General features: G+C 41.5%; 1 protein-coding gene across 1 annotated transcript; it reads right to left on the minus strand.

The window, feature by feature from the left end:
• Nucleotides 1-8,274: 8,274 nt before the first annotated feature.
• Nucleotides 8,275-40,210, minus strand: TNFSF11 (TNF superfamily member 11). The gene is made up of 5 exons (XM_044250680.1): nt 39,974-40,210; nt 32,912-33,079; nt 13,991-14,033; nt 13,812-13,910; nt 8,275-9,825 (listed from the first exon to the last, which is right to left on the minus strand). Exons 1-5 carry the CDS (start codon nt 40,208-40,210, stop codon nt 9,404-9,406), a joined length of 969 nt encoding a protein of 322 aa, XP_044106615.1. The 3' UTR covers nt 8,275-9,403.
• Nucleotides 40,211-72,089: the final 31,879 nt, after the last annotated feature.

Consider the following 72,089-nt stretch of genomic DNA (forward strand, 5'->3'; position numbering starts at 1 on the left):
TGACAATTTGATGTAATACAGTCCATCATTATTAACTGTGGGAAGACTAAAGACTACAGTGCTGTGTTTTACAGAGCCAGATTGGTTAGGCTGGAGAAAGTTGAAATGTAAGAAGACAGAGATGGAAGGAATATATTTACTTCTCTGTATGCCAGGAAGGAACTCATTTTGGCCCCAATGTGCAGGTTCTTCTAACAAAAAAGAGATGATCAGCTATTTGGGAGGGATTGTGATGAGCTTGAAGAATCCTTTTATGCAAGTTTGGGCCAGATCAGAACTGTTCAGGATGGCCCAGAGAAGGCTTAATGCTGCCACCAGCAGCCCCTCCTCTGCCCAGTCACATACGTCATTCTCCTTTCCTAAACAAAACTTAAACAGATGTTTTTAAATATTCTTTTAAAGTGGGGTAAAATTGTCTAACCCCTGTGGTGTGGGACATACAATCTAGTAAAACCAAGGTATTGAATGACTCATTCCTTGCAGGTGCACTAATGATCCCACAGATCTCTCTAAGTCCCCTATAAAAACAAGATTATGTCATATAGGACTTTTAAAAAATAATTTAAAGGCTATAGACATTAATATTAACCATGCACAATAAATTCTGAGCGATTTGATTGTAAAGTACACATAAGAAATGTTTTCTAGCCATGTTTCCCTGTTTTCCTCCCTTTAGCCATGGTGTTGGGCCAGAAGCCTACTCCTCTTTTCAGTCCAGGAGATGCTGTTGCCATTATAACTTGTATAAATGGATTTCTATGGGCCAGTATCTGAGACTTAAATAAGAATTCCTAGGAGTGCCTGGGTGGCTCTGTCGGTTAAGTGTCTGACTCTTGATTTCAGCTCAGGCATTGATCTCAGAGTCATGAGATGGAGCCCTGTGTCGGGCTCCCTGCTCAGCCAGGAGCCTGTTTGTCCCCCGTCCCTCTGCCCCTCCCACTGCTCTTCCTCTCTCTTAAATAAATAAATATTTAGAAAAATAGAATTCCGGGGCACCTGGGTAGCTCAGTAGGTTAAAGCTTCTGCCTTTGGCTCAGGTCATGATCCCAGGGTCCTGGGATCGAGCCCCGCATCAAGCCCCGCATCAGGCTCTCTGCTCAGCAGGGAACCTGCTTCCTCCTCTCTCTCTGCCTGCCTCTCTGCCTACTTGTGATCTCTGTCTGTCAAATAAATAAATAAAATCTTTAAAAAAAAATAGAATTCCTAGGATTCAAAACAATACTGTTTATTCTAAAAGAGAACCTTTATAACCAGCCCGTATATCAAAAATAAGAACATTCAGCTTTGAGTTCCTTTTGACAGTGGAGGAAAACAAAAAAAAAAACAACAACACAAAACTTACTAAACCACCCTGTGGTTTATAAGGATACCATCTTTGCCCAAGCAGCTTGCAGGCTGAGGGAACATTTCAATTAACCTGTCTCTGTCTGTCAAGTTGACTTCCTTGTTGAGGGCAGAAACCAAGGTGAACAAGTTGTCAAGTCATCTTTAAAAAAATTAGCTCTGAACCTCTGGGGTTTAAGGCATTCAGGAAAACATTCTCCTTCTTTGAAACTGTCCTGATTCCTCATCTTGTCTTCTGAAAACAGGAACTCACAGAGCCATCAGAGGCTAGAAAAGGCAAGGAAGGATTCTTCCTTAGAGCCCTGCTTGTGCCTAGATTTTAGATTTTTTTTTTAAGATTATTTATTTATTTGAGAGAGAGAGAGAGTGAAAGAGAGAGTACAAGCAGGAGGGGCATCAGGCAGAGAGAGGGGGAAGCAGGCTCCCCACTGGGCAAAGAGCCCAACACATGGCTCCATCCCAGGACCCTGAGATCATGCCCTGAGCTGAAGGCAGATGCTTAACTGACTGAACCACCCAGCCACCCCTAGATTTTAGATATTTGATTCCAGAAATAAGTAAGAATAAGTTTTTGTTGTTTTAAGCCATCAAGTTTGTGGTAATTTGTTACAGCACCTACATGACATCAGTTCAGTATATCGGTCTTTCGTACTGTCAGGGACAGGATGTCAGGGGAAGATGGCAGCTTCCCAACTCTTCCCCGCAAAGGGAGCCCATCTGCCTGTCAGATCCATGCTGCCTGGGAAACGTGGGCATTTGGGGCTTCTTCCCATCCTAGGGCTTCCCAGTGCCTTGGCACTGCCTACCTCCCCTCCCAGGCAACTGGGATCTGACCCTCTTCTGGGGGTCCTGCCAGTTTTCTTTCAGAGCTGAATCCCTGCTTGAGCCCCTGGTCACACACTAAATCCCATCCCTGAACTGACTTGGAGTCTGACCCCAGAGTGCATTACCCTTTCATTCCCATGGGCCAGATACTCCTCACCCCTCATGCATCACTGACCTGTGCCTGAACTTGGATGGGATTTGTCTTTTGGATCATGGGCCACTTGTGTTGGTGATTTTGTAGGAGAGAAGGGGATGGAAGGTGTGACCTCTGTCCCCAGGGTATAGCTGATGCTCTATGGTTATCTCCTTTTTCGCTGTTAGAGATAATGTCTCCCTGAACTTGGGGATTTAGGTAAACTCCTCTAGAGACCCCTCCCCTATTTCATGACTTATCCTCATTTAGGCATTTTTGTTAAGTCTCACTCATTATTTGTCCTTCCCCTAGAGTTATATGTAAGCTTGTCTTTCTTACCTATTAGGGTCTAGGATGTTTTCCTTCTAAATTTGAACACACTACTTTTTTTTTTTTTTGAAGATTCCAAGTTATTTTTTATTTTTTTAGAGAATGAGAGACACGGTTGGGGGGGGCGAAGGGCAGAGGGATTGATGGGGGGTGGATCTCAAGCAGACTCCCTACCCAGCACAGGGCTCAAACTCACAACCTTGAGATCATGACCTGAGCCGAAATCAGGAGTCAGACACTTAACCAACTGAGCCATCCAGGTGCCCCCCAAGTTATTTATCTTTTATTTTTTTTAACAAATCTTTTCACCCTTTAAAAAAAATATAGTTGGCATACAATATCACAATGTTACCTTAGTTTCAGCTGTGTAAGATAGTGCTTTGACCAATATATACCGTTCTGCTGTGCTCCCTCCTGTCGCCATATGGCACTATCACAGTATCATTGACTATATTCCCTGTGCTGTGCCTCTTCTTCTAGTAACTTATTCATTCCAGAGCTGGAAGCCTGTGTCTCCCACTCCCTTTCACACATTTTGCTCATCCCCTATCTCCCTTGCCTCTGGCAACCATCAGTTTGTTCTCTGCCTCTATAGATCTGAGCCTGTTTTTTGTTGAGTAATATACTACTTTAAACCTGACCTCTGTGTCCTCAGTGCAGGCTTCCCTGCCCAGAGAAGTTTTAAGGATGCCAGCTCCTAGTATCAGCACCTTCACCTTGAGATCGTGACTGAGGCCCCATGCCTACCTCTGCTCCTGCTTTTTGTAGGCTCCTCCATTCTGTATCTCACTGTGTTTGGGCAGATACTGCCTTTCCACTGGCTTCCAGCAGAAAGGCAATAAAAATAGACTCCTAAGGATGCTGGTCATTTTAGCAAAGAATTCAGGGTCATGGATATGGTTCTGATCTCTCATCCCTGCTGCCCTTCCTGCCATCACCCATGTGACTGCCCACAGCACAATCCGCCCACCCCCAGCATGCAGGCAGATCTTCTTACGAAACATCAGCCCTGCATGCTTCCCTGAGCAAGGCTCCATGAAGCTGGGCTGCCTCCCTCTGAGCTCTGAAACACTGGGAAAATAATATTTTCTCTATCTGGTTCCATGTCCCATTTAATTCCTAATCCCTAAACAAAACCATATTTTCCACTGGAAGGAAGAAGTAAATGCAAATCCTGTTGTGGCTGTCAGCAGAACCAGGATGCTCTGGTGCAGGGTCGGGAGCAGAGAGGGACAGACATCATAGGAAGGAGAGGTGCAAGAAGGCACAGAGCACCCTGTTCCAATCCCAACATGGTCTCGTAAAAAATCAACAGCCAATACAAACACTTCATACTTACTCGAATCCAAGTATGATTTCCTTCCTGTTTCAAAGAAACAACCCCTCACTGTGTTAGATACATTCAACACCACCATTGCTCATGCTTCTATTATGGCATTCATTTACTCCAGTTTAGTTATGGTTTGGTTTCCAGATATTATTTCATTTGAACTCTATGTCCCTCGATAATGTATGGGTTGAATACGTTTGCCTAAAATCTCATGTTCTCCCAGAAACTGTGAATGTGACCTTATATGGAAACAAGAGTATTTGCGCATGTCGTCAAGGTAAGATGAGGTCACACTGTCTTAGGGTACCATCTGAATCCAATGACTGGGGTCCTTATGAAGAGAGGATGATTTGGAGACACACAGGCACATGGGTAAGTAGGTTCATATGACAATAGAAACAGAGAATGTACCCACACGTCAAGGAACAAGACTGCTGAACCCATCAGAATCCTTGGGAAGGATTCTTCCCTAAAACCTTCAGGAAGAGCATGATCTTATCAACTCCTTGATTTCAGATATCCAGCCCTCTGAACTGTGAGAGAGCAAATTTCTGTTGTTCAAAGCCACTCAGTCTGTATAATTGTTGCAAATCCAGCCCTAGGAAATTAATTTAATATCCATCCTAGTTCTCTTATAATATGAGTGCCTTGCTCAGTGTAATGTAATGTAAGTGCCTTGTTCAAGATGACCGTGCATGGCAGATATAGACAAAAAGATAAAAATATGTGATTGACTCTGGGGAGTTAGGGTGTAGCAAATGGGATGGGGAGATAATAGTGGCTCCAATTTGTCGAGCCCCTCCCATGTGCCATCTTCACAACCTGTCAGTGCAGGTAATTGACTCCTGCTTCACAAGGTAGGAAACCAAAATCCAAATAGGGGCCACCTGCCCAAGGTTACCAGGCAGCAGAGCTCAAACTCCAATCCCGGATCTAGCTGACACCCAGATTTTAATCTGTCTTTCAAAAGGTGTATACATTTCATGAGGAGATTTCATCCCACCAATAGAAGATTTTTTTTTTAAGTGAAGCCCAATGTGGGGCTTGAACTCATGACCCTGAGATCGAGACCTGAGCTAAGATCAGGAGTTGGCTGCTTAACCAACTGAGCCATCCAGGCAACCCCTGCCCCACCAACATAAGATAATTAAGATCAGATCTTTGAGAAAATGAAGCTTTGCAGAATTCATAGAAAAAGGGGAAAAATGGGTTTTCCCAAGATGGTGACATACCATGATTTTAGGACCCTCATAATAAAGCTTAAAATATGTTTGTTTTTTGTTTTTTGTTCTTTTTGTTTTTGAAAAAGAAATTACTGTCTCTGAAGCCAGCCCTGATCTCCAGGTTCTTAGTTCTGGATGCTACCAATGGAGTAAGTAACTTGTAGCTCATTCCTTTGGCAAAAGGAGGGGGCACCTTCAAATTTTCAAAACAGAAGATTCTACAGGATTTCTCTATAATCATTGAAAGCCAGGAGCAATATAAATAATGAATACCTGGTCCATATCCGATAATATCAAAGAGATTGTCACCACAATGGCTGGAGTACTGGTCAAGAAGCTCCTGAAAAGAAAGCAATCAGTCAGCAAAGGAGAGGGGAGGTGAGAGTAAATGATTAGGAAATAGAATTTTTCAATTATAAGAGTAGAAGAGTAGAGGTATCATAAAAGTGTTACTAATCAAAAGGATAGATTTCTGTTTTATAGCTAAAATCTAACACGCACAGTGTACAAATTTTTTTATTGTAAAAAATGACACAAGCCTAAATCATCATAATGTGAATCAATAACTAATTAGCATTTATAAATGCAGCTTCTGGGAAACATATTTCAATTTCATAGCAAGGACATTAGAGAATCGATTCACAAAGCCAAAAGTGAAGCTAGCACATGCTTGGCATGCCCCGAATGACTCCACGGGCTAAATGTGCAACTGCAAGCTGAGTCAGAGGTGTGTCCCCAAAATGTACAGGTGGAACCCCATGCCACCTTTCCAAGTCAAATCAACAAGTAGACACAGAGAGAGAGAATGGGATACGAGGTGCTCAGGTTTCCACTAGGGTCCCTGGGGAAATGGGTCATCTTCCCTGGGAACTTTTCTACAATGGCCTGGTGGAAACAAATGAGACAAAAGGAAGCAGGAGAGGGAGGAAAAAACCTCTACCGAACAGGAATTGCTGTACATGTAGTGTTTTGGAAAGATGCCAGTGTGCATGAATCTGATGTATTTGTAAAACCTCGGGAAGACGGAGGACCTCAAATTTTGCATGCTTTCCTTCCTTCAGATTTGGCATGTGGTGGGAAGATGGAAAGGGGATGTTTACAAGGAGCAGACAATTCCATTTGCCAGAGCAACCAGTATGTGTTGGTTTCCTGACATGATCTAGTCACTCCTTTGCACATTCACTTAGTTGTTGCTGAGTGTTGACATATCTGGTTCTGTCTCAGTCAGATGCAGCAGCCTCCTTCTTCTTCAAAGGCCACCAGGAAAACAAAATGGTCCTCTTGAGACAAGGGCCAGGGATTCGGGGCGCGGGGGGGGGGTGGAGGTGGGGAGAAGGAAAAGAAAAAAGAAAAAGACTAAAACCCATAAGAGTAGAAGTGGGAAAAGGGATGAATGAGAAGTAAAAGTAGTGTGTGTGTAGTAATGTGTGAATGGGAAAGTCGGGTATTGAATCCTGCTTTTTCGATCCTTCTACTCAGATCCTGGAAAGCCTTGAGCATCACTAGAAAAGCAGCTTTTTCCATACCTCCATACCCTCGGCACGTCCACTTGTCACAGTTGACTCCTTCAAGGCATAGCCCAGTTCATACCAACATTTCATTAAGTCATAGATTCATTCCGGCAAAGCTCTAAAAATGCCTCATCTACCAGGTTGTTAACTTATGCAAATTCAGTCAGGCTGAATTTTCAAGGTTTTCTATGGAGGGTTGCCCTTAGCATGGCAGACCAACCACCATGGTAACTCCTGGGTCTGGCTGGTGCCACCATGTATTGTCTCACAAGGTCCTGGGTTCTTTCCATCCCTAGACTTTGGATTTTAGCTCATCTTTGAGACATTGCAAATTAGTTGCCTCTAAGTTGAAAAATAGTGATGGATATTCTACTCTATATCCACTTTGGGAGTCTTACACCCAACTCATATTCAGCCCAATTTAATTTCTAGAACTTCTGTGAGTCCCAAGGTTGGGTTCGATGACCCTCTCTCTGATGTCACAGCGTACTCTATGTACCTTGGAGCTTACCTACCACACTCTTAGGATGCTCCTCCCCACAAGAATGGAAACTCTTCAAGGTCAGGAAGAGTGCCCTAGGATCCCCAGGGCCTGATACGGTGCCTAGCACATAGTTGGTATTCAGTGAATAATGTGGAACAAATGAATGAATATCATTCACCTGTGGAAATGACAGAATCACATTATAGGAGCCAGGGCAGCTAATAAGTTTCTTTATATAACAAGATTTCGTGTCACACACATGAAATCTTGTTTTTTTTGTTTTTTTGTTTTTAAGTTCTTTATATAACAAGATTTCGTGTCAATGGAGAGTGGAGAAATTCTGATTGCATATAAAAATTCATTTTTCCTTAAGCCAAGGCTCAGCAATTGGAACATACAATCATATTTTGTGCCAGTCTACCTCAGACTTACTTATAGGTTTAAAACAATAGGTGTATTTTGGACAATGATTGAGTCCTACAATCATAGCTTTGCTGTTTAAAATGTATACTTTCTTCTTTAACATTTGCTGTTTCTTTCCTCCTTCCATTCTTCACAACCATCAAGAAACATTTATCCACAAATGTGAAGTGCCTTAAATTATGGCTTCCTGTGTCTTTGCAAGTTGCTTGTTTTCTGCTTTCTCCCTCACGTGAGTAACCAGTGTGGGTTGGGACAGCTCCCCCACATACATTCCCATGAGGTCAAGCATCTAGTCCGTTGTTAATGCTTCCTCACCATGGCAAGCTCTCAAAAGTTCAAGGGCTCCCACAGTTCAGTTGTCCCACAGGACATTAGGAACTAGTGTACAGCACCGATAATTTCTCAAGAAAGATGCATAACATAAACTGTCTTTTTTGGAGTGAAGAAGCCTTTATTTCCTATCTGGCTCCATTCTTGCATACATATCCTTTGTAAATTATTTTTCAAATTTGGAGGTTCATTAATTTAATTGAATCTCTTCCTAATTTTTAATTAAATCTGCAGTTCTCCCAGTAACCTTTGGAAAGATGGAAGCCACAACAGCATATTGGAGAGAATGGGATCACAGAATAAGACAGACATGAAAGAGAAGCACAACATCACAAGGCAGGTCTTCATATAAATTTATTTTTGTACCAAAAAAATTAACATTCAAAGGCAATGTTTTTACTGTACAGTATAAAATATCATCTACCACATTAAAAATGGGATTTTTTTTTTGCTAGTAAGCCACTGATAACTTTTCCATTAAAAAAAAAAACCAACACAAAATTTACAATTTGCAGCACTTGTAGAAAAAAAACACCTGTTCAATAATTATATAAATACTCTTGACAGATTCCAGTAGCCCATTATGTATACTTTTTGGCAATGTCAGCTTTCTAAAGTCAATTAGCTTCTAGATTTGAAAGGCACCTGGTGGCCAACATCCTGCTTATTATTCAAGGCAGCCATTTTAATTTTTTTTTGTACAGACTTGACAAGTCTGAAAAATCTATTAAGTTAAAAAGAGTAAAGAAGTATAATACAGTTGATATTACCAAACAACATTTTTTTTCCCCTTAGCTGCAAGTTTTCCCCAGGGGATTTACAAAGTGCACCAGTTAAATATGTATGTACATTTAAAACATTAAATATGTCAACAGCAAGACATTTTTAAATATTTTGAATCAAATACTATGGCACAAATATAATTTACAATACTTTGCACAGAAAACATTACATCTGAAATATAACTTTAGATATTATATAAAAATACATATATTTTCTCTCCTCGTTAGAAAAAGTATTTATTTGAAGGTTCCAGCATGATGTAACCATTCAAAGGAACTTAACCCTTCAGATGGTCATCAGTTGGCAATTAGACGACCCCATCCCCACATGAAGCACATAACCACAGGCTAGATCCAGAGAATTAACCCCCTTCCATAGCCCAAATGCAGTTTCATATAAAGGCAACCATAATTGTTCTAATCTGGTATAATTTTAGGAACTCATTACAAAATTTAAAAGCCATTATGTAAGAAAGTCTTTAGACTGTAACAATCTTTACTCCAACGTCTCCCATTGGTGGTAGATACACATGCTCGTGACAGAGTCAAAAGCATGGAAGAGTCTCCTTGTACCATTGTGGGTCATACCCCTTAGTAGTCTCACATCTATATACATCTTTCTCGGCTTGTTTAGAACTTTTCCCCATACATCCTAGGAAATGCAGAATAATGCTCCACAATATGGGACTCAATCTATATCTAGAACTTTAAAAGCCCCAAAGTATGTTGCATCTTGATCTGGATCCAATAGTGAAGGGTTGGATACCTCGATGCTTATTTCCTCACCAGATCGTAGCTTAAAAAATCCTCCAACATTTATGGAATAAAAATGGAATTCCGAGTTCCCTGACCAGTATTTGGTGCTACCTCCTTTCATCAGGGTATGAGAACTTGGGATTTTGATGCTGGTTTTAGTGACATACACCATCAACTGAAGATACTCTGTGGCGAGGTCTCCTGAAGTTTCATGATGTCGAAAGCAAATGTTGGCATACAGGAAATAGAAGCCATCTTGGTTGACTATTAGTTTTCCATTGCTGAAAGTCATGTTAGAGATCTTGGCCCAACCTCGGTCATGGTACCAGGAGGACAAACTCACTTTGTGGGAACCTGAGGACAGGAAAGGCATATGATTTAAAATCTACCCCCTTCAATGAGAAGGACATCCTCACGATTCCATGAGGCTGAAGAAAAGCGTAACTGTTATCGTTCCAAAGGTAGAATACTTTCTCAGAATTTATTTTCTAAAAGGGCAGAAATACATTAAGATGGCTTAGTGCTCTCTGCTAGGCACCTGAGAGAGTAAAAAGACAAAAACTCAGTTTTCCTTCCCTAAAGGTGCCTACAGTACATGACAAATGGGTATGGTATGTGTTCAGTTAAGAAGAAAGGCATAAACCTTGAAAATAAAGGTGCAAATAATTGCTATGAGTATTCAAAGGAAAGAGAGTTCTTCCCAGAAAAAATCAAGAATCACCTTGTTGGATTGTTACTGAGCCTGAGAACTTGAAATGGAAATAGATACAGGATTCAGCCAACAGATCAGAAAGATCATTTAAGGTTGAAGACAGAGAATAAGCCGAAGGCGGTTGGTACAGAAAGGCAAGAGACAAGCATAGGAAGAGAACTTCCAGACTTTGCTTGATTCAAATGTTCCCAAATCCTGTCCAAGGACGGTTTACTTCCTGAAGTCCGGAGGAGGTCACTAGAGCGAACCTGAGAAGCCATTAAAGATACTGCAGCCTCCACGACCCACTTTTGCACACTTCTTTCTTTTTCATTGGAGGTCCCACCTCAGGTCATCCAGATGAAACCATCCAGAGTGTAAATATCCCCCCAAATGTAAATATCATTCCAAATGTAAATATCATCTAAGGGTTTCAAGTGAATCAAGAGGCGACTGCAAAATTATTCATCACAGTCCCACAAACACTAGTGAAGTAATTCCTCCAGACTGGTAAATAGCCACCTAATCCATTCACAGACCAAACAAAATTCAAGATGTTTCCCATCTAAAATTATCCCATGTTTCTCTTTTCTTACCTTCTTCCTGTATTCAGTCCTTCTCTCAACTCGTGACTTGTCTTAGAGTTTATCTCCAATGATGACTCTTAACAGAGAGAAGCAGAATGACTAAGGTAAAGTCTGCCCTCTCAGTGGGTTGGATCTGTTAGTGTTAGACCAAGGGCTAAAAGGTGCAGACTGGACAGGCCAGAAAAGAATAGGAAACGGGGAGAGGAGAAAAGACAGGAACCTTGACCACATACCACTTCCACTATTAGCTAGTCAATTGGAAGGAGTGTCCATATTTCCTACTAAACATGTCTTTATTTTTATTCATCCACTCATCCATTCACCAATTCATTTAGTTGATCAGTCATTCAGTAAATATCTGTGTGGGGGTTTCTATGGGGATTCACTCTACCCATAATTAAGAATTTTATCAAGCAGTATACCCTCAAGGCACTTAGCACTAATAGTGGAGAAAATAAGAAATAGGCATATAAATTGGAAAACATAGTATCTTCATTGCTGCATGTCCCACAGCACTTGGTTGAAGTTCAATTAGGCAACAGCTAAGTGAGCGCTGCAGAAATGAATGGAGACCAGGAGCACTGAGCCCAATGGGGGGACACAGGAGCCAGAGGATGGGGAGGACTTCAATTAAATGTGGATGAGCTGAGAAAAGGGAGAGAGGGTAGTGTCAGAGAGTGAAACAGTTGGAGCAAAGAATGGAATGCACACGGCATGCAGAGGGTTAAAGGGAGGAAAGCTATCAGTGCGAATGAATGTGAAAACTCAAGAATAGAGAAGAGTGGGAGACAAGGAAAGAGAAATACACTGTGATCCAGTTGAGTTTCCATGACTCAAGCCTGGGTGTCCGTGACTAACAAGGTATGCTGACAACCTTGTACCCCAGCCCCTCATCCCCTACGATCAGTGTAATTAGGCGCTAGGGAAGAGGCGTGTCCAAATTTTTAGCCTGAGCCGTCCCCTTAAGAAAGCCTTGTAGTCTGGCTTTGCAAAATACTTCCCAATGCATTTTATTCAGGAAGATTTGCAAATCCATAAGCTAACAGTCAATAGAAGGCAGGCTCTGACTTTTTTCTTGTGTGTAAATAAATAAAAAACAGAGGCCAAAAGAACATGCAAAATTAAAGCCACCTTCTTCTGAATAATCCAGTACTGGCCAGAAACTGGGAAATACATGGACTCGAGGAGCTGTTGGCTCAGCCAGACAAGCAAACGTTATTTTCTTAAATGGAGCATACATGACTTCATTTCACTCACAAACTCAATAACCGTCGGAAAATAACTGGGAGTTTTGCCTTGTTTTTTGGCAATGACTTGATGCTAGGTGCCTGAAGAGAGAGCTTTATAACTAAAACACGCTTGCTATTGCCAAACAGACTTTGGCACACGGTGTAATGTAATATTTATCATATGCCATTTAAAATGAACTGAAAAGATAAATGCAGAGTACGTTCATAGCACAAACAGCTGATCGGTATTAATTTGATTGCATTTGCTAATATGCAAAACAGTTTTCACTCAGAAAATTAGTGTCACTTCAATGGACGGCACACATCCACATGTGCAGAGAGAAAGTCTGTTTATGAAGCAGATCTCTGGGGCAGGATAGAGGGTGGAGGCAAATGTGCTACCAACCGAGTCGCTGGCTTCTCAATCTCCACGTCTGCAGTCAGGGAATATGGCTCCGCGACCCACACTATGTGATGGCGAAATCACTATGAAAACTTGGGTCTTTTTTTTTTTTTTTTAACTCCAAGAAAAACTAGCCTTAAATCGTTTTTGCAACAGAGTGGAATATGCATAACCATTTAATAAAACTCAAATAATAATAAGTGGCATTCATGGAGTGCTTACTAGAGGCCAGCCTCCCCGTGAGCATGCTCTGACCTAGCCTCGTTGAATCTCCACGGCTACCCAGTGAATCTCCATCCCCGTCAAGAAACTGACACACAAATGATACTTGGAATCTGTAAGAGGTCACACAGCCAGTATGTGGTGCGATGGGGCCCCATACCCAGGCCGTCAGACTGCAAGTCCCTTCTATTAAGACTGCAGGAATTTACTTCTTACAAGAAAATAGGAACATAAGGGCTCTGAATGTTTTTCCCTCTGACAAAGCCAGCTGGCTACAGGGTAGGAATATGATGGCCTGTAGTGTAAAAACTATGGACTTAGGAATCAACTGGAGTGGAACTCAATTTCTAAACCTACCACCCCTGCGATCTTGAGTAGATAAATTATGTGGAACTCAGTTTCCTTGTCCACAACTCTGAATGATAATCACTTACGTTGCAGGGTTGTGGTAAGAGCCGAGGTAAGGAATACAGTGAAATGCCTGGTACATATTTTATGTTGAACAAATGGCACCATAATAATAATGATGATGTCAACTGACACTCTATTAAATAATGTTCTTTTAACCTTTTGGATGTTCACCTATCCCCCCTATCTGGTCGAGAGTCCCAGTGGGGATTACATGGTGGGCTAGCTGGGACATTGGTTAGGACACAGCTGGACATCTGTAGGCACAGAGCTCTGGGTTTCCTCATTTCTAAAAGATATTCAGCTCTCCAGTGCATTGAGCTAAATTCTTATCCAGAGAAAATAATAAGCCCTTGGGGAAGGAGCGTGTCTCCTTTTCTAGAGGGCTACTGCCTCTTAAACATTACTCTGTTAAGACCCTACCTGGAATTCTGCAGGACATAAATCACATACTTCATAGGCTGAGGGTGGGGATGTACCAATTTTAGTTTGGAGAAATACAGATGAACATAACAAGGGACTGCCCTTCCCAGTTCTGCAATCTCAACCGGCAGTCATTAAAAATAAGCACCCATTTTGATGATCTGAAAATGAAAAGCGATGACGTCCTTCCTGGCAGAGTTGACAATAACTGTTTCCGCAATAGAGATCATCAACTCAGTACCAAACGATCCTTCTTCTGGTCTATAAGTTAAGGGCTCTCAAAATTTTATAACCAGCTAATAATAGTTTTGAGTATTTAATTGGACTGGTAAAGGACTCTTGAAATCTTTTTCAGGCTGAATGCAAACGGAACTTACCTGATGGGATGTCAGTGGCATTAATAGTGAGATGAGCAAAAGGCTGACTATGAGGCTTGCCCCTCCTGGCCAGTTCTAACCATGAACCTTCCATCATAGCTGGAGAGGAGAGAAACCATATTAGCCCCAAGAACACTGACCCTATATGATTTCAAATATTCATGCAGAACCATGCTTACCTTTCTCTGCTCTGATGTGCTGTGATCTAATATGTTGTAACTCCTGAAATGAAAAGACAAAAATCTTTTTTATATATTCACTCCTCTAGTCAAGACATAAGAATTTAGGACTGTTGGACGTAATGATAAATTCATCTCTTTTCCTTCAATGCCAGACACGTGTAGGCAGTGAAATTCTTTGGTGTTCTAGATAACTATCAAGAAAAATTCAACCTGGGGTGCCTGGGTGTCCAACTCTTGGTTTCGGCTTAGGTCACGGTCCCAGGGTGGTGAGAAGACCTGTGTCAGGCTCCATACTCAGTGGGAAGTCTGCTTGAGTTTCTCTCCCTCTGCCCCTCCCCCCACCTGTAGGCTCTCTCTCTCTAAAATAAATTTAAAAATCTTAAGAAAGAGATGTTCATCCCAAAGAGTTATGTCCGTATGCTTCACACACATACCATCTAACAAAAAACTTTGGACAAAGAGGAAATAAAAGACAATGTACATGATAAAACCTATAATAATTAAACATACTTAAGAATTTGTAGCAGATACATAAATGAAGATGAAGTTAACTAGGAAAATAACAATTACCACAAAATATATGACCCTCTTAAATCTTTAGGGAAGCTCTTTTTATGTCTATTTCATTAGTGAATTCCTGCTACCACAATGAAGTTCAGTTCACAGGAAAGTGAATAATGCCTAGCTCCCAATGGTTAATTTTTTATTTAAAAAAAAAAAATCAGTGTATTTAAAGTACTACACGGGAGACTAAGAGCTTTTACAGTATCAATAATTAAGTCAAAATACTTCCACCAATAGAGGTTTAGAAACTCAAACCAGGATGGGGTGTCTGGGTGGCTCAATCTGTTAAGCGTCTGCCTTTGGCTCAGGTCATGGTCCCAGTGTCTTGAGCCCGGGATTGAGCCCGGCCTCGGCTCCCTACTCAGCAGGAAGCCTGCTTCTCCCTCTCCCTCTGCTCCACTACTTGGCTCCTGCTCTCTCTCTCAAATAAATAAATAAAATCTGAAAGAAAGAAAGAGAGAAATTAAGAAAGAAAGAAAAAGAAAGAAAGAGAAAAGAAAAAGAAAAATAGAAAGAAATAAAGGAGGGAAGGAAAGAGGGAGGGAGGGAGAGAGGAAGGAAGAAAAGAGGGAAAGAAACTCAAACCAGAAAAAGAAAGAGCCCAAGTTTGAAAAGAGCACAGGTAATTGCATATCTCTATTTGAGCCCTGAGAATGAAGGGTCTGATAGGTAAGTAAATGCATACCCGTTTGAATCCTGACCCCACCTACCACTAACTATTAAGATGGAGTGGGTGAAACGTCAGATCTAACGTCAGTTCAAATCCCTATCAGCCACCTACCTGCACTAAATATATTAATAGAACCTCTATCATAAGGCAGGAGGTTAAGATTAAATGCATGTAGGCACTTAGCAGAGTGTCTGGTACTTCAAACACTTAGATACTAGAAACACTCTTGGGAGATTCCTAATTTCTCTGTTATTGGGATGGCCATCCATACTAACCATTTCCCATACCCCTGCCCCCAGCCCCATCCTGTGATGTTTAAAAGATTAGCCATATAACCTAAGTTCTTTGAGTATCTCAAGAGAAGGGCTTTGAGGTACATGATAGATAGATTGATAGATAATAGGTGAATAGATAGATGATGATAGATAGGGGCAAACACAACTTCAACTGTTAACAGTTGGAAGGATTCTAAAAACACCATTGATTTTTCTCTCTGCCTTCAGGACTCCCAAGAGAGCTAAGAACCTATTCTATTTTTTAAAAATTAAAAAAAAATTTTTATAAACATATAGTATATTATTAACCTCATGGGTACAGGTCTGTGAATCACCAGGTTTACACACTCCACAGCACTCACCATAGCACACACCCTCCCCAATGTTCATAACCCCACCATCCTCTCCTTACACCCCTCCCCCTGTCCCCCCAAATCTATTCTATTTTTAAAGATCCTTGGAGGAGATAGCACAACTGTTTTCTGTTACCTAAAGAAGTCACAGTGTGACTACCTTTTACAAAGAAACCTTAGGTGCTCATCTAGGGCTGCCTTCTGCCCTTGCCTTGGCCCAGGGTACTGCCCTACCGAACGCTGGAACATTGCTTGTAGGAAATTCTAGGCAAATTGTGGCAGCCCTTTTTGACTGGTGTCATGCAATGGCCCTTTCCAGGCCTTATTCTTCCCTCTCCATCCAAGATTTATTTTTCTCCGTAGCTGATCTCCAATCTCCCAACTCTCTTCTCGTGACTTCTAGATTCCCAGTGGTACTCTGATTTCTGGAAATTTCCTGGTTTAGTCTCCCCTGTATTTATAACAGAGATTGGTAGATGCACAGTGTGTATTTATACATTGTGTGTATCCTTACATATTTGTATATACAGTATATCTTTATATACGTGTATATCTTTACAGCTTTATATAAGTGTATGTATGTACATGTACAATGTATCTTTATTCATTATATATACATTTATAATAGAGATACAAATTGTATATATATTTATACATTTACAGAATGTCTTTTTTTAAAAGATTTTATTTATTTATTCGACAGAGAGAGACACAGTGAGAGAGGGAACAGAAGCAGGGGGAGTGGAAGAGGGAAAGGCAGGTTCCCCCATAGAGCAGGGAGCCCCATGCAGGGCTTGATCCCAGAACCCTGGGATCATAACCTGAGCCAAAGGCAGACGCTTAACTACTGAGCCACCCAGGTGCACCTACAATATAATGTCTTTATACATACTGACTCTCTTATATATACAATGTTTCTTTACCTGATTATTATCTTTTAAAATATTGAAATAGGATCCTTGATGACAGATTAATTCAGGAATATAAAGCTGCCCTTCATTTTTCCCTCTAGGCCTGATTTGTCTCATCAAAGGGGAGAGGGAGGAGGGGGGGAAGAAGCAAAGCTAAGTATGGTTTATGTCTCCAAATGTCTGCTTTGTGCTTTTCTATGGAGAAAAACACACCTTTTATTGAGAAACACAATGGGAAAGCTTATGTGCCAGCTCAGGAGTCCTCAGATTCGCATGCATCACAGTCTACCAGAGGGCAGGTTGAAACCGAGTTGCTAACTCAGTAGGTCTTGGGTAGGGCCTGAGATTCTGCATTTCTAGCAGGTGAGCTAGTGCTGGTGGCTTAGGTCCTCAATATGAGAACTGCAAAGCCTCTGACATCCCAGAAGATTTCAGAGATAGGCCAGTCTGGCTCTGTGTGAAGGCTGAGACCCAGGCAAAAGCAGCAGCTGATTAAAGTCACTGACTAAATAAAACGGGCAGGGAAAGTTTGTTCTTTCCCAGCTGATAAAAATCTTCCCCTGCCCACTTAAGGAGTGGCTCCGAGGTCAGAACTGTCACAGAAACTTTTCATTACAAGAAAATTCAATAACCAGGACCATTCAGAAGTACTTTCAATGACTGCTAAGAAAGAAAACAAAACAAACAAAACACAACACAACAAAAAACCCAACTACCAAAAACAAAACAAAACAAACAAACAAAAGAAACCCTAATGTGTCCTGATCAGGACAAATTAGAACTCTAGCTAGAGACCCCATCATGTAATGCTGCTTTTGTGTTATACCCATTCTTAGGTACCCCAAAGTTGCAATCCCTCTCAAACCCTATAGAGAAGTTTCCTTGTGCAAAGGCAGTACATGGTATGTCTACAACCTGAGGCTACCAAAAATTGTACTCTTATTATCTGTTCCTGTATCCCTACCTCACTCCCAATTTTTTGAACTCAAAATGATATGCATAGATGTCAACCATAAACAGAACATTTTTCTAGGACTACATCTTGGGCGCCCAGGCCCCAACTCCACTTAGTCCAAAAGTGACTTGGTTTTTTTTTTTTTTTAAGGAATCTCTCCAGGTGGTTCTAATATAGGGCCGGCATTGACAAACATTATTACTAATTGAGTTCTCTCATAAATGGCTGTTTGGTGATGTCTGTATTTGGCCATAGATTTATTATATTCTCCCAACTTATATATATATTCCACATATTCATGCTGAAAATTAAATAATCCCTTACATGCAGAGCTAACAGAGTATTTTCCCTTATATTAGCATATTTGATTCTTATTAGAATCAGAGGCTGGGTAATTATCACTATGCTGATTTTTCAGACTGGGAAATAGAGGCTCAGAGAATAAGGGCTCTCCCCATAAAGCTGGGACTTCAACCTCTGCCCCTGACTCCTCTTTCAGAGCTGTACATCCCTGTCCCTTTACAAATGTCACCAAGCACATGCCTGAAAGCTGACAGAAAAGTTTCAATGGTCCATCATGGGGCTCAGAACGTGCTACCCCAAAATATAAGGTCTTAGCCTATTGAATACTTAAAGCTGAAGGAATTTGAGGAATGGCAGGTGCAGGAAGGACCCTCTGACTCATCTTTCTCCTCTGAAGCAGGTCATAAGACCCTCACACGAGAGGCGCTCTTCTCCTAACTAGCGGAAATGAGTGTCCTTAGCTCCAAGATGGAAGGACACTAAGAAGAACTGGGAGAAAAAGGCCTTGTTAAGATTTCCCCAGTTTATAACCATAGCTCAGACTCTTCTGTCGTGTCACATTTTTCCCTGCACCTCTCCACTGTCCATCAAACCTAGTATAAAAACCAGTCAGGCTAACCATTTCCTCAGGTCTTCGTTTCTTTGGGAAACATACATTCAATACATGCATATGCTTTTCTTTCTTTTTTTTTTTTAAGATTTTATTTATGTATTTGACATAGAGATAGAGATTACAAGTAAGTAGATGGAGGGAGAGGGAGAAGCAGGCTCCCTGCTGAGCAAGGAGCCCAATGCGGGTTTGATCCCAGGACCCTGAGACCGAAGGCAGAGGCTTAACCCACTGAGCCACACAGGTGTCCCTATGCTTTTCTTTTATTCATCTCTCTCTTATCAGTCTAATTTATAAAGCTCCAACTGGAGAACCTAAGTGGGGAAAGGGGAAAAGATCTTTTTCCCCCTGGATGGCACCTGGATGGTTTAGTAGGTTAAGCGTCTGCCTTTGGCTCAGGTCATGATCCCAGGGTTCTGGGATCAAGTTCCGCACTGAGCACCCTGCTCAGGGTAAGAGTCTGCTTCTCCCTCTATCTCGCACCCCTGGTTGTGATCTCTCTCATACTCTTTCTCTCTCTCTCTCTCAAAAAAGTTATAAATAAAATCTTAAAAAAAAAAAAAAGATCTTTTTTTTTCTTCCCCTATGCCTGCCAAGAAATCCTTAGGGGGTTTTTTTCCTCCCTGAAATAAAAAGTCTGAAAGGAGGCTTATCTTCACTGGAGATCTGACTGCCAAGTCCCTGCAGGTTGTCTGGAAAATCTGACAAAAAAGAGCCTTGACATCAGGAAATATGGTCTCAGAATTTCCAGGGTCTTCAGAAAACAGGATCAGAGCCCATGTTCAGGGCTTGGCTGCTGAAGTGCCCAAACCAGGGGCCTGCAGACCCCATGACGGGTGTCGATCTCCAACTGTGACTCTGCTGAGTCCACACCACAAGGCAGGAGCTACTCTGGTTTGTCATTTTCCTCAAAGAACAGATACTTGGCTATGTATATGCCAAGCATGGATCTTTCTTGAATGCCCCCCTAATATTTTTAATTTTCAAAATTATAGGAATACCCTTCTAAAGGAGAATTGCAACTTCACCCCAATTGACAGTCCCATTTATTTTCTAAGCAGCACATTTGCATTTATTTTCATCCACTCTAGTCCTCCACTTCTGTCACACTAATTAGAGTGTCTTAAAATGTACGGTTCTTTATTCCCAGATCTTATCATTCAGACATTGCTTCTGGTTTCTTTGAATTCAAAAAGTTCTGATCATCTAATCTGCGGAAAACACTACAAAGAATGTCCCAACTTCTCTCCTCTGAATGAATTATTCAGATGAAAGAGATCTTTTTTTAGAATATTATGTGTGTTTATCTTATTTTAAATCCTGTTGTAAGTTAAAAAAAAGTTCATCTTGTGCATATGTGGTCTACATGATCATAAGGAAGAACAGGTAGCTTTGCACACCTCCCAGCAAACAGCCTTTAGCAGGAGCCAGAAACAGTTTCCAAGGTGAAAAGCTGGGGAGAGTCCTCCTTGCAATTCTCTCAAAGGTCTTTGCTAAGAGCCACAAAAGAGAACCCGATAGTTGCTCCTCAGGAAGACCAGCGATCTGCCTTCTCAGAATACAGCATGCTTAGCAACTGTTACATGCAGGGGACAAAAAGAATTGCCACCCCCCCCACCCCCCGGTTTCTACAACCTACCCCTGACAACTAGGATCATTACCTAGAAGTTACTAAGAAAACTCACATGAATGAATGAATTCATTTTATGGTCACACTGTAACAAGTAGTCTTCTCATCAAAATTGTGCATTTTCAGCAAAATTAAGCATAATTTGGACCTCAATTATGATGGCTTCATTTAACCCTTCAAAACAAAAAGGAAAAGCTAACTACTGGTAGGCAGCCAAAGAAAATGCGGTCAATAAAATGGAAAAAGAAACCCTCTGACATACTGCCACCTAGTGGACACCGTCCAGCATTGACTAGCCTGGGATACCAAAGCCCTCCTTTGCAGATTGGAAATTGCGATAGCCCCCACTCCAAAGTCTAAAAACAATAGAGCTGAGGAAATTTCACAACATTTAAAAGATCTTCTTATTGTGGTATTTTCCTATTTAAACTGCACTAACTTTTCATCTTTGCTGTCAGAGTACATCTGAATAGACAAGAAAACAACCGATATAATTTTGTTTTTTATTTCGACTTTTATTTCACCCATAGAAAAATGTTGCGATTTCACAATTTCTCCGCCAAGAAAGAAAGCACACAAAAGATCGATGTGATTGTGTAACTGTGGTCTCTAGGATTGCTTCTTTTCAACTTCTCCTGAACTCAACATCCAAGAAGCCCAATGCCCAGAGTGTGGTTGGGTGAATTTGAAGAGTGCAGACCAGGTCTTCAGGCTATCCGCACAGGCTCTTTCGAACATCTTCTACAATGTTTTAGGGTCTTTCACCAAACATAGGGGGGTGGGAGACATCTCAGAACTGGCTCAATCTTGATAAATCAAAGGCACTTAGGAGAGATTGTACTCTATAAGAATAAATACAAACACCTATGAGTATTTTCAGCTCCTCTGGGGAGTTACGAAAATTTTGCTCTGGTAACTTCAACATTGACAGCAAATGTTAAGCCTGCTTTTGCAAATTCAGTTGGACCACTGCCCCAAAACCAGACTTCACTAGCATCCCGATTCAAGAGCAAATGTTATTAAAATGGCCTTATTTGCTTGATTGCTATGTTTTATAATCTTACGAAATGACAGGAGTGGATTGAAGCTCCCACTGAGGACACTCCTGGCTGTAAAAATTCCCCAAAAAGGTCAAGTTGCTGGAGGTTGAGCTTCTGAGACTGAAAATCCCACCTGGGTGTGGTGACATGAATTGTGCGATCCAGGAGGTGCCTGTCAGTCGGAGCCTGTCAGTCGGAGCCTGTCAGTCAGAGCCTGGAAGAAGCAATTTGTACAGCCAGATGCTTCGGAAACCACTGGCACCCGCTCATGGCTGAGGTCTCAGGTGGCTGCCTCCCTCTGTGGATAGGCAGCTGCAGGGACATCTGGCTGGTTGAACAAGGATTTAACACCCCTTTTGCCGCATATAATACAGGGTTCATACACTTGTTAACATATGTAATGCATTCGTTTTAACATCTTAATGATACCCTTCATGTAATTCTTCTCCAACCAAGTTACAAGAATAGTGTATTCATCAGCCGAGTTAGCACATGAATGCCTCACATGGGTTGATGCTGAAAATGAATAGCCAGTTTCGCATTCTTGCAGAGAAGTCCTGCGGACTTGCAGCACGTAAACAGTAGTGCAGAGAGCCTCCCCCGACCCTCCACCAAGTGCAACTGCCTTCCTTCAAGCTATCAGCGTTTCTCATTAGTATCATGATAATAGCCTCCTCCCTCCTCTCCCAGTCTCTTGCTGGCCTCAAACGGACCCATTACTACTGGGGCACACGGAGGACATGGTCCTTCTCTGAAAATTCTGCAGGAGCTGCCCACAGGCCTCAGGAGCAAGTCCACATTTCTCCCTTGGGCTTCGAAGGCTCTGCAAGGTGTCTTGCTTTCTGCTTCAGGATCCCTTGCTATCCCTCCCCGAGCCCCCAAGCCCGACTCCTGAGGCCACTGTGGGGCACCCCATGTGCCGGCCACCCAGAGCTACTTATAGTCAGCCCCCATTGCAAGTATCCTGCCCTCCTCTTCATACCGACACGGTCTCCAAGTGCTCTCTCGGAGACACGTCTTACTGTCTTCTCGGTTGCGCGTCTTTATTTATCAAGTTTTTTATTTGCCTGGTATTCTTGGTTTGCAAGGGACAGAAAGCCTACCTACTCACAGAAAGGATACCTAGGTGTTGTGCAGTAGTTAAAGGGACAGCATTAATATAGATGTCTCGGCCCCTTACTTTTCTCCCTCCTTGTAATCCACAGGATATGGGGGGACAGTTTATAGGCACCTGGATGAAGAGGGGACCCTGTAGTTCCTCATGAACTGTCCGTGGTAACGGTTTAAAATAACCTCAAAGTGAGGAACTTCAAGAAGGGGATCCACTGAGCATGCTGTCAGCTGAACACATGTCAGGAAGGGTAGAGCAGAGCCTGCAACACTGTCCTCCAGGGCACCAGGACAGTAGAGGAGCAGTGGTGAGGTGGGGCGGAGCCTGAACATCACCCCCCCCCAGGGGGCCAGGGAGAGGTGAAAGGCAAGGGGAGAAGGACTGGCTCCAGGGGCCCACCTAGCAGCAGGGGGAGGAGCCCACAGATAGGGCATTGGGTCCACTAATCCTGAAAGGAAGAGCCATCTTTGATTCATTTGCAACTCTACATTTTGATCCCTAAAATTCTTTATTTCTTAATATAAACTACTGATTCACAGAATTCACCCAGATCCAAAGTTTTCTCAACACAGATTCTATCCACAGCCCATACCCCCAGCACCTCACCTCTTAACCTCTTAATTTGTTTTCCTTCTTAACTAAATCAGCCACCACCAACCCATGACCACTTCTGGAAATTTCTCAGTGAAGAACTTTACCGAGACGTGCATTGGTCTCCTTCCACCCAAGCACAGTCAGCATGGGCTCGTTTCTCCCAGAAGAAGTCCACTGATTGGAAAAGACACACTTTTGCAAACAGAGAATGTACTCTTCCCTCCAAAGGGCTGAAGAAGAGCATGCCCTTGTTTTCCTAGAACCGAGTGATGCTTTCCTGGCAGTGTGCTGGCTATGCTGGGAAGAGAAAATTAGTTTTTATTGTTTAACCTTCATGGTTTAAAAGAGAAACCTTCTGCCACAGTTAAGAGTCTCCTAGAGTTTTCGTAAAGTAGCCTTATGACAGCAGTATTAGTCTTCATAAAGAGCCCAATCTTAGAATGTCTTGCACTACAGTACTCGGTTACAAAGTTTAATCTAAGGGCCCGGTGGAGTGACTGCGGCGTGCGTCCTGCGTGAGGTGTGCTATTTACCCTGTCTCTGATTTCTTCTGCCACTTGAAACAGTAATGCCCCCTTACACTGGCAGAGCTCTGACATTCACAGAGCCTTGTAGGCTCTGAAAAATGCTCACAAACCCTCACAAACCCTCCCCAAAGTATTGAATTGCTGGGAATATGATGCTAAGGGGAACAGAGGTACCAGGCCAGCCTCTATGGACAAATGAGGCCAGGGAGGAAGGGACAGGGTGGCCAGTTAGGGTCCTCTAACCTTAAGATCCTTTAATGTGTTCATGCCCCAAAGGCAGAAACTCTCCCCTCCAAGAAGCAGGATAAGCATCACACTTGGGAGTGACCTCCAGCCCTCTGGGAATCTTTCTGGCAGTAGCAAACAGATAGCCATCGGAGGGCACCAAGAGCAGGCATGAGCAGAGCTCACTACTCATTAAACCGGTTCTTCAAAGTTGCACTGAGCACCTACTGCATGCTTGTCACAGGAGAGAAAAACTAAACATCACCCAGTCCTGGAAGGCTCACATTTGAGTGCATCAGCCCCACACCAGGCTCCTGCCATGGATGCCCTGCATGATAAAACTGAATAAAGAAGCTCTGAGCACACACAGGAGAAGCTTTTAACCCAAAGGTAGACAGGCAGGCAGGTATGGGGGGGGGGCACTCCTTTAAGAAGTAATGCCTGAGCTGAATTTTGAAAGACAGAGAATCAATGACACGGGAAAGGCCTGGAATAACATATAAAGGACCGCACGCAAATGCCCATCTTTCATTCACTCATCCATCCATTCCACAAAGTTTACTGATGGCTGTTGGGCGGGGGAGGGCAGGCATCCTACGGGGGTGCTAAAGATGCTGTGTTTCCAGGAGAGATACCATCTTTGCCTTCACTGTGCTTTGGGTCCCAGCAGGGAAGCAGAGTGGGGAAGGGCGTTAGACCGGTTAGAGAACTTCTAGCATTTTACCATGGTAGGGCCACTGGGCACAAGCTTGTTGTGTGATGGAATGGCACACAAGGAAATGAGCCTGGAGAGGCAGAGAGGCTGGAATGAGGGCTTCCAGAGCACCAAAGACTCTGCATTATATGTTCAGCAGCTCAGACTTTATCCTGTTGGTTACAGGATTATTTTTAAGTAGGAAAGTAAGGGACATGTTCAGATTTGCATTTTAGAAGTCACTCAGCTGTGCAGAGAATGGACTAGAGGCAGTGAGACCATAAATGGGGTGGCCATCTGTAGTGACCCAGGCAACAAATGGTGCTAGCGACTCCTGCATTAAGATGACAACAGTAGGGACTAGGTAGCAAGAGCTGGAGGTTCTGTAAGGAGGCAGAGTTCACAGGATGGGAGCCAAGTCAAGAGTTAGTGATGGAGAGTGTGAGATGATCTTCTGGCTTCTGGTTGGGGTGATGGAGATGATGGTATGGTCCTTCACCATGAAAGGGTTCAAGCAGGTAAGAAGCAGGCATAGGCACCAGGAGAAAGAGGTTCCAACCCCACCAAAACTTTGGATGAATATGAGTCCCCTGATTTATAGTCATCATTATCATATTTACCACCACCACCACCTAGTGTCCTCGAAGGGCAAAGACTGGGGACTAGGGCAGCAGCCTTATGATGAGAGATTGCGGACTAGGGCAGCAGCCTTATGATGAGGAAGTGACATGAGATCAGAACTCTCTCAGACCCTGAATCTCAAAAGGTTCAAACAAACATCTGTCTCATCATCTGAGCTGTAGACAGCTCTCTGCAACTTTCAAAACCCACTTTTCTATACCACAGCCTTGTTCCTACTCTTCCCATCCACCATGAAATTCACCAAAGTCTTCCCTGTACCCTGCTGGCTCTCACATCTTCTTAGGATGCTTCGTACACCTCCTTGGTCCCAGGGGCTCTCTCCTTCGCACCCTGAAGCATTCCTTTAAAGACAGACTAGTCCTTCTCAGAGAGGGTTTCTGAAATCACAAAGTCTACTCCTGAATTACCAAAATTTTTGTGACCAATCTGGTTTATTTGCTTATTTTTTTAAGCAAGGTCCCCAAGGGATTCTTAAGATCAAGCAGGTTTGGGAAACACCATTCTAGGGAATATCACTCTCCAGTTCCACACATTCTAACTCCCCTAAGATGAGCCACTCTGTGGGGAGCAATCCAATCTCACCTTTGCTACCTTCCCTTCTAGCCAAGGACCCGGAGTTTTATCCACTCCTAAAACTGTAGGTCAAGATTCCCAACCACACAATTAGATGCTCTCTTCCAGGTATGTCTTTACTTATCTCTGTCTCTTTAAGAATGTTGATCCAAAATATCTTTTCTTCCATCCTGGGATACTTCTTACAGATAAGCCCACCTCTGATGATGCCAGTCACTGTTACTTCCCTCTTGCCAACCCTTCTGCCTTTTGCCCTCGGTCTTCCTAAGATTGAGCATATCACAGCCAACAGCCTATTATTGGGCCAAAGGCAGTAGTAGATGGCCTTGGTTTTGTAGGAAAATTCTGTGGGTCTTACTTCAGCTTTCCCATAAAGACAGTTTTCATAAATGCTAAATATGATTGGGGTTGATTGAATTGCAGTTTCCAAAACTGTTACGGCGCAGAAGAAATCCCATTGGAAAACCACTACATGACTAACATCTTGATTTGGGAACACCAGTGTCCCCAAACCCCAAGTTTCCTTGTGGGTTTACAAGAAACTTGCTTGGGCTACATATGCATATACAAAGGAAAAGTGATAATGAATGGGGTTTAATTTTTCCCCTTGTGTTTGTTATGTGTATATATAACTAAATAGCAAGTGAGAGATAATGGTATATAACAACTCTAGAGAAATGACGCTAATGATTACAATTCCATAAGCAGTTAAGATCTACTCAAATTTTAATTGATTTCTTATGTACTTCAGTTTTTAAAATGGGAATAGTGTCCTTGTAATAACTGACATGAGAATTCTAAAGGATCAGCTCTCTGTATGGAGAACACAAGCACTTCATCGGATAAACATTTTGGCTTTAAATTAATGTTCTTGAATCCATAAAACCTACTAAAAACTGGGTAGGTTACAATCAAGTTTCATTCAGAGGTCCCATATGTGGATCTAAACAAACCCTTGAAAGCTCCTTCATAAAATGCATGCCGTTAAATCCACTTTTAAACTTCCCTCTCTCTCTCCTGGAATCCAAATAATCCTGAAGCACTTTAACCCTTAGAAAACAAAATCTTAGCCGGCCCAATTATTCATAGACTTATGTATTCATGGAGTTAACTCTGCTCGTATAGTGAGCCTGCTTTCCTGCCTAAACAGGGTTTAGTGAGTATTGGAGACTGGCCACTGTCCTCCAGAATGCAGCCTCTCCTCTTCCAGTGAGTGATGGGCAAGCCCCTTCCTCAAGCCTTGGTGCAAATGGCTCCTCAGCCCAGAGATAACATTTTGTTGCCTCCCTTACAGCCAGAAGTGGTCTTATGAGTTACTTCCAGCCAAGAGGATGCTACTAGTGGTATCTCAGCACCCAGGTACCCCTCTTGGCCTTTTCTATCCCTTGTCTCTGTCTGGAAACGGCAACAAATGGAAAAGCCAACTTGGGCCAAGAGATGGAAGGTAGGAAGGTACCAGCTGATAATGGAGGAGCCTCCCTGTTAGCCCTGGCCAGTTCACCCCGGATTCTTGCACAGGAGAGGAAAAAACTCTGCCTAACTTAATTCATGAATCAGGGTTCTCTTGTTACAGCAGGTAGACTGTGACTAATTCCTAAGGGATCAAAGCATTGACTATCTTTGGGCACACCATTCTTCATAGAAGGAGAGAGTTCTAATTTACACTGTCAATCCTGTAGGAGATGGGATCAAATATTTACTGGTCCCCAGGGATTAAAACGAGAATTCCAGGTAAGAATTAATTGTTCAATAATGATGGCTTTGGTTTTACTCCCTATTTTCCAGTAAGCCTTTGGAGGCTCGGAGGCTTCCTGAGTCCAGAAAATGATGAGTCAAGAATATGCCAACAAAAGATAGCTATTTGTAGTCATTATCATCTTTGGCTTTTCATATTCTGTAGTGAAACTGCAGAGACCAGAGGAAAACATGCCTAAAGGGAGAAGTCTGGATGGAGAAAACTTTCAACAAAAATCATCTGTACTTTTGTATCTATACTGAGACCTAAGTGCCTCATGTTATAATATTAATTATTATCAATATAACATTGGTGAAGGCATCGATGAATGAGAACCAGGCTACTGGTTGATTGACCCAGTCTTCTTTAAAACTAGTAGTTCACAGAGCTCCATAAGCCATCAATCATTTATTTGTTCTTTTCCTTCATTCTTGAGACTATGTTACATGTGACATATTCAAGTGTGAACACAATAGCTGTAGTTCTTGTCCTGATGGGAGTTTGCAGATTCATTCTGTGACCTCTGTGATTGTATGGTTCTTTCAGGAAAAAGTTGTAATGCTCCCAAGCATTTGTTACCACTAGATGGGTTTTGATCCTTCAATAATGATTGCGACCTCACATGTAATTTTGTTTTACGGGTTCACTCGATATCTATATTAACTGAAGTATTAAATAAGATATTCCTGTATATTAAGTACGTTATAGAAGAGTCACAAAAATATTTTAAAAGCTAATATTAAAAAATCCACACATATGTAAATCTTTATGCTGCCTTCCCACATCCTGGGGGGCGATCTTGGGTATCCCCCACTAATCTCTCTCCTCCACATCATTCTTCGAAATACTTTTTTTTTTTTTTTTAAGATTTTATTTATTTATTTGAGAGAGAGACAGTGAGAGAGAGCATGAGCAAGGAGGTCAGAGGGAGAAACAGACTCCCCATGGAGCTGGGAGCCCGATGCGGGACTCGATCCCAGGACTCTGGGATCATGACCTGAGTTGAAGGCAGTCGTCCAACCAACTGAGCCACCCAGGTGTCCCCGAAATACTTTTCATAGTAAGTTTCAGGAAGTTTTTCACCGACAGGTACTCCATGTGAAATCAACAAAAGGGCATCATAAAATCACGCCGAGTCACAGCAAGGAGTGCTCAGAATGTATATTTAGTGCCTAAACACATGGTTTTTCACCGAGACTGGCCGAGAGATCTAAGGGTCAAGTGCCCCTAGCTTGGGCCTGAGCTCACCACTCCACTCCTCAGGCTAGCAGAGGCCAGAGAGGCTGCCAAAGCTGGAAACAAGAATCGCTTTATAAATTGGACACCATATTTGTGCTAGTGTTTTCTTTATTGTCATAGACTGTTATGATAGACTTTGTAAATTGTGGTTGGTAGGGCTGGATCACTAAGAGGCTTTCAGAGTTCTGTGCTAAAGGGGAAAAAAAAACCAAGAAAGCCTAGCCACAAACAAAAAAAAGGGGGAAACACAGCATTACTTGTCTGACCAAAGACAGGCTGGGTAAACAGCACTTTTGCACACATATAATGTAGTATTGTGCTTATGTCTAGCATTTGTTACCACTAGATGGGTTTGATCCTTCAATAATGATTGCGAACTCACATGTAATTTTGTTTTACGGGTTCACTCAATATCTATATTAGAACTAAAACTAAGATACAGATCTACTTATGAATGCCGGATACATCCATTCTATTTTCAGCATTGGCAAGAGAAATGTGAAATCTGATTATTTTGGCAAGATGTAGAGAATGTCATATTAACCGATAATTCTCATCAAAGGACAACACAGCTGGCAAATCACTATTTGGCGAGAGTAAGAGAAGAATAAGTCCTTGGATATAGGAGAAGTTATGGCAACAGGCCTAGCACAGTAAGTGTGCTTAATAAACACGGCTTGATTCTAATGATAAGGTATGGGTAATGTTCGTCTCCTTCCTAAAGATCCTCTTGTCTGGGGGAAGAAGTGACATCTTCTACCTCCAAAGACACATGGGTATATCATGACAACTCCTTACTCCTGGAAAAGGATTGCCTGTATGTAATGTTATTACCAATGAATAATGGGTAAAATCTTACAGCTCAACAACAAAACAATGTGCTATTAGCAAAATAAAGTTCTCCTCATCCTATGAGTCATACTAATCTGTAAATAAATAATACGAATTATTATTAATAAACAATGCTAATCTGTAATTATACTGTAATAATACTAATCTGTAATTAAAACTGTGTGTCTTTGGGGCACCTCAGTGGGTTAAAGCCTCTGCCTTCGGCTCAGGTCATGATCCCAGGTTCCTGGGATCAAGCCCCACATCAGGCTCTCTGCTCAGCAGGGAGTCTGTTTCCCTCTCTGCCTGTCTCTCTGCCTACTTGTGATTTCTGCCTATCAAATAAATAAATAAAAATTTAAAACAAAAACAAAAACTGTATGCCTTTAATGAGAAGAGTTGATTATTCTTGTCTGCCCACAGATCTTTCTCCTTAGTCTGGCCAGGTACTGAATCTCTTATAACGGTGTTGCTTATTTGGAACGAGGCACCAAATCTGCAACATGCTCCTAAAATAGTGAAAATTCTGCCGTTATTGCTCATTTTAAAGGCAAACTGGTCTGTCATCCTATCTAGACAGTCACTTAGAAAGTGCATAGGAAATGGGACAAAGACCAGGTGTTAAGTTCTGATCAGGCAGGGAGGGGCAGAAACTGAGGCAAGAGAAGTGGCCCCAAATACTCTCTCTAGCTGGGCTTTGTCTTCACTTAGGACATGAGATATGTCTGTTACTTCTTAAAAATGGTAAACAAATCCTTCCAGTGCCATATTTGAATCATTCAGACTATGCCCACTGATTTAACATAAGGTTATACACTGTACTAAATTACATGCACACACACATTCACACCCATCCCATAATATCTACTCTATGGGGTTTGGTCTCCCACAGATCAGGGCTTTGCATAGGTACATCTTTACTTTGTAAATGTCTCTGTAGAGTTTTTTAGTATTATCTCCATAAGCTTTTGCCTGTGCCTTGTTCAGTTTATTTTTAGGGCTGTTTAAAAAATATGAATGGAATTTTTCATTTGTTTTCTGCTTGTTTGGAATGGGGACAGCTAGTGATTATTACTTACTAATTTTTACAAATGGATTGATGTTGCTTCCAGTCTTTTAGTTCTTTCGAGTTTACCCCAGTGTACAACGCAATCTTTGTATGCAAATCTTGTCTTCTCCACATATGTGTATGTATATATATACACATATTTTCTTATTTTATTTCCTTGTGTGATTACATTAGCTAGTATATTCTGAACAATGTTAATGTGGGGGAACTAGGCATCTTTGTTGTGTCCCGGCTTTAAGAAAATGTTTCTGTTTTTCATCATTAGCTAACTTTTTGTTTGGGATGTTTAGAAAAACATCAAGAATACATCCGGTTCTGTTTTCTAATGGATTTTAAACATCAGAAATAAATATGAAATCTTGTCATTCTCTTCTTTGGTATCTACGAGATGCTAATGTTTTTCTCTCTTGACCTGTTCAGATGAATTACTTTTGCATCCCCCTAAATAAAAGTTAATGATATCTGTTTTTCTTAATATTTTTTTTATTTTCAAATTATTTTGGCTGATTCTGCTTATACAGAAGAAAACCCGAAGGATAATTTTTAAGAATGTGGACACCGGTGAAATTAACAACTTATCTCTTTATTGTAAGGAGGTACAATGTGAGACACAGAAAATTAGGGGACGGTCATTTACTTAACCAGAATTACCGGAGTTAGGGGTTCAGTTTTTAACTAATAGATTATCTCTAGTATATCTGAATCATTGTTTATAGATAGATTACCCAGTATTTGGGAGATAGGATAAGAAAGTAGACCAATGAAAATGAAACATAAAAGAGTAAAAATGAATAGATTAGCAGAGTTGCTGTTTATATAGCTCAAAAATTAAATAAATATATTAAATAAATAAAAATATCAAATTAAGCCCACACCTTAAAATATGTATTTCCTGCATAAAGCTAAGCACCTATATACTAAATTATAACAAAAATGTAATATTTATAACCAGTATGCTCTTATAGATATTAGAGCAATATATATTTCATTGATTCTCTGATGCATTTTTTTATATTTTAGTAACTCTGAAATTAAGATGCAAACAGAATCTATGATGATCATGTTTAATATATTTTTTAAGATTTTATTTACTTATTCATTAGAGACAGAGAGACAGGGAGAGGGCGAGGGAGAAACAGACTCCCCGCTAAGCAGGGAGCTTGATGAGGGACTAGATTCCAGAACCCCAGGATCATGACCTGAGGCAAAGGCAGTTGCTTAACCCACTAAGTCACCCAGGCACTGCTGTGTTTAATATTTTTGTTAACATTTCTTTCTTTTTTGTGATGCATGAAATACTAATGTAAGTTGAAAATTGGTGGTATCTTAGATTTGACAAAATACAGCAAATATCAACTTCATATACAAAACAGCTTCATCTCCCAACCTCTACCTCTGGCACATACCCTTTAAAAAAAAAAAAATGCTATTATTATCTGCAGATTTAAAAAAAATAAACTGAATTAACATGTAATTTAGATTTAACGAGTTTGACAACTTTAGGATTTACCCTAAGATGATCAGAGATAGCCCAGAGAGTTGCAAACTAGAGGCTGGGATAAAGGAATCGATACAAGAATTCACACACAATGTGTGTGAGCAGACATGCACTGGAGTCACTGGGTTCTACCCAGCTTTTGGTGGAGTCAGTAAGGAAAATAATTCCACAGCTGCCAAATTCTCAAGTGATGTTATTCAGAAAAGCAGAACACATAGTTATTAATTGCAGTGTTTCTCACTTGGAGCTGTTGGTGTAAGAGAAGTCACAAGTGTCCCTCATCCCCACCTCCTCCTTTCTCACTCAGCTCCCATGGAAAATGAGAAGACGGACACAGAATCTCCACCTTGCCCACCACATCACTTCCTGCTCTGCTTGCTTACATCCTCACCACGGGCGATAACAACGGACCAGTTACAATTACTCTGAACAGGGTCCTGGACCAACACATGTGGAATAGGAGATCCCACCTTTACAAAACCAAATGTCAAGGAAATAGCTATGAGTCCTATAAAACTCATAGGGAATGGTTTCTAGGGCAGGCAATTCACACCAGCAAACTGACCCAGTGAATACCACAAACTATCTTTGTCCTCCTTCACTGTATGAATTTAAATGTCTCCTCTTAACAAAAAAGAAAAAGAAAAAAAATCTTCTGCCAAGAATATGTGCATGAAAGTCCCCGGTCCCCATAATAAGCCATTACCAACTTCAAAAGAATTCTACTAATCTCTTACAAAAATTCTCTGTAGCTCTCTTACAAATTATTGAAATGAAAAAGAACAGAGTCAACAACACTCAGCCAGTATTAATTTTCGTTATTAGCAGGGTCACTGCGGCCCTTGACTTATATTCCCATGTGGACTCACCTTTTGTACAGCTGCTCGGAAGGCCTGTTTAATGCTCTTACACGAATCAGGTATTAATTTTGTGTCTTGACTCTCCAGAGTTGTGTCTTGCAAATCTGGGTTTTCGTGGAGTTTGAAAATTCTATTAATGCAGTGAGTGTCATCTTCGGATATTCTATTAGGATCCATCTGAGGGAAAAAAAAAGTCATAGCGTAGAGTAATTATCATTGATCATTCTGCTCTTTAATAAAGCGTGACTGACTTAAGGACAAAAAAATTCATTCTTGCAAGAGTCTTTATGTCCTCAACAATTAATAGTGAGTACAATTACCCTCACGTTGGTGAAATATTGACTTCTAATTCATTTTGATGAAGAGCGATGATTCACAACACAAGTGTATACGTGTGAATTGTGAGGAAATGATCAAAATTGTCTGCCAATGTGTAATTCTCATTGGGGGAGGGTTGAGGATAATCACATGGGGCCAGTGCAGGTAGAGAAAACTTTTTCTCTTTAAGTCATACCCAGCATGCTAGATAGGGTGATGAAAATCACTTGGATACTCAAAGCATGAAGCCTACAAAACCAAGTGAAATAAACATCATCGTTAGCCACCATGTTTGTCTGGCCTTTTTTTTTTTTTAAATTAAATATTTTATTTATTTATTTGACAGAGAGAGAGAGAGATCACAAGTAAGCAGAGAAGCAGGCAGAGAGAGAGGAGAAGCAGGCTCCCCACTGAGCAGAGACCCCTGATGTGGGGCTCGGTCCCAGGACCCTGAGACCATGACCTGAGCTGAAGGCAGAGGCTTAACCCTCTGAACCACCCAGGCGCCCCTCACCTTTTTTTCTTAATCAATGCATATTTTAATTAGCCAAAGAAGGGAGGGAGAAATCCATTTCCTAGGGAGCCCCAAAAACCTAAATCTAGAAGCATAACTTCCCTTTTTGTTGAAACTCTCATCTGTGTTTCTTAACCTGGTGTGGGACGTCTATCAGAGGTGATAGTTAGTGTTACACGGGGTGAAGAGGACTGTATGGGGTGAGCAGGTATGGGGTGAGCAGGCTGTATGGACAGATACTGGTGGTGGTGGGGTGAAAATTCCTCTAATGTCAGGGATTGTTCCACCCAAAATATCCCCATTGAGTTGTTAGCTAGTTGTCTGCATACACATTTTTTTTCTTTTTTTTTAAAGATTTTATTTATTTATTTGACAGAGATCACAAGTAGGCAGAGAGGCAGGCAGAGAGGGGGAAGCAGACTCCCTGCTGAGCAGAGAGCCCGATGAGGGGGCTCCATCCCAAGACCCTGGGATCATGACCTGAGCCAAAGGCAGAGGCTTATTAAACCACTAAGCCACCCAGGCGCCCATGCATACACATCTTTTTAAGTATTACTCTTGAAATTGTCTTCCCCCTCCTCCCAGGGTTCTGACAAACCCTTGTAGCAGTTTTAACTGCCAAGTAAAGGGTAGAGATAATTAACTATCAATTGTCTTAATAATAATTGTTTAACTGATTGTCATCTTCTTTCAAAAATTCAAGGTATCTCATGTGTGTTAGCTCATTATTAGGTACAAACCAGATGAAGAAAGGAACAATTGTAGAAGTTTATAAGTTCAGTGAATTAATACCAGCTCTCTCAGTGCCTGGTTTATCTTAGTGAAAGTAATCAAAAAGATGCACAGGTTTATTAACCAACCATCAGAAATAAACTTGTAAGTACTCTACCTATATCTGAGATTCTCGAAATGAATGATAACCTTTCAACATATGTGCGCCCACTAATACAGATTCTCTTATTTCAGTCTTGCATATGGGAGAGGTGTCCTTCACAAAGCAAAACTATCTGCAATCCGTATTTATTTCTCATATTTTCTTTAAAATAATCAGCATAATTCAGAACATGTGAGTTTTTATATTAGGAAAGATTTTCGATCACACTTTTTTTTTTTAAATCTCACTTAAGCCACTAACTTTCCCACAAAATCAGAGCAGCCTGGGCAGCTGATATGAAGGGTCACTGGGTTCAGACCTCAAGAAGGAAGAATCATGCCAAGGCCTCAGTTGGCTCACCACCAGAAATTTCTGAGCTACAGGAACAATGCAGAGATTGGAGGGAAATGCCTGGGGACCCTGAAATTGGTTGAACTCCAGGCCTGCTGACAGACTAAGGGCCATTAACCAGAAGCAGTGTTGTCCACCATGTTGTCGCTACTCGAAGTACAGTCTGAGTACTTGTAGCTTCACAGGCTCACCTGGAGCTCCTTGGAAATTCAGACTCTGCACCAGAGTCTTGGAAAGGCAGGTCCCTGGCATGCTGCTTGGGAATCTGCATCCTAACTACATCCCTAGTCCTCTCTATGTACATGAAAGTTTGAGAAGAAATGCTTTCAAATATCAAAGGTACAAATAGAGATTTTCTGCTCGCAAAATGTCTCGAAATTTCCTTGGAAAACAATTTTAATTTTTTTTTTTTCATAAGCAATAGCAGTTAGTACAAAAATCTTGTGACAATCATGATGACTAATGATCTGATGCAAAGAAATGTAACAAAAGATTTTGTCCCCTCTCTCTTAAAAAGTCTCCATACCCAGATGCCACCTCCGGCCAACAGAACCCACATCCCTGAGGGCAGGCGCCAACTAAATCTCTCTAGCCAAGGGCTTCAAATGTGCACTGGAGAACCATTGTTTAGGAAGGTAACATGAGAACTAAAACATATATAAAAATCATCAATTGTTTTCCCAAAAGAAATCATGAAAGCATGGCATCATTAATTTCAATAAAGTAATTTATTTTGTTTACTTAAAAGCCATTTGTTAGAAATGTCTTGTTAAGTTGCAACCAAACATCTTTCTTGCTCCAGTGTTTATAGCTCCCCCTTCCCAAAAATGGAGACCAGGAGAAAAGAGAGGAGTTGAGTGGAAACCAGCAGACCACACACAGCAGTGGGAGTGGGGTGGGGTGAGGGGACTCTGCTCTGCTCTTGTCTCCATAATGGGAAGACCTCAGGGCAAGGTGTGGGGCATTCCATAGTGCTGGTCCTGTGGCTGAACCAAGGACTCTCCTGTCCCACACCCTCTCTCCAGACACCAGAGCCCAGAAAGGGAATTTGCATGACTGAAAAATATGCTACTTTTTAGTCTAGTTTAGCTACTCATTAGATAACTTCCACATTGCAAATTTCTAGTGTTGTAAATCATTTGAAAAGTTTCTTCAGTAAATTGAACATGCCAGGCCCTGGGCTTGATGCTGCCAATGATATAGTGAGCAAAACAGGCAATTCTTCCATCCTTGAACTTACGGTACTCAACAGAGAAACGAAGAAGCTCATCAAAAAAAAAAAAAAAATTTCACTGTAAACTTAGTTACAAATGAATTCATTTTACCTAGAAATGTCTGAACATCTATAAACCTTGAATATCTGATTTTAAAGACTTTAAAAATGCATTTATCAGATGATGCAGTTCATACAAAATGAAAGTCTTTAAAACAAAAAAACTTCCTTCAAATGTAATCATGTGTAGGGTTAAATGAGGCAGGATGCTTGACATTTGTGTACTTGGTTATCTGTTTTCTCAAACAGGCAGCGTGCACATCAGAGTCGAAGTAGTGACTGCTCTCTGGTTGGGGGAACAAACAGCCAGGGAGGTTGGTGTGCATACTTGGGGTTTAGGGGAAGGAGTTCAAAGGGCAACAGAGATTGAGTTTTCTGAAAACCTTATCATGTAGCTAAACTCCAAACTTTGAATATGGTTATATGGATGTTAAAAAGAAAAGAAAGAAAGAATACTACACGCATACATTTTACAAGCAACTTTTTGGAAGGTTTTTTTCCCTCCTTCTTCTTTGCAAACCAAAGTATGAATACTATGTGGTAAATATATAGCACAAACCACATGCTATTTTTTTCTTTGGCAAGGTTGGTGGAGGAAAAGCCAATCTACTTTAGATCTAGTCCTTTTTTTTCTTTTCAGTCTGGGCATAGGCGATCTGCAAACATTCAGGAGGCTGATTCATTTTTAACTACTCAAACAGGAGTTGAGAAGGGGAAACATTTTTTAAAGTCACTGAAATTTTTACACTATCCTGGACATTCTTCTAAATGCATATAAAACTAAATAAACTGGTTTTTTTTTCCTTGAAGAATTATATAGCACCCCCCCAACAAAAACAATAAAATAGGCTCCTTTTTCTCGTTTGTTTACTATAAACTGCAAACATATTACTTGGTCTTAAATGATTTTACTCTAATCTAGATGCATTTAGAAACCCCAAGTAGTTGATACAACATTAGTGGAACTAAAAAAAAAAAATTAAAAAAAAAAATCTCTTATTTGGTACCAAGTTCTAATCTAAAGGAGTTGATATGAGTAAAAATGAAAAATGTTACATTAGTGATGGCTCAAAATGAGTTTATTCTCTTAGGTAGAAGAACTTTGAAAGGCATACATAAAACTAGAAAGAACTGTAGAATGAACTCCCACAAACCTATCACCAAGCTTCAACAACTATCAACCCATGGCCAATCCTATTTCATCTATAAGCAAGAACTTCCCTACCCTGGACCCTCCCCACCTATTATTTTGAAACAAATTCCAGACATCCTAGCATTTCACTTGTACCTACTTCGGAAGGTATCTGTAAAGGATTAGGACTCCTTTAAGTATCAAAGGTAGATACTATATACTCAGTAAAATGCAGCCTCATTATGTGTCTTCCAATGAACACACTGCTTCTGATATTACTTCTTCCCTAAAGAAGACACCCCTTTTAAAATGCAATACAAAAACGGGTTCCAGGAGTCATGGCTAATATATTTGGCACAAGCCTTAGAGAAACCCATGACTGTATCTGTAAAATCTGATGACATTAAATCTGTAAATGAGGGCGCCTGGGTGGCTCAGTGGGTTAAAGCCTCTGCCTTCGCTCAGGTCATGATCCCAGAGTCCTGGGATGGAGCCCCGCAGTGGGCTCTCTGCTCAGCAGGGAGCCTGCTTCCCTTCCTCTCTCTCTGCCTGCCTCTCTGCCTACTTGTGATCTCTGTCAAATAAATAAATAAATACATTTTTAAAAAATCTGTAAATGAGAATTTTCCAGGTAGGCTCACTAATTGGCCCGTTTAGTTTGGAAAGAAATGTTGAGCACTTCACTACTACTCATATAACGTCAAAATGGCTAAATTATGGTAAGTGATCATCAGACAGCCCCCTTGAGCCTACCAAACCATGAATAATGCCCTGGAGAAGCAGAACGTCTGTCCGAAGTGCCCAGCACACCACTCTTTTTCTACATGGCCACACCCGTTTCCATGGTTCCCACCAATCTAAGCTGTTTATCTTCCCTAGAGCTCATTCATTTCCCCACTGCTCTTTCGTGGCCGAACACTTACTTCACTATCACTGCTACGAAATGTCATATCCCTAAGGTGTTAAAACAGAAAAAAGGAGTAGAGAACACTTACATCTTCTGTCCTTTTTTTGAATGCTGCTCTCCTGTTTGACTAAGAATTTTACGTCGTTTGTTATAGGTCCCTCCATTACCTACCACTGTGCGATGCACATAGTAGGTGAACATTGTATGTTGAGTTCGTGATCCTTAACTCACATCCCATAGCACTTAATAGTCTCATCTGCAGTGTAGACCCTCAGTATATACAGACTGTACATGGGAGGAGAAAACTGGGTGTGAACATGGGTGAACCACTCATTCCTGACGGAAGCAACCTCTGATGAAAGAAAAACATTTCATCACTTTCATATAGATGTGTGTAGTCTTTGTTACAAAAGTTTTTTTTTTAAAGAAAAATATCTCAATAAATAGAGATTATTTTAAATAAGATGCAAATACAAGTGTCCTAAAGTATTGCTCATAGTATTTCTACCTTTTTAAGAAGTAGGTAATCAGACTTGCTCTATAAAACACAAAACAGTGGATAATGAATATTTAACAAAAAGCCCATGATTACAAGTAATGGAGTTCAAGACTCTGGCCCATGTCAAAAACCCATACAATCCAAGCAATGCCATGTTTTGATGCATCCAATTTGGTTTAGTAATCACCTTTGAATCTGAAAACCAATGGAGCCCAAACCCAACTCTCTTTTCCCATAAAAAAAAAAAAAAATTTTTTTTTTTGCACAGTCAGCCCTCCACTTCCTCTGAGAAAGAGTTCACAGCACCAGACAAGAACATTTGAATGAATCCAACCAACTGCACTGCAATTTCCAAGAAAACACAAGAGCATAAACCACCAGAAAGCATAATATTACAGATTTACCCCTTCCTTTCTACTATCTTTCCCTGCAGTTTCCCAGTCCTCTTTCTCATCTCTTAGCAGTTTACTTACTTGCTAGATGGCAGCGAGGCTGTGTCAAGGGTGAGAACTTCACCACCATCACACACACCTTGCTTCCTTTTTCCGCCCACCTCAGTGGGACGGCACAGGGTCCTTCCCTCTTCTTTCACCCCGAGCCACAACCAGGCTGCTCTGGCCGCGCTGTGTCACTCGGCCCATCTGGCGCCCTGGGCATCACCACCGGTTGCTTCAGGGGCTGCCTGCGCACGCGATCTTCCCTCCAGCGCCGCTGCCGGGAGCACCCCCCGCTACCGCCACCACCACCACACACACCCCTGCAAAGCAGCCAGCCCCAGGACCAAACCCTCTCCAGGTGGTGGGCGGAAAGGGAAAGGGTCGCCGCCCAAGCTCTCGATTTTTTCCCTAAGTGGATGTTCAGTTCATTCTTAGCTCCAAATTAGAAATGGAAGGGTCTGTAGGGAGACCGTGTAATCATCCATTAGAGGTGAGCGGCCAATGCTGCATCGCGGGGGAAATTCAAACGCAACAGGCCAGGCGAGCCCAGCCTCCGCCCGCTGCGGGGCAGGGGCGGGAGCGGACGGCGGAGGCGAGCGCGCCGGGCCCCGCGCCGGGCTGTCCCCGAGTCGGACGCACCCTCTTCGGAGTCACTTTCCCCTCGGGCATATGCAAGACTGGGGGAGCCGAGCCGGCGTCCAGACTCAGTTTCCCACAGGCGCGGGAGGGATGAGGTGGGCGGACCTCCGGGGAGGCCGGCACTCACCTGAGCTCTGAAGTAGAGGAACAGGGCGACGCTGCAGACCACCTGACCCAGCCCCAGTCCCAGGAAGGCCACGAACATGGAGCGGGAGGCGGCGGCGGCGGCGGGCTGGTGCGGCGCGGGCGGCGCGGGCGGCGGGGGCGCGTGCAGGGGGCCCTCGTGCGGGGCGCCCGAGCCGCCGCTGCCCATCTCCTCCGAGCCGCGCAGGTACTTGGTGTAGTCTCGGCTGGCGCGGCGCATGGCGCTCGGCCGGCTGGCTGCGGCGCTCGCCTCCCTGGCTGGCGCCCTCCCTTGCCTCTGCCCGCCACCAACTCCAAAGACGGCGCGGAGCCGGCGCGGGGCCAGACGGGCCTCGACGTGGGGCGCTCGGAGCCGGGCGCAGCTCAGGGGGCGCGCGGGCGAGCGGGCAGGGCGCCCTGCTACCCCAACTCTTATAAACCGCTGGCGAGGGCTGGCCTCGGGAGCCAATCAGCCCCGGGCGAGGCTGCCTCTTCCACTCCCACCTCTGGCTTCCCTTCCTTCCTTTCTCCTCCCTCGCGTTCTCTCACTGAATGGCCTCCTCCCCATCAGCGCTCTCAAAGGAGAGGGAGTTGGGTTGTTCTCGCGGAGCCAGACTCCACTAGCTAGCTCATCCTGAGCTGCCAAGAGATGGGCCGGGGGTGTGTGTGTGGGGGGGGAGAGATGCAGAGGGGCCTCGGAATAAGGATAAAGGTTATCCTTATCCTTATCCTTATCCTAAGGATTAGGATACAGGCATTGCGCCAGGCAGTCAGCCTCCCAAAGCTTCAGTTTCTCCTATAGAATTAAGAAAGCTGGACTTGGTGATCTCTTGGGGGATCTCTTCCTACTCTCCATCACCCCAAAAGAAATTCAGCCAGGAATATCCTTGGGGATCCTGAGAATGCAGCCTCTATCATGACTCTAAATATAGGTTCCAAATTATCTTGGCAACCTTAGAAAACCAGAACTCCTGCACCAAATCCCTTTTCTGCACCCTCGTAGTGGCTTTGAGTAGGGCAGTTTTGAATGTGGGAGCAGAGAACCTGTAGGCGCCAACTCTGAGCTAGGAAAAGGAAGCAGTACAGAGAGCAGGGTAGGCTCCAGTAGCTTCCTATATAGGACCGTATATTACATTCCGACAGGGTTTGTCACATGCCATTCCTACTGCTTGACGGTTGTTTTCCTTCAGTGTCCTAAAGATAAGAGGGGTGTACACCAAGATGTAGGGAGCCCCAGGAGAGCTCATAACTGTGAATGGAGAAAGAGGAATGTTCCACAAGTTTGAAAGTGTAAGTGACATGTTCATCCCTGAAGAAAACTTTCACCGGTTTTTAGAAACCCTCTTTTCTCTTTCCGCATCCTTCTCTAGTGGGCCATTCTCCAGGCAAGATTTCTCACAAGTGACACAACCCTGGGTTAGTAAAGCTCGTGTGCTCAGGTGAACACTTAGAACACAGCACATGTTGAAGAAGAGAAACTGGGTTGGAATTTAAAAAGCATCTGTACAAATGAAATGGTTTGTTCAAATTTTTTAGAAAATGCTTTTAGCATTTATAGGTGTATGTATAACAAATTTGGTAGGAAAAGAAGGGAAAAAAATTTTTCAAACTCCAGTGTAGAATGATTAGCATGATTCCTCTACTCCGTGCAGACCTGGGCCTCTTCGCTGCTTTTTGTTTGTTAACTTTGAGGATAAGATGTTATTTTTCCTCCTCTTTTTCCTTTTTATTCTTCTTTTAGAAAACAATTCTGTATTACAACTTTTTGGTAAATCTTTATTAAGATCAGTGAAATATAAAGTGCATTATAACAACTAAACCCCGGGGCTTATGGGTGGCTCCTTAATTTCAGTTCAGGTCATGATCTCAGGGCCCTGAGACTGAGCCTTGTGTCAGACTTTGCATTCAGAGTGGAGCCTGCTTGGGATTCTCTCCCTCTCCCTCTATCTCTGCTCCTCCTCCTTCCTCGGGCAAGTGCATGCACACACGCTCTCTCTCAAATAATAGTAATAGTAATAACAACAACTAAACCCACACGACCTCTCTGTAATCCCTTCGATTTTTTCCAGTGTTTTATACGTTTTTATTCCTTGCCATCATGATCCTCAGATTACAAGAGGGACCCTCAATCTCTGAATCATGTTCGGGTATGTTTGACACAGTAGCTTCATATATTAGACCCATGTTACATTTGTACAGAATTCTTCATGTGATATTCCTACTGCTTGGGACGTATGTTCCTTTAGTAACCTAAAGATTCCATCTCATTGTATTCTGGCATGCATAGGTTGGATTGGAAATTAATGACATTCCCTTTGTTGCTTCTTTGAAGGTAATGAACCTTTCCAACCTCTTTATTTGCTTGTTCATTTGTCAGCATTCCACATCTTAATCAATACATAAACCCCACATGCTCAAGAACTTTATCTGTACTATTCATCTCTATATCCCCATGTCCTAGAATGTTGCCTGGTCTATAGTAGGTGCACAGTAAATATGTGTCAAGTAAAAATATTATTGATGGAGACTCTGCCACCACCCTAGTCTAAGCCACATTGTTCTGTTTTGTTTGTTTTCCTAATTAATCATGCTACCTAACTGGTCTCACTTCCTCCAGACTTGCTTGCCTCTCAGCGTATCTGCACACACTGAATGGGATTCCCTTTTAAAGCAAAAAATAAATATAATTTCCCTACTTCCAACCCTCTAATAGCTTCCAAGTGTCTTTGGTATAAAGTTAAACTCTTGAGATACACACCTCCAATGGTCCTTCACAATCTGGCTCAAGACTCCTGTTCTATATCAGCTTCGAATATTACCCTTCACTGTGGTGTGTCTCCCTTCTCTCCATGACTGGGTGATTCTCCTACTCAACCTCCCTCTTTCTGCTCCAGTATCATTACTCCAGGAGTCCTCTCCATGCCCCTGACCTGGGTGTGCTCCTTCTGTTTTATGCCCCCACAGCACCCTTAACTCCTCCTGTTATGACACTCATACACTCACAGATACATTCCTGGAAACCCACGATACACCTAATGACGCAGTGATCAAGATAAACAGTCTGATGGGAAGGTAACATATCAAACAACTCATCAATTAATTAACTAAAACTATGATGAGGGTTCTAAAGCCAAAGTGCAAGAATTGATGAAAATATTTTAGTAATGGCGGTGGCGGAGGGTGCCAACCTATTATCGAGAGTCAGGACAGACTTCCTAGGCAAAGATAATGATTAAAACTAATCCCTGAATAATAGCTACTGAGGGAGTGACCAGGGGTCTATCTTAGGCAGAGAATCATTATTTTATTATAATTCTTCGTTTAATACATTTTCCCAATTGAACATGTCTGTCTGTCTTACTGTGAATTCATATATAGATTTATTATTACCTTAACACATCAATTAAGTAGTTACTTTGTTATTAAGTTGCAAAATAATTAAGTCAGAGCCCTAGTGAACTAAGGTATTAAGAGATGTCAAGACCAAAAACACTATTGAAGATTCAAGTTTATGACAATACTCAGCTACATTCAACACGACTAGATCAACATTTTTTATGCTGCATTTCCTGGTACCCTGGTGTATTAAGATGAAAATCCTTTGGAGTCAAGGGATGATTTATTGGTGCATGTCGTTGAAAAATGTAGCATTAGGTCTAGATTCAGGCATGGTTGGGCACAAGCCTTCATCAGATGCCTTTCCCTTGAGCCAAGAGATTTGAGTTAACCCAATTGGAACCTATGGGCTATGAAGAGAGGAGAGATAACTCCCAAAGGAAAATTAAATTGCAGAGATCAAATACAAAGAATTGATGCTGTGTTACTGGGCAAGCAAAAATACCAGTTACTCACGACCAGTGACTCTGCCAGGTCAGTGGTGTTCACGCTCTTTGGTTTCAGGACTGCTTTCTATTCTTAAAAATTAATGAGGACCCCAAAGGACTTTTGCTCATGTGAGTTGCATCTGTGAATATTTGGCATTGTAGAAATCTAAACTGAGTGGTTTTTTAAAAATCTATTAACATGTTAACACAGTTGAGTTTTATTTTTAAAAGTCATTTATAGGGCACCTGGGTTGGTAGTGGGTTAAGCCTCTGCCTTCAGTTCAGGTCATGATCTCATGGGTCCTGGGATCAAACCCCGAATTGGGCTCTCTGCTCAGCAGGGAGCCCGCTTCCCCTTCTCTCTCTCTGCCTGCCTCTCTGCCTACTTGTGATTTCTCTCTCTGTTAAATAAATAAATAATAACCTTTTTAAAAAGTCATTTATATATATATTTTTTTCATTTATATTTTTTTAAGTAGAGAGAAAAGTGGCACTGTTTTACATTTTTTAAAATCCCATTATTATCTGGCTTATCCATTTCTGTATTTAATCTGTTTTAATACTGGACATCCAATGAATCACAGAACACTACATCAAAAACTATTGATGTACTGTATGGTGGCTGACATAACATTAAAAAAAAATACTGAACATAATACAGCCTCTAGAAACGCCACTGTACCTTCTTGGAGAATGAAAAGGAAAAAGGACCATAATGTTGTAATATTATTAGGAGATACTTGTCTTTTAAAAAAGATTTTATTTATTTATTTGTGAGAGAGAGAGACCATGAGCAAGGGGGGAGAGGGAGAAGCAGACTCCCCGCTGAAAGGGAGCCCAACATGGGGATCCATCCTGGACCCTGGGATCATGACCTGAGCCAAAGGCAGACACTTAACCAATGGAGCCACCCAGACATCCCACTAGGAAATACTTCTGACTTCACAGAACCCCTAAGAGAATCTCAGAGACTCTTGGGCATTCCCCAACAACACTCTGAAAATGACTGCTCTAGATGTTACTTGACATTCACTTAAATGAAGGAGATGGTCCCGTGGTCAGATTAGCTTGGATATAAAATCGGTTGGCTTTTATTTAATGCAGATCTTATCAGTGGCAGTAATGTACAAAAGCATCTTGCAAATCTCCAGAAAAGGGATTTGACACTGATTTTCTAATTTTCTAGTTTTGGGGGGGAGGAGGATGGGATGGGGTGGAGCACTTCATATATAAAGGGTTTAATGAACAAGATGTGGTTAAAAACTTGATGAGAGAAACCTGTGGGACCCAAGTGGTCAGTACAATACAAATGGCCTAAGTGCCAGTACAATGGCCAGCAGGCAGGGGGACATCCAGAGACTGATGGAACAGGTAAGGAGAGAGAAGACACAAGACCATAGAGGACACAGAAGACTGGCAAATTGGAGAAGAGCATTCCTATCCATTTTAAGGCTGCATGCTGCCCATACAAAGCATTCCCACAGACCTGAAGCTTTCAGTCCTTGCTAGGGCTTCGTGGAGTCCCCTTCAAGTCCACTGGCCGATCAGATGACGCTCGAGCTCCTTCCCGTGTACCTAGCAATTTCTGTTCCTCCTTCCCTCGTTGTTTCTTTCCACCCTCCACCCTTTCACCCTTATGCCCCAGTAACACAGAATTGCTTGCACCCTCCCCTTTCTTACTTCTCTACCTTGGGTCATTCAGTCTTTTCTGTCAGGATTGACCTTTCCTGAATTTTTCATCTGATTACTGGCATATCTTCAAACACACAGCCAAGCCCCTTTGTCTTTATGAAGCTTTTCTTACTACTTTTCCAGAGGCCAGGCATCACTTCTCTATGATTCTTTGTTACACTATGTGTATATGTTGTTATATCTCTGAAGCTTTTTTATAATCCTTAATTTACTTCTCTGTCTAACCTACTAGGCCGTTAGCTCCTGAGGGAAGTTATCTTTGTTTTCCTACTGTCTTAACACGGTGCCTAAAGAATGTTTGTAGAATGAATGAAGAGATAAAGAAAAGAATATGCAGGACAAATGCCATATGATTTCACTCATATGTGGAATTTAAGAAACAAAACAAGTGAATAAAGTGAAAAGGAGACAAACAAACAAAAAACCAGACTCTTAACTATAGAGAACAAACAGGTGGTTGCCCATGAGGTGGGTGGGGGCATGAGGAAAATAGGTAAAAGGGATGATAGGCCCTGAGTAATGTATAGCATTGTTGAATCACTATGTTGTACACCCGGAACTAATATAACTCTGTATGTTAATTATACTGAAATTTTAAAATCATAATTAAAAAAATAAAATAAATTTATAAAGAGGAAAAGAATATGCAAATGATTTGGGCATTCTAATAACAGAGGGCTGCACTGGGGAGAAGACTGAGTGTTAAAGAGGAAAGTCCCCAAGTAATGCCACTCTCTCAATCTCTGTAAATATTTTGATGACCTAATCAGATTAGGAAAATGTACACAGCAAACTTACAGGTATAACATGCCAGCACAATAATGAAGAATGCATTTTTTACTGCTAATTTTGTAAAATCTTTATATCAAGCTTATAGGACATAACGAAACTTGAACTTGAGTGACTTTCAGATTTTATGTAATTATATAGCAGCAGTTCTCAAACATTTTAGTGTCAGAAACTTTTTACTCTTTTAAAAACCAGAGACCACCCCCAAAAGCTAAATTTATTTATTTTTTTAAGAGAGAGAATGCGTGCTTGATGGGAAGGAGACAGAGGGAAGGGGAGAGAGAGGATCTTAAGCAGGCTCGACACTCAGTGTTCAACATTGAGCCCCACATGGGGGTCAGTCTCCCAACTCTGAGATAATGACCTGAGCTGAAATCAAGAGTCAGACACTTAACCAAATAAGCCACCCAGGTGTCTCAAAGAGCTGAATATTTTAATGTGGGTTATAGTTATTAGTATTTACCATATTAGATATTTAAACAGAGACTTTTTTTACTCTTTGTGGTAACAACATGTAACATATTTTATGAAAAATGACTATCATTTTAAGAATAAAAGTATTGGCAAATAGAGTTGCATTGTTTATGTTTACAAATTTTTTTAAAGATTTTGTTTATTTATTTAACAGAGAAAGAGATCACAAGTAGGCAGAGAGACAGGCAGAGAGAGGGGGAGAAGCAGGCTCCCTGCTGAGCAGAGAGCCCCAATGTGGGGCTCTATCCCAGGACCCTGAGATCATGACCTAAGCCAAAGGCAGAGGCTTAACCCACTGAGCTACCCAGGCACCCTACAAATTTCTTTAATGGAAGACAACCTTATTCTGTACACTCCTGCATTCATTCTGATGTGATACATTGTTTTTCTTGAAGTGTATGAAGAAAATGTAGCTTCACACAAACATATAATTAGAAAAGGGAGGAATATTTTCATTGCCTTTCCTGATAATTGCAGAGTTCTCCTTTTCTACTATCCTAAAATTCAACAAGTGGTCATTTTTTAGCCAATATTTAGATGCACTGTGGCATCTAAAATCTTCAGTGAAGTTTTCTTCCTCCATTACAATAATATCCATTGGTCTATTTTTTTCTTTGAATGCATCTCTTCCCCAGGGATGACTTTGTAATATTGGGCATGGTCATTTGGAAAACATTCATTCACTGAATTCCACAGATCTTCCCAATGTTTACATATTTCATTATATAACACCCCAAACTCACATTCAACTAATATTACCACTGATGTCATCAGGACATTTTTTAAAGAATTTTATTTATTTGACAGAGAGACATCACAAGTAGGCAGAGAGGCAGGCAGAGAGAGAGGAGGAAGCAGGCTCCCCGCTGAGCAGAGAGCCTGATGTGGGGCTCGATCCCAGGACCCTGAGATCATGACCTGAGCCAAAGGCAGAGGCTTTAACCCACTGAGCCACCCAGGCACCCCAGGACATTTTTTATTATTGGGAAGCCATTAAGTTCACAGTGGCCATTAGGACTTTTTCAAAATACTGCTGGAGAGAGAGATTTAGAATAAGCACAAAGCAAATATAGCCTTCAAGATATTTGAAGCAAAAGCTGCACTGAAACTAAAGCTACAACCCAGTTTGACTTTTGATTGGATGGAAATCCTTTTCACCTTAGCTGCCTGTTAATATCTACATTAGTTCTTTTATATGTAATGCTTATTATGCAATTTAAAAATTACCTGACATGATAGAAAGCTGGACTGTGGGTTCATAATCAAGAAGGATGGAAAGCATCCAATAGAAGTGGACCAAGAGATGACCCAAGTATTGGAAATAGTAGGCAAGGATTTTCAAGTAACTATAATAATTATGGTGAAGAAGAAGAGGGAAAGGGTAAAGAAAATACATAAAAAGATATAAAATTTCCATAGAGAAATGGGATGGTTTAAAAATAAGTGAATTTCTATAAAATAAAAATAAGACATCTGAAATTAAGAATTTGTTGGGTGAGCTTAATAGCACACTAGATACAAAAAGGGGAAAAAGGGTTTATGAATTCAAAGGCTGTTCAACAGAAAATTTCCAAAATGAGGCATAAAAAGGAACAATAATTAGAAAATAAAACAATATATCACTAGAAATATGTGGAACTTTATCAAATGGTCTAACATATGTGTAATTGGAGTTCGGGAAGAAAAGGAAAGAATAGGGAAGAAGCATCTTATGAGGAGATTATGTAGAGAAATTTCCAAACTGAATAAAGACAGCAACTCATGGATTGAAAAAGTCAGAAAATCCCAAACAGGATATACACAAAGAAATCCACATTTAGGCACACAACATTCAAACTGCTAAAACCAAAATATAAAGCCAGCCAGTAATCTGTATTTTTCTTCTCCTTTTCCCTGGAAGTCTCATGTGAGTCTCATAATTTCCTTGTTAACATTTATGTAATAAAAAAGTTATCTGATTACAGGTCTTCAAAACACACTCAGTTTGCTAATTAAATGAAGGAATTGATCTACTAATAAAATTTCTGATGCCATTTAAAGTTGAATCTTCTTCCCTCTCTCTGCTTAGAACTACAGTTATAACCTAGGCTGGTGCTCTTTGGGGCATGGTGAATGAATATTCAGAGCTAATTATTTCATAGCGCACTCTGATGCTTTCTTGAAAAAATTCCCACCAAAATCACCTAACCTAAGTTCCCTCTCCCTTAGATAACTATCCCCTCAGTTTCTGCAGCTAATATTATATTCCCTTTTCTTTCTTCTGGCCACAGCCTGTGTCTGGCTAGAAGCCCTCTTGGATAAAATCTCTTTAAGTATTATCCTCAGACTGTCTCCTTCTTGGCTGCCCACATCTTGTCCCCAGTACACACTCCTGCCTTGTTGTCAATGAAAACATATTTTGCTCCCAGGACAGCTTCATCTTAGCTCTGCCAACAGACAGGCAGCTCCAACCACAACCATTTACTTTTAGTCTTCTTAGACATCAGAGAAATCCCAGTCTCTGTCATCTCATACTTCAGAACAAATATCAAACTCTCCAACTAGTCCCTCTCAAAGCCTTTCTCATAAAATCTCTAAACAAACAAACAAAAAATAACAAAAAATAAAAAAATAAATCTCTTGATTACTTCATCCTCAATCATTTCTATCCTTAGTCTAGTTTCCAGGTTCCTTCTCTACAAGTATCTTCTCTCAACTAGTCTTGTCACCAAGTATTTTGGTCCCACTTTAACACACTGTTGCTCAAGGAAACAGCCACTTAACCATAGAGGGTAATTAGTAAAATGTGCTCTGGGAGCACAGAAGAGAAGTTCTTAACCTAGACTAGGGAGTTCAGGAAAGACTTTTTTTGGAGAAGCCATATTCAAGATGAGACTTGTGGGATGAGTAATAGTTATCCAAAACTAGTGAAAACACACATGTAAAGGCCCAGAAACAAAACAGGATGCATTCAAGGAACTGCAAGAAGTTCAGTATAGCTTGATCACACTGTGAGGAAGGGATGGGTAAGGATGAGACAAGAAAAATAAGCAGAGATTGAATCACCAAGCTTTTGCCAGTCATGATAAAATTTTAAATTTTATTCTAAGAGCAAGGGAGAGCCATTTCACGTTTTTTTTTTTTTCCCCCTTCAGAGAAATGGCATATTCTGATCTGCAATTTGATGCCTTGGCTGTGATGTGGAGAATGAGTGTGGAGGTGGGTAGTGGAAAGAGATGGACAGAGCTGGTATGGAGGCAGGGAGCTGGCTAAGAGACCATTGCCAAATATAGGCAAGAAGAAACCACGGTGGTGGCAGAAGTGGTGGGGGGAAGTGATGGGTCCCAGAAGCATTTAGGAAGTAGAGTGCATGGAGTGTCGTGGCTGGCTGGCTGTGGACGGTGAGGAAGAGGAAGGACTCTATGATACATCACAGGTTTTCATTTTCTGCAGAGGGATGCCCTTCACTGAAGGGAGAAATCCTGGAGGAGGAGCAGGTTGGATGAGCCCCATGTCGCACCATAGGTCTGAGTGCACCTGTGACGTTTTCTCTGTCCCTTCTGTTTGATCTGTTGACTCTTACTCAACCATCAAGTCGCAGTCCAGGTAATATCGTCTCCTGGCTTTTCCCACATCCCTGGATTTTTCTAACAGCCCTTCCTCTCTTATTCCTCACTCACCTTTAGCTTGTCACCTTCTTCATTACTTCATTACTTCATTTCTTTAGTGATTTCATCTGTTTACAAATGACTGTCCTCCCAGTAGACCATGGGAGCCTTGAGGACATTATTGTATTCATTATTGCATACTTATCACCTAGCAAAATGCCTAGCAAATATTAGGCACTTAATCATTGTTATTGAATAAAGTGGTCCTTTTAATCTTAAAACATTGAAACAGCAGCACAGATGCAAAAATACATATGACGAGATGTTTCTGGGTGAATACATTTCAGAAATGACCAGTATGGCAGATACCATCTTTATCACCACCATGATGAAGGTTCATTGCATACTCACATGCAAATTGGGCACTGTTAGCCTTCTAGGAAAGGTGGAACAAAAGGACTAAAAACTAAAGATATTCAAATGGAACTTTGTTCAAACTAGTATGTATTGGATGCCTGAACAAATGTCATATCCATTCTGAGTGTAGACCTTATGTTCTTTGTTATACCAAACTGACTCTCATAAAACAGTCATGGGTTTTGTCAAAGGTCCCCCATGCAAAACAGAGGATAGAAATAAGTGGTTATTTAACATGCTTGCATCCGTGCTGTATTATGGAGTGAAAACTTTAAAACTCTGTCCTAAAATGAAATGGTTAAAAAGAGGGACTCTGGGGCTATATGTCCTGTGATTAAATCCAGGCTTTTCCATTTACTGGTTGGGGGACCAAAGTATCTTATGCCTTCATTAGGCCATTGAAAAAATAAAGAAAGAAATGTTTACCTTATGGGTTGTTATGAATACAGTTTGAATCATTGTATACAAATCCTTAGAATGGTGCATAATGTATGCATGTTACATTCTTTTCATTCTTCTTTTTGTCCTTGTTATGACTATGACTATTGCCCAGCATCACTTATCAGCCATTCAGATTGTTGTCCACATAGATGTACTCTACTTAATAGTAACTAGAAATTTTAGAAGAATACTCATTTCAGATTCTTTTCTTTAAATAAATCCAATATGTATGAAAAGAAACAGCAGATAGGTGCCTGGGGGGTTCAGTGGGTTAAGCATCTGACTTCAGCTCAGATCATGATCCCAGGGCCCTGGGGTGAGCCCTGCATTGGGCTCCCTGCTCAGCAGGGAGACTGCTTCTCCCTCTGCATCTGCTGGTTGCTCTCCTTGCTTGTGCTCTCTCCCTCTGTCTCTGTCAAATAAATAAATAAAATCTTGAAATAAATAAAGAAAGAAAAAAAGGAAGAAAGAAAGAAAGAGAAGAGAAGAATCGGAGCAGTAAAGAATATCACCCAGTAAATATTATCCAACTGCAGCTAGAGGTGCTTAGCGAGAGCAGTCAAAAGAATGATCAAACAAGGAAGGCAGGCACAGTAGAGTGACAATAGGGTCACACATTAGGGCAGCTGCAGAGTCACACAGCCCGTGCACCTCAGTGGTGCAAAGACCTGGCTCAGTACCGTGGTGCTGGCAAGGACAAGACCTTTAGAAAAGGTTGGAGTGCATCAGTATGCTTGCTTACTCAAGCGGAGATACTCCACGAAAGTATTTCTGTCATGATTGATTATAATTCTTGACCAGTGGTGTTATAAAAGGTAAACCTAATTATTTATCTGGAAAATTTGCTCATTTTTCAATGGCTGAAGTATTTTGGGAAAAGAAAATCATTGAGAAATGTGTAAGATCACTTTCAGGAAAGAAGTCATCTATTTGGCTGTGTTAATTCATCCAGACTTAATTTTTAAAATATTGTAGCAGACTGCAGGACAAATGGACAGATGACATCAGAACTTCGTTTTATTTTTGACATTTGCATTTACATTTGACAATTACTCTTCCTATACACAACCATAATGGAAATCATGTGACTCTTCTGCAAAGGCATTTGTAAGAATATGGAATTTCTTAATATTTTCCAAAAGCCTTGTACTAAATTTTACTAACCATTTTGGACTAGGGGGAGTTCACTGAGAACATCCACTGCCTTCAAAGGCAAATGTTTGTTGTTGACATTTTCAAGCCCAACATAGAGGCTTGGTGGAGATGTCGTAGAGTGGACTAATTATCAGACAGGTGGTTAATCTGGATAATCTTCAGTAAGTTTCCAGTCCTGAGATACACATTAGCAACATTAACAGGTCTTTCCAGGTGCTGTATGTTGAATTTTACAAAATGCTTTCGAAAGAAAAATATCCCACGTGAAAACATATGCATTTGTTCATTATCTATATCAGCACTGTCCAAGAGAACATTCTGCCATGATGAGAATGTTCTATACTGGTGTTGTGCAATATGGTAGCCACCAGGCATGTACAGCTATGGAACATTTGAAATATGGGTAATACGACTAGAGGACTGAATTTCCTCAGTTCCTCATCAGTCACTGAGGCTGGTGGCTGCCATACTGGAAAGCACAGATCTATATATACTTTTCTTTATTCCTGATTTATATATGCTTATTAGTAGTTTGCATTTAAAACATTGTTTCAGAGAAACAGGATCAGTGTTGCCCACTGAGAAAGCCTCAGTGAGTAGAGCTCTTCATAGAGCTGAGGAGAAAATTCAGTTTCACTCCGATCCCAGAGCCTAGCACAGAGCCTGGCACAGAGTAGTGGTCAACAAATATTGTACAAATTTATTTGAATTCCTTGCATCTCTTAATTTGAAATCAAACATTCACTTCATTCAATCTCATAGGCTTCTTTTCAAAACAGTACCCGTTTCTTATTTCATGTTCACTGTGCCAAAAGTCCAAGGATAATCAAAGTTCAAGAACTTCATGAACCAGCTCAGCACATGAACTCAGAGATTAGTCAACAGCTTAAACAAACAAGGCTGACCAGCTGGTCCCTGCTCTATTTTACCACAGTCTGGGGCAGGGACAAAAGACAATTAGGAGAGGGCTTGCGAGTGTTTCTTTTGCCTCATCACCCATCCCCCTCATTCCCAACACATCACTTTAATCTATACAACATTTGGTTAATGATATGAGATGGTGGCTGGTTCTGGGGACCCATAGCTATACTTGGGATAATCTCTCTCTGTGGGACCCAGGTGAACCCACATCATGCAGGGCCTCTCCCAGGGAGACTCAGCACATGTACCTCCCTGTGCTGCCCCCCATAGACCTGAGCCACAGGGGAGATGACTAGACTGGCATGAGTTCTCACTTTTTTGTTGTTTAATGTCCAAGGGGTGCAGCTCTGCAATACCAAGAAGAGTTTAGACAAATAAACACGATCAGGACACACTATAATTAATGGGCTCCACCACACAGCCAAACTGCCCAGCTTCATAGCTTTGGACTATTTTGGATTCACCATACAATTTTGCTTTTTCGGCAACTGCTCCATTTAGAAAGAGAACAAGGTCCAGTCTGGGCTGGGATTGAAGAGGTGGTTCACCCAGTACCTTCTGGAAGAGTGGAGTCTTGTATGCAATGTTTGCTGGTTGATTATCTCTACCCCTCTCTCTCTGGTGTAAAGAGTTGGGGACTCCAGACCTATAGGCAGGGAAGAGTGGAGAATACATCTATTCCAGAGTATTCCATGATCAGAAATAAACAGGCTTCATTATGATGAATTGTGCATCCCCCCCCAAATTTGTATTTTTTTTTTAAGTCCCAACCCCCAGAATCTCAGAAGGTGACTGTATTTGGAGATAAATTCTTTACAGAAATAATTAAGTTAGAATGAGGTCTGATATGACTGGGGTTCATATAAGGGAAATTTGGATACCAACACATATAAAGAAAAGACAATGTGAAGACACAGGGCACCTTCTATAAGACAAGGGAAGAAGCCTGGAAAAGATACTTCCCTCAGGGCCTCCAGAAGGAACAAACCTTCCCAACATTCTGATCTTAGACTCTGAGCCTCTAAAACTGTAAAAACAAACAAACAAATTGCCATTTTTTAACCTAGCTTATGGTACTTTGTTATGGCATTCCTAAGCAAACTAATACAGGCTTTTTTCCAGCTCCTTCTCTGTAGGACCACAAACTTCTTAGGAGAGGTATGATCTCTTTGCCTGTTAAGTTCTTTTACTATCTTGAGTGGGAAGATAGTAACTTCCCACTCTTTTACTATCATAGAGAGGGAAGAAACATCAGGGCACTCCTCTGTCCCTGATTGGAGTCATTTTTCCTCCCCTAGATACTTTTATACAAGATACAATGAGTAAGTTACAGCAATTCACTGATATCTCTCTCTCACTGGTCCCTCTTTTCCCATTGTCCAGAATGAATTGGTCTTTAGAGCCCCAGAAACAATTTCCAGGATCTAGCCTATCCCCAGGGAGGACAGGGAAGCTCAGAGAGTTTCCCAAAGTACACAAAGCTGGCTTAGGAAAACCCAGCTGCCATGGAAAGTAGATCTGATCCAAATAGTATTTTGTCAAGATCCATAGGAATAAAATATGTTCTGTACAAACACACTCTTCTGTGTACTGCACCCAAATAGCCAAAATTATTAGCGAAATGAATGGTATTACTTTTAATTTTACTCAGAAGATGAGATGTCTTTATTTTCTTTCCCATCACAAGTATGAGATCCCTTTTGCTATTCACTATTGTCATATTATTATCACTGTATTAGAGTTTGCCATATATCAAGAGCCCTTAAGGCCACTATATAACCATTCTTGCCGTTTCCTGAGGCCTATCCTAGTCTGAATTTATACCCCTGAGAGAGCTGGACCTTATGGATTGAGACTAGGGGTCAGAGTCAAGTGCAAGGTAAGAAAACACTCATTTGGGTTACTTCCAGCTTTGTTATCTAAGTATGTTATTGAATCCACCAGCACCTAGCTAAATACTGGGAGACCCAAGCACCAGGGTCTGCACAATGTGTAGGAGGCCATAGGAGGAGTAGATCAATGACAGCCTTTAGGGATTCCTCTGGCTGTAGTGGGGGTCCATTCTGAAAAGGGACTTGAACGGGGAAAGGGTGTGAAAATAGGGAATTACTAAGAGAGGTGGGCCATTGGGACAGGTATTCAAGCACCTCCTTGGTAGTGCACTTGCCAGAAAAACCATGGCCTTTTCTTGTGGCAGCATTTAACTGTCCTCGTTCCATCTTCATAATTTAACAGATATTTAGAAGACAAAATGTGGCCCATGGTCCAGATAACCCATTCATCAGATTCACTAACCCTTCCAGGAGAAAGGGGAGCACCTTTCCACATGACCTTCAGGGAGGAAGCAGCCATACATTTTACGTGAGGAGCTCTTTTTGACTATTTGAAAACAGTTTTCATCAATCAGTTCTTCTTATTGTGTATGGTGACAAGTGTTCACTAGATTTACTGTGGTGCTCATTTTGCAATATATAAATATATACAAATATCAAATTATGAGCAATATACTTGAAACTAATATAATGTTATATGTCAACTACACTTCAATTAAAAAAAACTGTCAAGGTCATCAAAACCAAGGAAAGTCTGAGAAACAGTTGCAGCAAAGAGTATCCTAAAGAGATAGGACAATAAATGTAGTGTGGTATCCTGGATGGAATCCCCAAACATGAAAAGGACATTAGGTAAAAAACCAAGGCAATCTGAATAAACCATGGGCTTTAATGAATACTACTGTATCAGTGATGATTCATTAATTGTAACAGATGTGCCATGCTAATGTAAGATGTTAATAATAGGGGAAATTGAGTGAGGGGCATATGGGAACTCCCTACTATCTTCTCAATTTTTCTGCAAATTTAGAACTTTTCTAAAAATGAAGTCTATTTCCAAAGAAGACATCCAGATGACTAACAGACACATGAAAAGATGTTCAACATCACTCATCGTCAGGGAAATACAAATCAAAACCATGGTGAGATACCACTTCACACCTGTCAGAATGGCTAAAATCAACAACACAAAAAACAATAGGTATTGATGAGGATGAGGAGAAAGAGGAACCCTCAGACACTGTAGGTGGGAATGCAAACTGGTGTAGCCACTCTGGAGAACAGAATGGAGTTTCCATAAAAAGTTAAAAATAGAACTACCCTACCATCCAGTAATTGCATTACTAGACAATGACCCAAAGGATACAAAAATACTGATTCAAAGGGGTACACATGCCCCACTGTTTATAGCAGCATTATCAACACTAGCCAACTTACGGAAAGAGCCCAAATGTCCATTGACTGAAGAATGCATAAAGAAGACATAGCATACATATACAATGGGATATTACTTAGCCATCAGAAAGAATGAAACCCTGCCATTTGCAGCAATGTGAATGGAGCTAGAATATTATGCTAAGCAAGATAAGTCAGTCAGAGAAAGACAAATATCAAATGATTTCACTCATATGCAGAATTTAAGAAATAAAATAGATGAAAATAGGGGGAAAAAAGGAAAATGAGGGGCAAACTAGAAAACAGACTCTTAACAATAGAGAACAATCCGAGGGTTGCTGGATAGGAGGTGGTTGGGGGATGAGCGAAATGGGTGATGGGTATTAAGGAGGACACTGGTGATGAGCACTGGGTATTGTATATAAGTGAAGAATCACTAAATTCTACTCCTGAAACCAATATTACACTGTATGTTAACTGACTAGAAGTTAAATAAAACCTGAAATACACAAAATAAAAACAAAACCAAAATAAATATATACATATATAGATACTTCACATTGTAATTTTAATTAATTTTCAATATTTTTATTATAATATTTTAATTCAATATAAAGCAATATACATCTATATAAAATTATTAAAATGTAAATACTAAATTGTATATATTAAAATAGTATTACATGATGAAAATCAATGTAAATAATTTAGCACATACATTATATACATAGATAAATAAATTGTATTTATTTATATAAATATGTTTATATTATTTAGATCACACTGTACATGCACATTTGTGTCCTTTTTTACTTGATATTATTCTAATATTCCTTTTCATCAATAAATACTCTTTATAAATATCACCCTTATAAGTAAAGGTTTGACCCTATTATTTTAGTTGTCATGTTTATTTTAACACACACAACTACTTGGTGACACTAAAAAGAAACAATTAAGCTTTGATTTTAAATTATTTGCTTATGAAAATTATTTGCATCAGATTATTATGCAAATTATGTATGCATCAGCTAACTTTATCCTACCCTTAAAACCCAGCCAGTTGCTAAAGTTCCTGGGGTGAGAGTCAAAGATAGGAAGAAGTAGGGTTCCAGGGATGATGCATGTGTTACATACATCACTTTTTTCTTTAACTTACGAATTCAGTGGTTTGTTCTTTAGGGCCATTAAGTATCTACAGTATCAAAGCAGCCACAACAAGGTGTCCTACTTTCCACTTTAATGAAAGCACCCCATAATCTACTTAGTCATTGCCCATTGCTGGACATTAATATTGTTTTCAACTTTTGGTTCTCAAATACAATAATATGGTGAATTTTACTGGCTATGGATCTTTTGTCGATTTCTGTGTTGTCTTTAGGCTATATTCCTAGAAGAATTACTAGATGAAAAGGTAAAATTTTAGGCTCTTTATTTATATATTAAGCTATAATTTATACTCCTTCAGTCAACCACATCTTCAAAGAGCATAACCTTTCATAATCTTAAAGTGTGCCATTCAACTTCCTCCTCAGCAAATCCAGTAACTTCACTTTCTTTAAACTTTAAGCTTCTCTCAAAGGAGTGACAAAATCCTGTACTCCCAAGGAATGTATCATCTGTCTTGGATGGAGAAGCTTACATACTATAAGCCTCTTCAAATATGATGGAAGAGCCTTTGGAGTCTATTCTCCAAGGAAATCTCACACAGCCTTCATAGACTGATCTCAAATATATTCTCTCTCCAGACCTTGAAAGGTTGCTCTCCTTATTTTAACAAGAAAGAAGGAAGGAAAGAGAGAAAGAGGGAAAGAAAGAGAGAAAGAGAGAAAGAAGAGGGAGAGAGGCAGAGAAGGAGGAAGAAAGAAAAAAGGGAGGAAAGAAAAACATAAAGTAACCATAGACTAAACAAAACACTGGTATGATATGAATACAATGGGACTAGATATTTTATTTTATTTTATTATTTGTTTTTTTTTGGACTAGATATTTTAAATCCAGACCATATGAACTCCTATATATTTGCATCTATTAGTAGACATTTATATCATTTATTTATTATTCAACAAATATGCACTAAGAGTCTGGTACGTGCCAGGCACTGTGGTAGATATGGGGCATACAGTGGCAAACAGCATAGACACAGCTTTTAGCCACATGGAGTTTAGTTTATGTGGATAAGTATGTGTAAGAGGCACCATGATGAAGTCGGATGGGGAAGCCTGTGGAGATTATAGTGCAACCTGACCTTCCCATTGCCAGCCCAACCAGCCTCACTCCCAAGCCCTCCCACACTCTCAGGAGAGAAATCTTTGGGAGTTTATTTTACTTTTCTGTGCTTTGCATGGTGCAGAGAACAATCAGAGAGGCAAAGCCCTGGATTTAACTGCGACACCAAATCTGGAAAGAGGGGCGGAGATGGTCCTCTGTAGCCCCTTTCAGTCCTGCATTCAATGCTTCCCTGAAGGTAGATGGTAAACAGGTAAACAGGAAAACTCATCACCACCCAACCTCCTATCTGCAAGGCCAGACTGGCAGGTTTCCATAAAGCCTCCTTGCTGTGTGTCTCAGGCAGGTTTTCTTTGCGGAGCAACTGACCAAATCTTGGGGCTCTGGTATGAGCCCAGAACTTCATGGACCCCGGTGATCTTGAGCATGTCTGCTCATAGTGCTCGTCTGTCCAGGGGTGTTTTCTGTACGTTTCTTTGCTTGTCTGTTTGTCTGTTCGTTTGTCTTCACTCCAAATCTTTAGCAATTCAACAATAAACATCAGAAACCTAACTCCACTCAAAACATTCACAAATGCATTGCAACCATGCTAATGGCATTGAAGCGAAGGAAGTGGGGCAGGGGGAAGCAGGGTGTTGGTGGGTGTTCCCAGTTCCTATGGTCACAGTCTGTAGCCACAGCCTTAAAACAGACGGTATCGGGTTCTCGGCTAGCCCCCTCGGCGGGAAGAGCTGGGAGTTTCTGACCTCCTTTGGGGTTAAGGCTGCTGGTCTCAGTCTGTGCGTAAGCGAGTGGTCACAGTCCTTAATTGCAAAGGGGAAGTGGTCAGAAAACACACTCTGTCCTGGCGAGATTGATAACTTGTAAGATATCTTGGAAAGGTGCCAGGAAGTAACAATGAGGTTGTATGTGAAACTAAATATACATGCATCACTTGCATGTTTGCTTATAATTTCCAACAGAGTCTGAAAAGGAAAAACAGCAGGAGAAAAAGAGTTTGAGATGAAACCCATAACAGAAGCCAGTAATGTTCTCAGCAGTTTCCTTTATTTGGTGAAGAGAACACTTCAAAATAGTAATGGTTAATATTAAATCCAGCCCTGACTATGTCCTGGTTACTGGACAATACATTTTCTATATATTGACTCGGTTAATTTATCATCAAAGTCCTTCAGAATAGCCCCTTGTCCCCATTTTACAGACAATGAAACTGAGGCCCAGAAGGTTAAGTCACATCCCAAATCCCTAACACCTAAAAAGGTGTAAGGATTTGTCCCCAGTCAGATGGTTCCGGGTTCCATGCACTTAACAATCACACCCTGTTACCATTTAGAGATGAATAATTTCCATCACGTTCAAAGAGAATTTATCCCAGGGAAAAGGATGTAAATTTTGGATCATGCTGCTGATGAAGTTGTTGCTGTCATGACCAAGGTACAGGGATCAGGACTGGTGTTACCCTGGACAGTCACCCTCAGTGAGACCCGTGAACTGGGAAGCATATTTCATTTGTGCTGCCTTCACATTTCTTAAGAAGAAAACAATTTAAAGAAAAGAAATAGACTTTGACCATCTGCAGCTTCTAATCTGAGATCGTGTGTTCCTTCCGTTTGGGCCCTCCATGTGACCTGAGCTGCCATTTTGTCTCCTGACATAAGGCGGAGGAATTGTTGCTGTATGTGGAAGAATATGCTGTATTATCAACTCCTAGAGTTCAAAGTGGTTCAGTCTAGAAACAGAATAAAACCTTATAAGTGAGTAGACAATGAAATTGAGACCACAAAGCACACTTAGCGATCATAAGCCCACGCTTTGTCTTCCAGGAAAAACATAAGAAAGAGTTTCTCTGCTCTTATGAGTTGGCTCTGTTTAAAATGAAAGCTGAGGACAAGACTCCTGTTCTTTGTTTCTTATTCCTGAAGGTTAGTGGGATTTTTTGGAGCCTGTTTGGAAGGCTTCAGTGAGGTATCCTGGAGACTGCATTAGAATCTAGCAAAAACTTAGTGAATACCAACTATATAAAGATCTTTCTAGATATTGTTGGAGGACACAATAGAAATTGAAAAGACAAAAGTCCCATCTCCCAAGAGCTCACAAAGATAACAATCATAATTATCTCCATTTGAAGGCAGGCTGGGAAATAAGCCTTGGGACTTCGAGTGAGAGGAAAAATAATTCTACTGGAGGGAAGGGGGACATGCCTTTGGGGAATGAGAGGTTTGATGAACGTTGCAAGTAAGTAGGATATCAGTAGACGAACAAGAGAAAAGAAGGTAGTTTCAGGTCAAGGAGACCCTTAGAGTAAAAGCCCAGGTGTGAGGGAATACTGGGCCAAACCTGGCTGCAGTGGGTGAGCCAGGCTAGGGGTAAGCCCGGAGTATGTCTGTGAGTACACGTGCCTGCATGCGGGGAGGAAAGTCCTGGGCCTCTAGGGAGGCCTGGAAATAGGCCAGGGAGATGCCGTGTGAAGAATTGCATTAGCAACTTTCTTCTGCACGTCAAGACGTGGCATTTGGATGTGATCGTCATTCAAATTTCTGATCAGTGGAATGACTCAATCAGGACTTTAGGGAGCCTTGAAATGGCTTCGGAAAGTGCACCCCATTTACAGTCATGGTGACCCTAAGCATCAGGCCGAAAGGATGACAAGGGCAAAAGTGTCCTTGAAGTCTGTTTTTGACTCCAGTGTGAGCCTACCACAGACTACAGGACAGATGGGCAGGGTCGGTTTGGCCCTGACTTCTCCCTGGGGGATAATAATATTTTCAATATTTCACCAAGGAGCACATGGGTGACTCAATGGGTTAAGCATCCAACCCTTGGTTTTGGCTCAGGTCATGATCTCAATGTCAGGAGCTCAAGCCCTGCGTTGGGGTCCATGCTGTGCGTGTAGCCTGCTTAGGATTCTCTCCCTCTTTCTCTCTCTTCTCTCTTACCACCTCTCTCTCTCACTCTCTCTCAAAAAAAAAATTTTTTTTTAAAAGATTTTATGTATTTATTTATTTTTTTAAAATATTTTATTTATTTATTTGACAGAGAGAGATCACAAGTAGACAGAGAGGCAGGCAGAGAGAGAGAGGGAAGCAGGCTCCTCGCTGAGCAGAGAGCCTGATGCGGGACTCAATCCCAGGACCCTGAGATCATTACCTGAGCCGAAGGCAGCGGCTTAACCCACTGAGCCACCCAGGCGCCCCCCCAAAAAAAAAAATCTTAAAGAGATATTTCACCAATACATCAATAGTATGACATAGCAGACAAGTAGTTACTGTGTGATATTATTAAAATTATCTAGCAACCACTAACCCCATGTGGTGGACCCATCCAGTTTCATGGAGCAAGAAGCCCAGGAAAAGATTCTATTACTACTCAGTAGGGACTGTAGGCATGGTGCTAAGCAGAGCCCACATTTTTGACTCAGACACCAAAGTACACACATGAGCTACGGACCCCATTCTCTGGCTGATCCTTGGCAAATTGCATGACTTGAGTGAATCTGTCTGCTAGGACTTCCATAACAAGTGTCACAGACTGGACGGCTGAAACAGAAACGTATCATCATCTCACAGTTCTGGAAGTCCCAGATCAAAGTGTCAGCATGGCTGTTTTGGGTTTTTCTGTTTTGTTTTGTTTTTTTGTCTTCTTCTTCATTTTTTTCCTATGGGCTGTGAGGGAAGAATCCTCTCCAGACCTCTCTCTTTGGCTTATAGATGGCGGTCCTCACCTTCACACCAGGTTTTCCCGGTACACCTATCCCTGAGTCTAGAGTCCAGGTTTCCCCTTCTTATAGCAATACTGGTTTATTGGACTGGACCTCACCCTACTGGTCCCATTTTAACCTGATGACCTCTTTAACGACCCTGTTTCTAAACATAGTCACATTCTGAGGTCCTGAGGGTAGGACGTTAACATATTATTTTGGGGGGAAGGACACAAACACATAAGGCTCCATTCCCTCATTTGTGAGATGTCATTAGTAATGTCACCCATTGTATGTGTTATGAGAAGTGGCTCGAGCTTCTGAATCGTCACAGTTCATGGCACAGAGTAAGGGCTCAGAATTACAGCCACTCTTACACCAGTCAACAGAAGGACGCGGAATGTTCTCCGCCCCACCCCTCTGTCGGGCTGGCTCGTACCTTGCTCCAGAGGGGAAGCTGCGCTGATGGATGTGTGAGCAAGCCACCACAGATCCATGACAGCTCCTTATGAAGGTGGCCGTTCTGAAGGTATCCCTTCTTCACTGAGCAGAATTCCCTAGTATCAAATGACAAAAGGCAACAGGAACTACTTTTTGTCTCTCTCTCCAGGAAAATACTAACCCCACTGCACTTCGAAGCGCAGACTGATGGTAGTCTGATGCATGAGCTTCTTGGGCCAAGGCCGGTGGGAGTTGCAGCTGTGGCCCTTGCCCCCTGAGTGTCCGCTGGGCCGGCCGGCAGAGCCAGGGCCGCCCTGGGAAAGAGACTGTGTGTCTCTGCCAGTGCCGACTCAGCAGCAAGCGTGCAAGGATGGTTATTTGTGGGAGGCACGAAAAGTGGCTATTATTTTAAAAGAAATTCTCATAGAAAGAATGTTGGATTTAAAATAAATAAATGCGCTCATGGAAGCCAGATAAAAGTGTAATGTCAGTCAAATGCCGAGCCTTAGACCATGTACACAGGAAAACAGCTCTTCCCAGTTCTGTGCTCTCAGTCCTTTCTGGATTCACATGGAAATGACTATAGCAAAACAAGAGGCTTCTAAAAGAACAGTTTGCATGATGGGTGATGCCTGCTTTATAATTCCTGCAATGTAGCTTGGGCATGGCACACCGCAGATTTTATGGATAGGTAAAATGCACCTATGTGCTTTGTCAAATTCTTTCAGACAATTTCACATTTCTGAAATCGATTCGATTATGTCTCTTACAACCGATGTGATAAGAAAGCAGTGTCATAGTTTGATTAGCGGCACATTTCTGTTTCTTAGTGGTACATAAATAGCTCTGGGCTAACAATCCATGGTGACACAAATTCAAAGAACCAGATAGTAATTGTGAACTTGAGTTTCTTTTGGGAATGCAGCATGACTTGTTCCCACCTCCTTACATCTTCCTGCATTGCATTTCTCCTTCTTGACCTGTATTGGGGCATTAAAACATCCTCAAGATGCAAATGCAAAAAAAAAAAAAAAAAAAGGACCCAGAGAGATTAGTGATCTGAATGGTATCACATTGCTGATCAGGACCCAGAAACTTCAACGTGGACGCAGTGGAATAGTCTGTTACATCAGGTAGATAAGGATTGTGAGATTGTAAAAGAATAGCCACTGATTGATTGTGTGCTGGGTCCTGGCCCGTTTGTATCTGTAGAGTCATGACATAGCCTGGGAGCTGGAAAAGAGAGGGAAGCTGATGCAACATGAGCAGGAAGTCCCAGATGTAAGAAGCTTTGTCCCCAGAGTTCAGCTCCACAAAGGGGACCACACATTTTCTGTTCCTTACGACCTGAAGAGGTGGACATCTACTCAGCACTTACCATCTCTTTTCTTAAGAAAACCTTGTAATTAAACCTGTTATGATGTCTCCCATAGGCTGGTGGAGAAGGAGAAAGAAGGTGGATACCCTTTCATCCTGAAGCTCCAGGAAAATTATCCCAGCAGAACTAAGGCATCCAGCATCATGGAAGGTTAAAAGAAAAATTTTAACTTGTTCACAGAAATCAAGAAATGACCAGTCCTGTGCATATTGTTGCTTCCTTTAAGCGAGTGACTCTTGACTCTTTTTAATCGCTAACAATGTGAGACAGACACAAACCTATTTAAGACCAAAAAGGAAACAAGCATATTGTAAAATAGAGAAAGGATAGAGTAGATTCACCATATGACGCAATGGCATCCATGCCTTGTGTTCCTTCTCCCACTATGCAAAATGGAAAGAACCGTAACCATTTAAGAAGATGTCTTAATGTTCGCCTAAGAAGGACAACATCATTGAAGAAGAAATAGTTTAAAAGAAAATAACATAAGTTCATTTGTTGCCACTTTTCCTCATTTTTCACATTTTCTCCTTCCTATTTCCCACCTGTGGAGGAGGCTTCCCATCCATTCCCATATTGTGTTACTTACCACACACACAGATCAACAGATATTCACTGGGGACAGCAAATGCCAAGCGCTGTGCTAGGCTCTAGGAATACGATGCTGAAGAAAACAGACACAGTCTTGAAGCTTAAGCCAGTTGCTAGGACAGCTGCCCAGTTTCCCCATCCAACTCTTCTGTGAATTTTCTCAGTGAGCATTTTTCCTTGAGTCTGTAACACAAACAAGAGTGTAGCCGCTGATATTTATAATAGAAATCCTGGTAAAATGGAATTTCGAGTGGAGAAGAGCCTCTCTAATTTCTGCCTAGGGCCTAGAGTTTTCTTAGCATCCTTTAAGAGTCTCTGTGATGCAGTTATGGCAGTGAAAAGTACGTTATGACCAATTGAAATCTGTAGCAATTCCCACTGTTATTATTACGATTATTATTGTGACTTTTATCTAGATCTCCAGCCCAGTCTTGTCAAGACTGGAAGAGTTCATGTTTTCATTATTTGGTATAGCATGCTTTATGAAGCTCTCATCTAGAAATTAATGGGGAATGTCAACAGCCGAGGGACAGAGGGGGAAGAAAAACAAAATGGAAACATGAGCTTAAAGCAGAACCATGTGGAGAAGGAGGTTTAAGTTAAATGTGAGGTGTGAGTTCTTGCATCAGGAGCAGATCTATTGAATGATGAACACTTTCACTCGCACATTCACATCCTGTAAATTACATGGATTGTCTTAAGAAATGTGATTTGCAATGAGAAGGAAGGACCAGGATAAGCGGTCTATTATTTTATATGTCATTACAGACTTGGGATAGAACCACAAACCAGAAACAGAGGAGCCAGACAAGTTCACGACCCATCCGCCATACCGCTATCAGCCCTTATCATTAACTATACTTTCTCTTGCCTACCGCCAAAAACCCCGCTAAAGGAGAGTTTGCCTAAAAAATATCACGCAATGAGTTAGAGTTTCTGTTTTGCTACTGTTTGACTTCTAAATTTAAAAAATGTTTTTTATCACCAGCTATAAAAGCTGGAGCCCTGGGCAGCCTTGTGGCTGAGATATGATTGGAAAGTGCAGGACTCCTTCTTTTGAACAAAACACTGGGGTAATTCTCATCATCTTAAAGGGGTTTCACAAAGAGAGCTTTGGGTGGTATCTTTTCAGCAGCTTGGTATTCCTTCAAGAGACCTCCTTACCCACAGAAACGGTGGGAAGGTTAATAGTAGGTTGCTAGAAAGGGAGATGGGTTGAAAGATAAATAACCGGAAGAAAAGATGCAGTATTTTAGAGACCCTGGGGTGGGGGTTGGCAGACCAGGTTCGGCAGACTCATGGGGAATTGTGTCCACAAAAAGTGAAGGGAGCAGGATGGAAGAAGAAAAGGAAAGAAGAGACAGAGGGAGGGGGAAAGGAAACCAACATTGATTAATAACCCGCTAGTGTCAAACCACAAGTGATAAATGTTAAAACACTCCCTGCCCCCCCGCTTCTGGTACTACTGCTTTTGTGAGCAGAAGCCCGCTTTGCTCTGAGCAGTCAGAGAAGTCTTGCCTAAGGAGGAGAGGCTTGCACTGATAAGCAACACGCTGCTATAACCTGGAGAGTCAGAGGACAGTGTCTTGGGCAGAGGAACAGCACGTGCAAAGGCCATGTGACTGGATGAATCACAGCCCACCTGTGAATGAAAGAAGAACAGAGTTGTCAGAGCCCAGGGGACAAGGGAGTGAATAGGGTGGAGGAATCTGCAGAGTGGCTTGAGCACACAGTGCCAGGTCGGGCCATAGGAGATTTTGTCTTCATCCTAAAGAAATGGAAAGGCCCAAGGTGTTTTAAGCACAGCACAGACTTTTTTTTTTTTTTTCAAGTTCCCTGCGGTGGATGGAGAAGTGATTTTTGGAGGATAAAAGGGGATCTAGGAGAATAGTTAGGAGAGAAGCTGAAGCAGTTTTGCAGGTTAAATAAGTCTATGACTTAGACTGAGGTGGAGAGGGGCGGACAGATTTGGAGGTAGGGGTGGGGAGGAGAAGAAGGGAGACAGAGAGAGGTACTGGCTCAGTGGGAGATTTCAAACAGATTCAGTCTAGACCAGCAACCGTGCCCCACCCCAACATAGGGTACTATCTGGAATTATTTTGGGTTATTACAACCAGGGGAGGGGGAGGCGCTACTGGTGTCTAGCAGGTAGGGTCCAAGGATGTTGCTAAACATCCTACAATGCACTGACCTCTCCTATAGCAAGGATTATGGAATCCAAAATACCAATAATGTAGAAGTTCAAAAACTCTAGTCTAGATCTACTTTGTTCCTTGTTAGCCCCCCTGAAGGTGGACAGATCCTCACTGTCGTGTCACCCTGATGAGTAAACTAAGTCATGTGGTGGGCGTTGTCCACAGGAAAGCAGCAAGAAGGACCAGTCAATGGCAACTTAGCATCCACTGAGCGTGGGTAAAGGAAGTTCCTGGTTACAGGTAGGGACATTCTGCTCTATCCTCCCTTCCTCCACCCCTTCCTAACTCTGTGCATCTGTCCCAAAGTTTATGAGAGCTGGGAAGACTTGCCTACCCTCTGCTTCCAGAAGCATGCCCTCACTTAGCCCTTGTCCAGTATCTATAGCCTTTGTTTCTGGGACAAAGCCAGTAGCTAACAAATGACTGTAGCTTCAGGCCTGGGGAACAGGGGGCCTTTTGAGATCTAAGCAAAGGGGTTTGTGAAGTGTAGAGGTGTGAGAAACTTACTAATTAGTATTTTGCGTAATTATCCTAATCTAAGACTTCTACAAAACAATAGTTCATCTTTTTTTTGTTGGCTTCATGGTACTTGGCAATACCTTACACTAGTGCTTGGAATCAGGCTGAGGACCAAACCTCCAATGCCTGATTCTCTGGCCCTTTTCCCTTTTGCTCCCCCTCCACCTCTCCATCAGACAACACTTACCTTCTCTCAGTTCCCAGAAAAGTTAACTCCCAGCCAGCTCTCATGGAGGGCTGGTCAAACCTTCTCCCAAAAGCTGAGTCATGGTCCCAGGCAGTAAATCTTTCTTAAAATTTCTCTGCCTGTTCTTCCTCTATGGTAGACTTCCTTCCTCAGTCTCACCAAGAGAACTGCCTGGCTCACCTGTTTCTGTTTCAAGGTATGGAACCACAACCTCTCCTTCTTGAAGCATACGATACCCATGATCCCACAAGATAGATCAATAATTGGAGCAAAGAGCAGGCGGACAAGCACGAATGAATGAACATAAGTGATTGTCAAAACACTAACAATAAAAAAGAAATGTAGTAACTATGTTCTATCAATGAATGCAAATTTCCTACATTTTCATGCAGAGAAAACACCATTCTCATAATAATAGTCTGCCTTGTAGAAACCAAAACTTTTTGATATTTTGTCACATCCCAGGTGTTCATTTCTCTTTCAAAGTCCACCTTGACCCTACACGATCAGTATTCTACCATTTCTGGGAGGATGTGATATGACTTTCATGAGAACCATGATGACTCTGGAAGACTCATTGTTGACAGACTTCCACATGAAAAGCTAAAAAAGAAAAAGACTTTGATTTTTGGACTGATTGATTTTTCTGCCCTAATGTAATGGGTAGAAGATTGCCTTTCCTTCAGGAAGTTTCAGAGAAATATTTTATTTTGTTGCCTTTCAGACTCTTAAAGAAACAATGATTCATGTTTGCCTTGCTGTTCTGATGATTATGATGAATAGGTGAACTACACCAACATTTGACATTCACAGCAGGTGCCTAGAGCAATATGAAGACTACTTTTATTTATATGTGATTTCCAAATGTTAACCTAGACTAAAAGAAATGTGTGTGGTATGGGCCAATAGCTAAAGGCATTTCCACATATCCCATGTAGAGCTTCAGGAGAAGAGGAAATAAATCCAAATCTGTATAAACCCAGGACCCATCTCATCAATAGACAACTGCCTACTGAAAATGATTTCAAAGTCACTGGGAAATACCTTTCTACCCTCAACTGGTTCTCTGATGGGATTCAATGTTCCCATTGCTCATTTTTTCAAGTTGAGCCCTTGTTGAAATGCAAATGTTAATTGAGGAACATTAAACAGCAAGGAAGCTAAAATATTTAGCCATTATGCATATTAATTCTATATTAATTGGGGCTCTTCAGAGAAGCAGAACCAAGAGAAGGTATATAGTTAGAGAATGAATATACATTTAGAATGTGTGTGTATGTATATATAAAATGTTATTTTAAGGAATTGGCTCAAGTAATTATGGAGGAATGGCAGGTCTGAAATTTGCAGGGCAGGCCAGCAGGCTGGGAATTCTAACAAGAGTCAGTGTTGTAGTCTTTTTTTTTTTTTTTAAAGATTTTTATTTTTTAATTTTATTTGACAGAGAGAGATCACAAGTAGGCAGATAGGCAGGCAGAGAGAGGGTGGGGGAAGCAGGCTCCCTGCTGAGCAGAGAGTCCGATGCGGGGCTTGATCCCAGGACCCTGGGATCATGACCCGAGCCGAAGGCAGAGGCTTTAACCCACTGAGCCACTCAAGTGCCCCAGTGTTGTAGTCTTGAGTCCAAAAGTAATCTGGAGGCAAAATTCCTTCTTCCTTGGGTGAAGTCTTCTTTTTCCTTAAGGTCTTTGGATGAGGCCAACATACATTATGGAGAGTGACCTGCCTTACTCAAAAGTCTGATTTAAATGTTAATCACATTTTTAAAAATTTTTTATTTTTTTAAATTTTTTAAAAAAGATTTTATTTATTTGAAAGAGAGAGAGAGAGATCACAGGTAGGCAGAGGGGCAGGCAGAGAGAGAGGGGGAAGCAGGCTCCCTGTTGAGCAGAGAGCCCACTGCAGGGCTCGATCCCAGGACCCTGAGATCATGACCTGAGCCGAAGGCAGAGGCTTAACCCTCTGAGCCACCCAAAGGCCCCTTATTTTTTATTTTTTAAAGATTTTATTTATTTATTTGACAGAGAGATAGCTAGAGCAAGAACACAAGCGGGGGGCTGGGGGTAGTGGTGGTGGGAGAAGCAGGCTTCCCGCTAAGCAGGGAGCCCAATGCAAGGCTCAATCCCAGGACCCTGGGATCAGGATCAGAGCCAAAAGCAGACACTTAATGACTGCACCACCCAGGCGCCCCTGTTAATCACATTTTAAAAATACCTTCACAGAAACATCTAGGTTAGAGTTTTATGAAATAATTGGGTAGTCTAGCCACGTTGACACATAAAATCGACCATCACAAATACCTTCACTGGAATTAGTTTATTTGTCAGTTTCCTGGGAGGTCAGTACTTGGAAAAGGCTGGTTTTGACAAGATATAAAGGAGGAGAAGAGAGAAAAGAACAAGAGGCCAGGACTACCTGACAGACAGAAGCATACGTCAAACATTGCAGGGGAGGGGAATCCAAGGGCGGGAAGGGGACACTGAGGGACAGGGTGCTGGGGATTTGGTGGTGTAAAGGAAAGCCAAGGATTTGAAAATAAGTGCCCCCAAAAGTTGGAGGATGAGAAGGAATGTAGAAGGATGTAATATAAAACAGAATTTGCCTAGAGTTTCAAAACTCATCTATAGAGGCTGTTGGGTCACTCTTGATCTAGTGCTTTGTTGGATCTTGGTCTCTAAGATTAATATAAGAAATGACATGATGGGGCGCCTGGGTGGCTCAGTGGGTTAAGCCGCTGCCTTCGGCTCAGGTCATGATCTCAGGGTCCTGGGATCGAGTCCTGCATCGGGCTTTCTGCTCAGCAGGGAGCCTGCTTCCTCCTCTCTCTCTCTGCCTGCCTCTCTGCCTACTTGTGATCTCTCTCTGTCAAATAAATAAATAAAATCTTTAAAAAAAAAAAAAAAGAAAGAAATGACATGATGTACTGATTCACACTCACCATGTGCTAGACACTATTCTAATTTCCTGTGTCTTAATTCATTTAATCTTCCCAACAGTGAATTGAAAATGGTTCTATTATTGTCCCCATTTCACAAATGAGAAAAATAGGACCTAAAGAAATTAAGCAGGCCCAGGGTCACACGAGTAGAAATCGGCAAAACTGGGATTTGAACCTATGCAACCTGGCATCAGAACTTGTGTTCATGAACACTATTCAGTTGTCTTCAAAACCGCTGTTGAAGATACTATCCAGTACGTGATTCTGTGTTCCTTGTGTTAGGACATATACGTATACAATATGTTCCTTTTAGTACCAGGAAAAAGATCCTATCTCCTAAGGAACTGGTTTATTTAGATGTATCAGATAATGTAAGTCATTTGGTTTTCTCCTTCTACATAGTTTATAATCTTCCTTTTCCATTTCAAATGACCCCAAACCCTATTTGTAAGTAAGGATATAAATCCTAAAAAAAAACTTTAGCATTGTATACATTCTTTCATTGTTTAAGATAGGCAAATAGCTATGGGCTTTGAGAAATTTCATATTTTTTAGAAAGTCCTATTAGCCCAGAAAACAAAGCTTTTAAAGTGAACAGCTAAAAGGAACAGCTGAGGCTTGAACAAACACCAAGATTTCAAGAACTCACACTGCAATATTAAGTGGGGGTAGATGAGAATAATATACTAGAAATTTCAGGCTTTGAAAGAACAGGCCCCAGTTCCTTCTTCAGCGTTCAGAAGAGCCAGAAGTCCCCTATTAACCTCCAGGGGTCCACCTAGAGAACACTGAAGAGCACACAAGGCTCTTGAGGAAAAAAAATTTCAGATAGGTAGGGCCTGAGACCCCTACGGTATAGAACAATTCTAGGTGTGGATTAAGGGGAAAAAAAAAATCCATCGTGTCCTGGTAAAGCAACAAGTCAGTGGCTGGTCCCTGGTTCTGCTTCTGATTATGTTTCGGTTTCTATTGCTTTTCTAACCCTGATTTCTCTTGTTGACCAAGCCTAGTTTGTGCTGTCTGCTCCCTGGTCTTGATTTTTGTGTATAGAGTCCAGTCCATATCCTGTCAGGGGCCTACATCTGACACCAAGTCATCATTCCATTTCCACCAGTAAATATGTCCACTCCAACTCCTGCCTCATAGTGCTTTATCTCAGTTCCAGTCCACGGAGATGCAACCTGTGAATACCACAGTCAAAACACTGTCTTGATCCCAGCCCTTTGCAGTGGATGGCAGTTCCCACACTGTCCATGATACAGGATAGAAGAGCATGAACACAAACCAGGTCCATTACCTTCTACCCCACAGCCAGAGCTTCCAGAATCATCGCAGTGGAACTTCAGGGTCCCAGCCCTGGTTCCTTTCTGCAAGGGCCTGAGTCAGTGCAACAGGACTTTGCAATGTTCAGTTCATTC

The sequence above is a fragment of the Neovison vison genome, chromosome 5 (assembly GCF_020171115.1).
Source record: "Neovison vison isolate M4711 chromosome 5, ASM_NN_V1, whole genome shotgun sequence".
Lineage (NCBI taxonomy): Eukaryota > Metazoa > Chordata > Mammalia > Carnivora > Mustelidae > Neogale > Neogale vison.

Excerpts from the sequence above, each read along its gene's own strand:
- TNFSF11 (XM_044250680.1), bottom strand. The coding sequence starts at position 40,210 with ATGCGCCGCGCCAGCCGAGACTACACCAAGTACCTGCGCGGCTCGGAG. Across the intron at positions 14,034-32,911 it reads TCCGAGCAGCTGTACAAAAG|GAGTTACAACATATTAGATC; the intron begins GTGAGTCCACAT and ends TTTTCATTTCAG. Across the intron at positions 9,826-13,811 it reads TGCCACTGACATCCCATCAG|GTTCCCACAAAGTGAGTTTG; the intron begins GTAAGTTCCGTT and ends TCCTGTCCTCAG.